General features: G+C 49.6%; 1 protein-coding gene and 1 long non-coding RNA gene across 2 annotated transcripts in view; both read right to left on the reverse strand.

The window, feature by feature from the left end:
* The window catches only part of LOC144486067 (uncharacterized), a 22,999-nt gene extending 19,165 nt beyond the window's left edge, over positions 1-3,834 (reverse strand). The window contains exon 1 of the long non-coding RNA XR_013496216.1: positions 3,667-3,834. This is a non-coding gene — a long non-coding RNA (uncharacterized LOC144486067). The remainder of the gene's footprint in view (positions 1-3,666) is intronic.
* A 3,098-nt stretch (positions 3,835-6,932) lies between these two features.
* On the reverse strand, positions 6,933-56,488 carry riok3 (RIO kinase 3 (yeast)). The gene is made up of 13 exons (XM_078204169.1): positions 56,372-56,488; positions 42,803-42,924; positions 40,263-40,405; positions 37,345-37,452; positions 34,553-34,662; positions 34,048-34,191; positions 32,611-32,738; positions 25,549-25,731; positions 23,759-23,918; positions 22,987-23,067; positions 11,505-11,594; positions 10,109-10,216; positions 6,933-7,751 (listed from the first exon to the last, which is right to left on the reverse strand). The coding sequence occupies exons 1-13, from the start codon at positions 56,426-56,428 to the stop codon at positions 7,656-7,658; spliced, it is 1,530 nt and encodes a 509-aa protein (XP_078060295.1). The 5' UTR covers positions 56,429-56,488; the 3' UTR covers positions 6,933-7,655.
* Positions 56,489-68,106: the final 11,618 nt, after the last annotated feature.

Here is a 68,106-nt window from a genome sequence, read left to right on the forward strand (position 1 = left end):
ATAAAGAACAGCGAAGAATGACCAAAAGATTAATGAATGGAGAGAGAAATTAGAGTATAAGTGAAAGCTAGCTAAAAATATAAAAACAGAGAGTGAAAGTTTTTTGGCATTGAGAAAGGAAAAGAAGAACATTTGCCTGGAGAGAGATGTGGAAAAAACAATGGAAAATAAGGAAATGACAGATGAATTAAACAGATATTTTGCATGTCTCCACTGCAGAGAATACAAATAACATCCCAGAAACAATTGTGAATCAGGAGATGAATGGAACAGAGGAACTTAAAACAAATAATCCCAGCGAAAGGATACCAAAAAACTTACTAGAACTAAGAACTGACAAGTCCCCAAGACTGAATGAGCAGAAAAAAGTGGCGGCAGAGATTGTGGATGCATTGGTTTTGTTTTTCCAAAATTCCCTAGATTCTAGAAACATCCCAACAGATTAGAATATTGTGGATGTGACTCCTCTATTCAACAAAAGAGGGAGACAGAAAGCAGGAAACTACAGACTAACATCTGTTCAAGGGAAATTGTTGGAATCTATTAGGGAGGTTATAAGTGGGGGTCAGTGCTGAGGGAGTGCCGCACTGTCAGAGGGTCAGTACTGAAGGAGCGCCGCACTGTCAGAGGGTCAGTACTGAAGGAGTGCCGCACTGTCAGAGGGTCAGTACTGAAGGAGCGCCGCACTGTCAGAGGGTCAGTACTGAAGGAGCGCCGCACTGTCAGAGGGTCAGTGCTGAAGGAGCGCCGCACTGTCAGAGGGTCAGTACTGAGGGCGTGCCGCACTGTCAGAGGGTCAGTACTGAGGGCGTCCCGCACTGTCAGAGGGTCAGTACTGAGGGAGTGCCGCACTGTCAGAGGGTCAGTACTGAGGGAGCGCCACACTGTCATAGAACATTACAGTGCAGTACAGGCCCTTCAGCCCTCGATGTTGCACCGACCAGTGAAACCAATCTAAAGCTCCTCTAATCTACACTATTCTAATATAGAACATAGAACAGTACAGCACAGAACAGGCCCTTCGGCCCACCATGTTGTGCCGAGCTTTATCTGAAACCAAGATCAAGCTATCCCACTCCCTATCATCCTGGCGTGCTCCATGTGCCTATCCAATAACCGCTTAAATGTTCCTAAAGTGTCTGACTCCACTATCACTGCAGGCAGTCCATTCCACACCCCAACCACACTCTGCGTAAAGAACCTACCTCTGATATCCTTCCTATATCTCCCACCATGAACCCGATAGTTATGCCCCCTTGTAATAGCTCCATCCACCCGAGGCAATAGTCTTTGAACGTTCACTCTATCTATCCCCTTCATCATTTTATAAACCTCTATTAAGTCTCCCCTCAGCCTCATCCGCTCCAGAGAGAACAGCCCTAGCTCCCTCAACCTTTCCTCATAAGACCTACCCTCCAAACCAGGCAGCATCCTGGTAAATCTCCTCTGCACTCTTTCCAGCGCTTCCACATCCTTCTTATAGTGAGGTGACCAGAACTGCACACTATATTCCAAATGTGGTCTCACCAAGGTCCTGTACAGTTGCAGCATAACCCCACGGCTCTTAAACTCCAACCCCCTGTTAATAAAAGCTAACACACTATAGGCCTTCTTCACAGTTCTATCCACTTGAGTGGCAACCTTTAGAGATCTGTGGATATGGACCCCAAGATCTCTCTGTTCCTCCACAGTCTTCAGAACCCTACCTTTGACCCTGTAATCCACATTTAAATTTGTCCTACCAAAATTAATCACCTCACATTTATCAGGATTAAACTCCATTTGCCATTTTTCAGCCCAGCTTTGCATCCTATCTATGTCTCTTTGCAGCCTACAACAGCCCTCCACTTCATCCACTACTCCACCAATCTTGGTGTCATCAGCAAATTTACTGATCCACCCTTCAGCCCCCTCCTCCAAGTCATTAATAAAAATCACAAAGAACAGAGGACCAAGCACTGATCCCTGTGGCACTCCGCTAGCAACCTGCCTCCAGTCCGAAAATTTTCCATCCACCACCACCCTCTGTCTTCGATCAGATATGATGTGGAGATGCCGGCGTTGAACTGGGGTAAACCCAGTCAGAGGGACAGCCAATGAACCGGAACAGCCGAACGTTGTTAAACTTCTTACTTCGATCAGATAGCCAGTTACCTATCCAATCTGCCAACTTTTCCTCTATCCCACACCTCCTTACTTTCATCATAAGCTGACCATGGGGGACCTTATCAAACGCCTTACTAAAATCCATGTATATCATCCATATATTTATCCAGTAACTATTTGAATGCTCTTAATGTTGACGAGTCCACTACTGCTGCAGGCAGGCCATTCCATGCCCTTACTACTCTGTCAGAGGGTCAGTGCAGAGGGAGTGCCGCACTGTCAGAAGGTCAGTGCAGAGGGAGTGCCGCACTGTCAGAAGGTCAGTGCTGAGGGAGTGCCGCACTGTCAGAGGGTCAGTGCTGAGGGAGTGCCGCACTGTCAGAGGGTCAGTACTGAGGGAGTGCCGCACTGTCAGAGGGTCAGTGCTGAGGGAGTGCCGCACTGTCAGAGGGTCAGTGCTGAGGGAGTGCCGCACTGTCAGAGGGTCAGTACTGAGGGAGTGTCGCACTGTCAGAGGGTCAGTGCTGAGGGAGTGCCGCACTGTCAGAGGGTCAGTACTGAGGGAGTGCCGCACTGTCAGAGGGTCAGTACTGAGGGAGTGCCGCACTGTCAGAGGGTCAGTACTGAGGGAGTGCCGCACTGTCAGAGGGTCAGTACTGAGGGAGTGCCGCACTGTCAGAGGTTCAGTACTGAGGGAGTGTCGCACTGTCAGAGGTTCAGTACTGAGGGAGTGCCGCACTGTCAGAGGGTCAGTACTGAGGGAGTGCCACACTGTCAGAGGGTCAGTACTGAGGGAGTGCCGCACTGTCAGAGGGTCAGTGCTGAGGGAGTGCCGCACTGTCAGAGGGTCAGTACTGAGGGAGTGCCGCACTGTCAGAGGGTCAGTACTGAGGGAGTGCCGCACTGTCAGAGGGTCAGTACTGAGGGAGTGCCGCACTGTCAGAGGGTCAGTACTGAGGGAGTGCCGCACTGTCAGAGGTTCAGTACTGAGGGAGTGTCGCACTGTCAGAGGTTCAGTACTGAGGGAGTGCCGCACTGTCAGAGGGTCAGTACTGAGGGAGTGCCGCACTGTCAGAGGGTCAGTACTGAGGGAGTGCCGCACTGTCAGAGGGTCAGCGCTGAGGGTGTGCCGCACTGTCAGAGGGTCAGTACTGAGGGAGTGCCGCACTGTCAGAGGTTCAGTACTGAGGGAGTGTCGCACTGTCAGAGGTTCAGTACTGAGGGAGTGCCGCACTGTCAGAGGGTCAGTACTGAGGGAGTGCCACACTGTCAGAGGGTCAGTACTGAGGGAGTGCCGCACTGTCAGAGGGTCAGCGCTGAGGGTGTGCCGCACTGTCAGAGGGTCAGTACTGAGGGAGTGCCGCACTGTCAGAGGGTCAGTACTGAGGGAGTGCCACACTGTCAGAGGGTCAGTACTGAGGGAGTGCCGCACTGTCAGAGGGTCAGTACTGAGGGAGTGCCACACTGTCAGAGGGTCAGTACTGAGGGAGTGCCGCACTGTCAGAGATGCCGAGGCTGTCAGTTGTTGTTGGCGATCCTCTCGCGCGTTTTCCCCCTCACCTGTTTATTGGCTTCATCGAAAAATACATTATTGACGGAGGAGACTTTCTCGAACTGCACGGGGCTGTCGCTCAGCTCCAGGTAATGTCCCTGTGACAGCGGCGCCGCCATCATCATCATCGCCTCAGCAGCCTCACCACCGGCTGTTTACATCCGGCTCCTCGCCACACTGCGCACGCGCGGTCCCGCCGCCAAAGTACTGCGCACGCGCGGCGGACGGCCGCCACTGCACTGCGCACGCGTAGCCCCGCCCCAGCACGATCACCAGTCGGCCGTAACACTGCGCATGCGTCTTTCCGCCCGCCGCCAGAGCCCCGCCCATTGCTGACAATTGGTCGCTAATTGTTCAAACACATTTTTCCGGCTTGTAATAATGACCGTTATAATTTCTTTGCGGGCCTTCAAAATTCATAATAGCTGTTTTCATAGAAACCCTACAGTGCAGAAAGAGGCCATTCGGCCCATCGAGTCTGCACCAACCACAATCCCACCCAGGCCCTACCCCCATATTTTTACCCACTAATTTGCTGCCGAGTGAACCTGTTGGACTTTAACCTGGTGTTGTTAGACTCCTTACTGTGTTTACCCCAGTCCAACACCGGCATCTCCACATCATGATGTAGACAGGAGCTTGTTCTCCTTTACGCTTCCTGAAGTCGATGACAGTCTCCTTCGTTTTGTTGGTACTGAGGGAGAGATTATTGTTGCCATACTTCATTACTTGTTACTTATAAATAAACTTTAAAATAAACTTTAATTTAAGGTGCACTTTTGTACAGTGTGTGCAAAACGGGTGCTAACTTGGGGTTTGTAAAGCTGTACAAGAATTTTTAAAAAGATAATTTGTGCATTAAATCTCGAATTAGCCCTTTATTTGCTCCAAAAAGTAGGGTTTCTATGAGTACCAACAGGAAGAAAGTTAAGACAAAAGTTATATGGCCAAATATGAGAAGACAGACAAAGAAGCGACTAATGTAAAGAACAAAGGAGAGATGCAAGAGAGGCGAGAATAGAGAAGGCACATTTACATAGAGATGACTTAACGCAGTTAAATAGAACAAAAAGCTGAAGATAGGGTTAGAATGGGGATTCGAAATTGGATAGTTTAAAAAAAAGGGGGCAGCACGGTAGTTAGCACTGCTGCTTCACAGCTCCAGGGACCTGGGTTCGATTCCCTGACGAAGGAGCAGCGCTCCGAAAGCTAGTGGCATTTGCTACCAAATAAACCTGTTGGACTTTAACCTGGTGTTGTTAGACTCCTTACCCTGTCTACCTCAACAGGGACAAAGTAGAAAGGGTCAAGAGCTTCAAGTTTTTAGGTGTCCACATCACCAACAACCTGTCCTGGTCCCCCCCATGCCAACACTATAGTTAAGAAAGCCCACCAACACCTCTACTTTCTCAGAAGACTAAGGAAATTTGGCATGTCAGCTACAACTCTCACCAACATTTACAGATGCACCATAGAAAGCATTCTTTCTGGTTGTATCTCAGCTTGGTGTGGCTCCTGCTCTGTCCAAGACCATAAGGAACTACAAAAGGTCATGAATGTAGCCCAATCCATCATGCAAACCAGCCTCCCATCCATTGACTCTGTCTACACTTCCCGCTGCCTCAGCAAAGCAGCCAGCATAATTAAGGACCCTACGCATTCTCTCTTCCACCTTTGGGAAAAAGATACAAAAGTCTGAGGTTACGTACCAACCGACTCATGAATGGACTTACTATGACTGTAACACTACAGTTTCCTCGTTTCCTTCTCTATGAACAGTATGTTTTGTCTGTATAGTCTGCAAGAAACAATACTATGCTAATACATGTGACAATAATAAATCAAATCAAAAAGTTACTGTGAAATTCCCCTAGTTGCCACAGTCCGGTGCCTGTTCAGACCTATGCACCTAACCAGCACGTCTTTCAGAATGTGGGAGGAAACCAGGGCACTCGGAGGAAATACATACAGACACGGGGAGAACGTGCAGACTCCACACAGTGATCCAAGCTGGGAATCAAACCCAGGTCCCTGGCATTGAAACAGCAGTGCTAACCACTGTGCCACCCCAATGTTACCAGGGTCTATGGGACAGTGAGGAGAGATTACATTGCTATTATTTTATTCACTGGAGGCAAGTGTCACAGTCTAGGCCAGCATTCTTTTATTACCCATCCCCAATTGTCCTCAAGGTGGTAATGGTGGTGGTGGTGAGCTGCCTTCTTGAACTGCTGTTGCTCCACACAGTGTAGGTACATCCACAGTGCTGTTAGGGAGAGAGATACAAAATGCTGCAGCTGGAAATATGAAATTAAAACAAAAAGCGCTGGTAAAACTCAAAAAGTTACCAGTATCTGTGGAGAGAAAGAGAGTTAAAGTTTAGTCAATGACTTCAATCATTAACAGCCGTTGACATGAAATGCTATCGTTTCTTTCCACAGGTGCTGCCTGATTTTCCAGCTTTGCTCGTTTCTTTATGCAAGATACATGAATCAGCCTTACGTTACCTGGAGTATAGAAGGTCAACAGTCAAAATGATTGAGGTTTTGGAAGGAATTAAGATGGATAGAATTATTTTCTGCTGATGGGGCAGTGTTGGACAAAGGGCATCATCTTAAAATCAAAGGGAATCATCTTAAAATCAGAGGGAAGTAAAGAAGGACTTCACACAAAGGGTGGTAAAAGTGTGAAACATTCTTTCAGCAGCACTGCCCACACCAGGCTAGGCATGGAGTGCCACCCCTCAGTGCAGCATAGAATGATTAAATTGGGGAGGTGCAAAAGGTCAGATTTAGAATAAAAATATCAGAGAGTTGAGGGTCTGGAGGTGATTCCAGAGATAGGGAAGGGCAAAACCATGACGAAATACACAAACAACCATGAGAATCTTAAATGTAGGTCAGTGAACAGAGGGACAGTTGAATGAGACTTTGTTCGAGTTTAATTCTTGGGAAGCAGAGATATGCTCAATAAAAATTTATAGACAAAACGACGCGAGACTCATCAGTTTTGTAAAAGCTGTTATACTATTTGAAGAAATGTTTTTGGGGGCAACTCTTACAGGTCAGTATGAAGACTAAAATGCAGTTAAAAATCCTCCTATATTCTGATGGAATGAACTAAGAGGTACAATACAATTCCTAATTTAGTCGCAATGTCACAAGCACAATAATATTTTTTCTAGACGCCACACTTAAAAGATTCTGGATACGCTTTGCTTACGGAACACATTGTTTTGTTAGATGCCATTGATAAAAATGAATATAGAGTTCCATTTGATCCCAAATATTTTTAATATCTTTAAGATTCATTGGTAATCTGCTGAGCGAATTAGTAATCTGTTGAATACAAACAGAATTTCATTATGTATTTTTTAAACAAAGTGTGTGATGAGTTAACAATCACCTCGCAACACCACATGTAAGGTCTGTCTGACTTTTAGAAAGTGAATTGAAAGCCATATTACTCCTGCTTTGGATTACATTCTGCTGCCCTCAGCATTTGCAGAAATCTCGGTGAATCGGCTAGAGTGCAGGTTTTTGCACAGCCAGTGGCACCTTTCACCACACATCAAAACATTAAGTGAAAAGTTTACCATTTTGTAAAATAATGTGGTGAATGTGCGCATTAATTATTCTCATCCCATTTCTAAAACGTGCAACATTTTGTGGTTACGTTCTGAATGTCAAAATATGCCTTTCACTCAAAAGGTGACGTCAAGAGACGTGGTTTAGTTGGTTCGAAGCTTCACTAACACAAGAGAATGCAAAGCATGTCTCTGTCACAGGCGCCAAGTTAATATAGATGGTGTAGACAGAGGAGCATTTTCAACATCACCACACCAGTCTAATTTCTGTCACAAATACCAATTACTGTCTACAAATCTAATGATAATCTAATTTTAAATCAAATTAAATTGCACAATCAAATTTCCATCGTTGCTGAATCCCAGCTTGCAAAGGTCAGTCTGCAGAAACTATTTAAAAGACATTCTCTTTTAATCCTGAGCTGGAATTTCAAATTCAGAAATCATCTTCCCACGTTTTCCAATCTGTTGGACGTGGTCTTCATTGATTTTTTCCAAAGCTTCGATCTAAGATTTGTTTTAAGAAAGGCAAATACATTTTAAGGAAAGAGATATTAAAATTAATGCACACATTAATCTGATTTTAAATTTTACACATCAAAGAATTGCAAGCTGTTAGTTTTCTTAACCAAATATTTATCAATTTGGGGGAGGTGATGGCCTCGTGGTATTATTGCGAGACTATTAATCCAGAAACTCAGCTAATGTTCTGGGGACCCGGGTTCGAATCCCGCCACGGCAGATGATGGAATTTGAATTCAATAAAAAAAATCTGGAATTAACAATCTGCTGATGACGATGAAACCATTGCCGACTGTCGGAAAAACCCATCTGGTTCACTAATGTCCTTCAGGGAAGGAAATCTGCCGTCCTTACCTGGTCTGGCCTACATGTGACTCCAGAGCCACAGCAATGTGGTTGACTCTCAACTGACCTCTGAACATGGGCAACCTGGGATGGGCAATAAATGCTGGCCAGCCAGCGACGCCCATGTCCCAACAAATGAATTTTTAAAAATTGATAAAAGCCAAACTTGCATTTTTTCTTAAAGCCAGAATCACTAAATCCGCTGAAGCAACTGGCACATTTTCACCCATCTATACACAAGGTAGAGAAATAAACTCTTAGAATTTTACACCACGGCAAAACAAAAATTAGTCTCATCGCTGTCTCTTCAATTATCTTGGAGAAGTTAGGATTGTTTTTTTTAAAGAAAAGAAGGTAAGAGACCTGATAGAGAAATTCAAAATTATGAGGGGTGTCGACAGCTGATATAAAGAAGTTGTTCCCACTCATGAAAGAATCGAGAATAAGTAGGGGAGCAGGCACAAGGAGGCACAAATTATTAAAAATTGGTAAAAGAAGCAATATGATGAGTAAAACCTTTTATGCAGCGAGTGTTTAGGGTCTGGAATGCACTGTCTGAGGGTGTGCTGGAGACAGTTGCAATTGAGACATTCACAAGGGATCATGAATATTACCTGTAAAGGAAGAATGCGCAGGGTTATGGGGAGAAGGCGTAGGAAATGGACTAAATGAATTAATTGCTCATTTGGAGGGCTGGTGCAGCCACGATGTGCCACATCAAAGGTTATTGAGTAAAATAGAAGCTCATGGAGTAGGGTGACATATTGGCACGAATTGAAGATTGACGAGCTAACAGGAAAGAGAGGCATAAATGGCTCTTTCTCTAGTTGGCAAGATGTGATGAGCTGCGTAACATAGGGTCAGTGCTGGGGCCCCAACTTTTTACAATTTATATAAATAACTTGGTGAAAGTACAGAAGGTATGGTTGCTAAATTTGTTGCCAACACAAAGATAGATAGGAAATTAAATTGTTAAGACATAAGGAGGAAAACTCTGGCAAATGGAGTTTAATGTGGGCAAATGAGAAATTGTCTAATTTGGCATGAAGAATAAAGAAGAAACTTATTATCTAAATGTTGAGAGATTGTAGAGCTCTGAGGTGCAGAGGGATCTGGGTGTCCTTGTGCATGAATCACAAAAGGCTAGCATTAATTAGGAAAACTAATTAAATGTCATAGTTTATTGTGGGGGGAATTGATTACAGAAACGAGGAGGTTATGCTTCAGTGATACAGAGCACTGGTGAGACCACATCTTGAGTATTGTGTACAGTATTGGTCTCCTTATTTAAAGAAATATGTAAATGCATTGGAAGCAGTTCAGAGAAGATTTACTAGTCTAATACCAGGAATAGGCAGGTTGCCTTATGAGGAAAGGTTGGAGAAGTTCGGCTTGTATCCACTGAAGTTTAGAAGAATAAGAGGCGACTTGATCAAAACCTTTAAGATCCCGAGGGGTATTGACAGGGTGGATATGGAGAGGATGTTTCCTCTTGTCCAATAATCTAGAACTAGGGGTCACTATTTAAAAATTAAGGCAGAGATGAGGAGAAAGTTTTTCTCTTGAGGGTCATGAATCTCTGGAACTCTCTTCCTTAAAGGCAGTGGAAGCAGAGTCTTTGAATATTTTTAAGCAGAGCAAGATAGATTCCTGATGAGCAAGGGGGTGAAAGGTTATCAGGGGCCAGCAGTAATGTGGGGCTGAGGTTACAATCAGATCAGCCATGATCTTATTGAATGGAGGAACAGGCTCGAGGGACTGAGTGGCACACTCATGCTCCTAATCCGTATGTTTGTATATAAAGGGCCTCCCTCTACACCGTAACAATTCTGTGATTCGATTATATTTCCTGCTTTCAGCAATACATTATTGGAAAATACCGTTTAAGTTGCTGGTTTATTCAGTGAAATGTTTACAAAGTGAGCCTTCAATAACAACTTGCCTACATGAACCTCCTTAAACATAGTAACGCATTTGAAGATATTGAAAAAATATACCTGAACAATGAAGTCCACTTCATTATCCTCTGCAATATCTAAACCAGAGACAGCATTGAAAAGCTCCCGTTCATCCATTGCGTCTGCTACTCCGGCCTTCTGGAAGAACTGCAAGAAGGGAAGCAGCATGAAGGATCTCTCGACAGGTATGTGACGTCAGAAAACCGTTGAGCACACGTCATCAATTCTAAAAGCACTGATTTCAAAATAAGGAACGTGTTTAGCTGCACTTTACTGGTTGTAATGTTTGAATTGTAGTTGCTGCTGTAATATGACAAATGTATCAGCCAATCTGGACAAGGTAAGCTCTACTCTAGGAAGGGAAGAGGAATGTTCAGGTACAGATTCTCAATCCCATCACCTACATTTCCAGATCAGCTGTTACACGATTCACCAGTGGTACTGCCTGGATCACAACACAATTGCAAAGCTCCTGACAGACTTTTATATAGTTAAGACATTACACATATTGAATTTCTGTCCTGATGGGGAATTGAAATTCAAGGAGGGAGAAGTGTTACAGAGTGTCATTTTGAGGAGAGTGTTCTTATAAGCCTTTACTCCCAATGTAATTGTTTTACTGGCATCTGTTCAGGGTTCCGAGCATGTGGGGTTTTGGCAAGCCTTTCAGTCTGGAAGAGGGTGTTCTGTAAGCAAGACCTGTTTTTCTAGTGCTCCTGTTTTCATAGTTATTGCTAGTTTGTTATTTATTTATATAAAGATCATTTTTTAAACAATGCATTCTTATTTATGGTCTCAAGTTACCACAACTGGCATCAACCCAACAACATGGAAAATTGCCCAGGTATGTCCTGTGCACAAAAAGTAAGTCAAATCATTACCCCATCAGTCTACTCTCAATCATCAGCAAAGTGATGGAAAGTATTATTGACAGTGCTATTAAGCGGCACTTACTCAGTACAGGTAAAGTTGCCATAGTCCCAGATGAACATAGGCTGCTTTCCCCTTTGAGGGGGAGAGCTGACGGGGAGTGATTTAACCTGAGGGTCACTGCACTTCAGGCAAGGGACAAGGCTGAGAAGGTGGGGCCTTCATGAATAACGTCGACCAGTATGGGAATTGAACCTGCGCTGTTGGTGTTACGCTGTATCATGAACCAGCTTCTTTACCCAGAGAGTGGTCACAACTTATTACCACTAGCAGTGGTTGAGGTGAAAACATTTCAGGGCAAGTTAGATATTTCGGTGAGGGAGAAAGGATTAGGGGGTGGTGAGATGGTTGAAGTGAAAGAAGAAAGCTGAAGTGGCGCATTAACACTGGCCTGGGATGTTGGCCAGTGTCATGGTTGCAAATGGTACATCAAATTGCACTCATTCACTGCTGCTGGCTAAATTAACTGCAATCTGGATCTGTAACAGAGAAAAGGAACCAATACCTGAGAAACATTTTTACAGTCCCTGAAGAGAAATTTGAGCCCATGAGGGTGAGTAGGTTCCACAGACTGACTGACATCAATGAACCAAACCTGTACAGAAACAAAAGCATAGGAAAGGTTATAATCACCTCGACTGTGTGAAAAAACCAACAGGAGACGTCCTTCTCCACCAGAATTCCAGTTGATGGGCTGATACAGTTTTAATGAAAGAATTCTGCACATGCTCCTTTAACACTGATGTTGTGGGAAGAGAATCACTTTAAATACAAGCCAAGATCCGCTAACATCTCAACTGCCAATCAGAATTATGACAAATCAAAACAAGTCTATAATTCGAGATGTCAGGGAGCACCTTCTTTACACAAAAATGTGTGGAGATGAATAACTCTCAGCTCCCAAAGACTGTTGAAGTCTACTGAAATTTTCAAAACTGTAACTTTGTTGAATACAGAATCAGCATGGACAAACTGGTGATAGCTGATCTATAACTCCAACTGAATGGAGGCAGAACAGGCCAGAAGGACAGAGTGGCCTCCCCTCCTAACAGGACCTGAATTAAAAGTTTTGTATTACAAAGAGGTAATACAAACTAAATTAATCTTGAGTCAGGAAAAAAAATGCTGTATCTACCTACAGCCAGGGAACACCACCACCTGCAATAATAGAAGTATAATATAGAGGCAAAATACTGTGGATGCTGGAATCTGAAACAAAAACAGAAAATGCTGGAAAATCTCAGCAGGTCTGACAGCCTCGATGGAGAGAGAATAGAGCCAATGTTTCAAGCCTGGATGACTCTTCATCAAAGCCACCTGCAAGTTCCCCTCCAATCGGTATTAATCGGGGACTCGATGGTGAAGGGGACAGACAGGCGTTTCTGCGGAGGTAGGCGGGATTCTCACATGGTGGTCTGCCTCCCTGGGGCCGGGATCCAGGATGTCGCTAGTCGCGTCCCGGAAATCCTGAGGTGGGAGGGAGAGGAGCCTGAGGTAGCGGTACATATTGGTACCGCTGATGTGGGTAGGAAGGGAGAAGGGGTCATGAAAAGGGAGTACAGGGAATTAGGGAGACAGCTGAGAAAGAGGAAAGCAAAGGTAGTAATCTCAGGATTACTGCCTGTGCCACGGGAAGGTGAGGGCAGGAATGGAGTGAGGTGGAGGATGAATGTGTGGCTGAGGGACTGGTGCAGGGGGCAGGGATTCAGGTTCCTGGACCATTGGGACCTCTTTAGGGGCAGGGGTGATCTGTATACAAAAAACGGGTGGAACTTGAATCACACGGGGACCAATATCCTGGCCGGTAGGTTGGCTAAGGCTACTGGGGAGAATTTAAACTAGATAGGTTGGGGGGAGGGGAGCTAGAAGAGTTGACTAGGATCAAGGAACTAATTGATGGGGGGGAGGATGCAGGGGTAAGGGGAATTACAAAATTAATGGTAGAGGAAAGGGTGCAAGTGAATGAAGGCGGTAATTTAGATAAGGGAGTAGAGGGAGAGGGTGTTCGCGACTCATCAAAGCGGGTCCAGATAAAAGCTGGAATAAGGACACTTTGCCTGAATGCACGAAGCATTCGGAACAAGGTAAATGAGTTGATGGTGCAAATCAGCACAAGTGGGTACGATATAGTGGCCATTACAGAAACGTGGCTGAAAGGTGACCAGGACTGGGAGATGAATATCCAGGGGTATCAGGCGTTTAGGAAGAATAGACAGGAAGGAAAAGGTGGTGGGGTCGCGCTATTAATAAGAGATAATATCAGGGTAGTACTGAGGGATGACATAGGCTCTGAGGAACAAAACGTGGAATCATTATGGGTAGAGATGAGGAATAGTAGAGGGAGAAAGACACTAGTAGGTGTGGTATATAGGCCCCCAAATAAGAATGTTGAGGTAGGGAGGGCTATAAACAAGCAGATAAGGGATGCGTGTAAAAACGGAACGGCAATAATCATGGGGGACTTCAACATGCACATTGACTGGCAGACTCAAGTCGGTAAGGGTGGAATGGAGGAAGAGTTCTTAGAATGCTGTCGGGATAGTTTCCTTGAACAGCATGTTACGGAACCGACGAGGGAATGAGCTATTTTAGAACATAGAACATAGAACATAGAACATTACAGCGCAGAACAGGCCCTTCGGCCCACGATGTTGCACCGACCAGTTAAAAAAAAAAACTGTGACCCTCCAACCTAAACCAATTTCTTTTCGTCCATGAACCTATCTACGGATCTCTTAAACGCCCCCAAACTAGGCGCATTTACTACTGATGCTGGCAGGGCATTCCAATCCCTCACCACCCTCTGGGTAAAGAACCTACCCCTGACATCGGTTCTATAACTACCCCCCCTCAATTTAAAGCCATGCCCCCTCGTGCTGGATTTCTCCATCAGAGGAAAAAGGCTATCACTATCCACCCTATCTAAACCTCTAATCATCTTATATGTTTCAATAAGATCCCCTCTTAGCCGCCGCCTTTCCAGCGAAAACAATCCCAAATCCCTCAGCCTCTCCTCATAGGATCTCCCCTCCATACCAGGCAACATCCTGGTAAACCTCCTCTGCACCCTCTCCAAAGCCTCCACATCCTTCCTGTAATGTGGGGACCAGAACTGCACACAGTACTCCAAGTGCGGCCGCACCAGAGTTGTGTACAGTTGCAACATAACGCTACGACTCCTAAATTCAATCCCCCTACCAATAAACGCCAAGACACCATATGCCTTCTTAACAACCTTATCTACTTGATTCCCAACTTTCAGGGATCTATGCACACATACACCTAGATCCCTCTGCTCCTCCACACTATTCAAAGTCCTCCCGTTAGCCCTATACTCAACACATCTGTTATTCCTACCAAAGTGAATTACCTCACACTTCTCCGCATTAAACTCCATCCGCCACCTCTCGGCCCAACTTTGCAACCTGTCTAAGTCTTCCTGCAAACTACGACACCCTTCCTCACTGTCTACCACACCACCGACTTTGGTGTCATCAGCAAATTTGCTAATCCACCCAACTATACCCTCATCCAGATCATTAATAAATATTACAAACAGCAGTGGCCCCAAAACAGATCCCTGAGGTACACCACTTGTAACCGCACTCCATGATGAATATTTACTATCAACCACCACCCTCTGTTTCCTATCCGCTAGCCAATTCCTGATCCAATTTCCTAGATCACCCCCAATCCCATACATCTGCATTTTCTGCAGAAGCCTACCATGGTGAACCTTATCAATTTTGGATGGGGTATTGTGTAACGAGGTAGGTAGAATTAAGGATCTTATTGTGAAGGACCCTCTTGGGTCTAGTGACCACAATAATTGACCCTGATTGGTCAAGATATTGCCCTGGGAAATGAATCAGCGAATGGCTGGCACTTATTTTGTTTAGCTGAAATAGGCGCAATGTCTATATCTGTCCTTTCTGTCTCAATATCAGGGCCGGGTACATGCAAATGTGCCACACTGCGAATCAGATTGAATTGGTTGTCAGCATATTTGATTTATTATTGTCACGTATTAACATACAGTGAAAAGTATTGTTTCTTGCGCACTATACAGACAGCATACCGTTCATAGAGAAGGAAATGAGAGTGCAGAATGTAGTGTTACAGTCATAGCTAGGGTGTAGAGAAAGATCAACTTAATGCAAGGTAGGTCCATTCTGGTGGCAGCAGGGAAGAAGCTGTTCTTGAGTCAGTTGGTACGTGACCTCAGACTTATTCAGGAAATGTTGTCTAATCGTGGAATCACAACTATTGTTGGACACTGTTTTGAGTTTTGCAAGCACAAACTGGTTGGGCACGGTCTGTACCTTGCCCATTGTGAACAGCAGAAGGGATGTTCTGTTTGATACAGTTCGCCATCAACCTTTGGGATAGAGTCACAGAGGTTTACAGCACAGAAACAGGCCCTTCGGCCCAATTTGTCCATGCTGCCCTTTTTTTTTTAAACCCCTAAGCTAATCCCAATTGCCCGCATTTGGCCCATATCCCTCTATACCCATCGTACCCATGTAACTGTCTAAACGCTTTTTAAAAGACAACATTGTACCCGCCTCTCCTACTACCTCTGGCAGCTCATTCCAGACACTCACCACCCTCTGCGTGAAAAAATTGCCCCTCTGGACCCTTTTGTATCTCTCCCCTCTCACCTTAAACCTATGCCCTCTAATTTTAGACTCCCCTACCTTTGGGAAATTTTTGGATATTGACTATCTAGCTGATATTGACGATCTAGCTGATCTGTGCCCCTCATTATTTTACAGACCTCTGTAAGATCACCCCTCAGCCTTCTACGCTCCAGAGAAAAAAGTCCCAGTCTATTCAGCCTCTCCTTATAACTCAAACCATCAAGTCCCGGTAGCATCCGAGTAAATCTTTTCTGCACTCTTTCTAGTTTAATAATATCCTTTCTATAATAGGGTGACCAGAACTGTGCACAGTTGTATGGCCTACATACCTCGCATCACACTGGCACTGAAATTCATACGCCACATTACTCAGTTCTGTAATCAAATGCATTACTTTATTATTTTCCCTGCTCTGAAGATGTCATAAGAATTCAAAACATTAACAGTGGGTGGGATTTTCCACGCAACCCGTGGTGTTAGAGGTGGCCCACCATTGGCCGGTGGCGGGATCTTCTGGTCCTGCCGTTGCCAACGGAGTTCCCCGTTGAATGTACCTCCGTCACTGGGAAACCTGCAGTGGGGGTGCCCCCTCAGCGGGATCAGAAGATCCTGCTGGCTTGACAGACACACAGATACACTCTCCACAGATACTGCCGGACCTGCTGAGTTTTTCAAGCATTTTTTGTTTTAATTTTATTATTTTCTGGCTAATTATAGTGCAGCACTTGTATTTATAGAGCACTTTGCACAACCACTGGACATCTCAAAGCATTTTACAGCAATTAAAGTCATAGTCATACAGTGCAGAAAAGGCCCTTTGGCCCATCAAGTGTTGGGCTGTAGGAAACTTGGCAGCCAATATTTGCTCAGCAAAAAGCAACGTGAGAACCTAACCTGTTTTTGTGCTGTTGACTGAGGGGAGAGCTGACTGGTGGCGATTTAACCTGGGGATCACCACACCTCAGGCGAGGGGCAAGGTTGAGAAGGTGGGGAGTTTATGAAGAACATATGGAACGTACCGAAATTGAAATTGCGCTGTTGGTGTCACTTTACATCACGACCCAGCTATCCAGCCAACTGAGCTGATCAACCCCCATGGGATGTAGGCATTGCTGGCTAGGCCAGCTTTTGTTTCCCATCATGAATTGCACTTGAACTGAGTGGCTTGCTGGGCCATTTAAGAGTCAATGGATATGGCTATGGATCTGGAGTCACATGCAGGCCAGGCCAGACCCAGATAAGAATAGCAGACTTCCTTCCCTAAAGGACATTAGTGAACCAGGTGGGTTTTTACGACTGGGGTGGCACAGTGGTTAGCACTGCTGCCTCACAGCACCAGGGACCCAGGTTCAATTCCGGCCTTGGGAGACTGTCTGTGTGGAGTTTGTACGTTCTCCCCGTGTCTACATGGGTTCCCTCCCAGGTGCTCCGGTTTCCTCGCACAGTCCAGAGATGTGCGGTGGATTGTCCATGCTAAATTGCCCCTTAGTGTCAGGGGATTAGAAGGATAAATACATGAGGTTATGGAGATGGAGCCTGGGTGGGATTGTGGTCAGTGCAGACTCGATGGGCCGAATGGCTTCCATCTGCACTGTAGGGATTCTATTATGATTCTATAACTATGGTTTCTTGATCATTATTAGACCAGGTTCATTTTTAAAATTCAAATTTCCCCATCTTCTTTGGTGGGATTCAAACCCTGATCCCCAGAGTATTACTCTGGGTCCCTGGATTACTAGTCCAGTGACAATACCACTGCCCCACCAGGAACCAGAGGCAAGAGTGCGACCAACTGAGCCACAGTGAGATTATTTATAAGATATTATTTATTACTGAATGTTAGATATCCTGGAGCAAGAGAAAGTCTAAATAGCTCCTCCACCTACAATCTTATCCTGTGATCAATCTTTGTTTCTATTATTAAATATTCACAGTTTAGCAACAAGAATAGAAGTGTGTGATCTTTTGGGAATGAGTGTCTCGCTGCGGTTCCAGTGTTGAAAATGGAAGTGGTGCAAAGAAAGGAACTGACTCCTGATTCTGTAACCAGTGGGCCTCCGATGTGGTTTTAATTGGGTGTCTAATTAATGGACAAAAGCTTTGCCTCACATTAACAAGATCTTGCCATCTTGCCCTTTGCTTTCCAGTTGTTTTTGAGAACTTGGAGTATTTGCATGTTAATTATTCATTAAAAGTTAGGACTGGTAATTAACAGTGGACATAGGCTTTTAACCCTTGCTAATTGTTAATGCAATGCTCGTTAATTTCCCCAACCCAGATTATGGTCTCATGTTGTTGACTTCAAATTTGCTGATGATAGTAAATTAGGAGGCACAGTAAATAAATGTGGGTAGCATGTTGCACAGTTCATAGAATCCCTCCCGTGCAGAAGGAGGCCATTTGGCCCATCGAGTCTGCACCAACCACGATCCCACCCAGGCCCTATCCCCATAACCCCATGCATTTACCCTAGCTAGTCCCCCTGACACTAAGGGGCAATTTAACATGACAATCCACCTAACCCACACATCTTTGGGCTGAGAGAGGAAACCGGAGCACCCGGAGGAAACCGACGCAGACACGGGGAGAATGTGCAAACTGCACACAGACAGTGACCCAAGCCGGGAATCGAACCTGGGTCCCTGGCAGCAGTGCTCACCACCATGCCACCTCAGATAGACAAGTTAAATGATTTTATAGAACTGTGTTAAATGGAGTTCAGTATGGATCATTGGGTCTAAGGGAGAACAATCTGACAAATTTCCTGAAGGTGAGAGACAAGGAGCTGTGGCAGAGGAAAGGGATTTGTGTCGGTGTGCAAATTGCTAAAAGGTAATGGGCGGCTCTGATATGTAATTGCAAGTGGAATACTGGACTTTAACTCAGCGGTGGTAACATTCAAAGGAAATGAAGTCATCTTTCAGAGATAAAAACAAAATACTGCAGATGCTGGGATCTGAAACAAAAACAGAAAATGCTGGAAAATCTCAGCAGGTCTGACAGCATCTGTGGAAAGAGAACAGAGTCAATTGTCTGGATAATCCTTCGTCAGAGCTAAGAGCAAGGAAAATCAGAAAAGATTTAGACTGGGGCTGTAGATAGGGCTTTAAACTAAATAGTGGCGGGGCGAGGGTGGGGAAGCGTTCAGTTGTTTGGAGAATTAGAAAATCAAAGTTAAAGGAGAGGGTAGAAGTGCAGGTTAAAGGAGCCGAGGGCTCAGGAGAGGTTAGTAAAGTTTCCAGACCACATAATAGAACAGAGAGTATAGAAGGTGGCAGGAATCTAACCTCAGGCAGAGCAAAAAAGGTGACAAGTATGAGAAAGGAGGTGGTCAATGCAGGACTGAGGGTGTTGTACCTAAATGCGCGCAGTGTACGGAACAAGGTAAATGAGCTTGTTTCACACATTGAAATTGGCCAGTACGATGTTGTGGGCATCACAGAGACGTGGCTGCAAAGGGATCAAGGCTGGGATCTTAATATCCAAGGATATGTGTCCTATCGGAAGAAGTGAGGTGGAGGATGAATGTGTGGCTGAGGGACTGGTGCAGGGGGCAGGGATTCAGGTTCCTGGACCATTGGGACCTCTTTAGGGGCAGGGGTGATCTGTATACAAAAAATGGGTGGAACTTGAATCACAGGGGGACCAATATCCTGGCCGGTAGGTTGGCTAAGGCGACTGGGGAGAATTTAAACTAGATAGGTTGGGGGGAGGGGAGCTAGAAGAGTTGACTAGGATCAAGGAACTAATTGATGGGGGGGAGGATGCAGGGGTAAGGGGAATTACAAAATTAATGGTAGAGGAGTGGGTGCAAGTGAATGAAGGCGGTAATTTAGATAAGGGAGTAGAGGGAGAGGGTGTTCGCGACTCATCAAAGCGGGTCCAGATAAAAGCTGGAATAAGGACACTTTGCCTGAATGCACGAAGCATTCGGAACAAGGTAAATGAGTTGATGGTGCAAATCAGCACAAGTGGGTACGATCTAGTGGCCATTACAGAAACGTGGCTGAAAGGTGACCAGGACTGGGAGATGAATATCCAGGGGTATCAGGCGTTTAGGAAGAATAGACAGGAAGGAAAAGGTGGTGGGGTCGCGCTATTAATAAGAGATAATATCAGGGTAGTACTGAGGGATGACATAGGCTCTGAGGAACAAAACGTGGAATCATTATGGGTAGAGATGAGGAATAGTAGAGGGAGAAAGACACTAGTAGGTGTGGTATATAGGCCCCCAAATAATAATGTTGAGGTAGGGAGGGCTATAAACAAGCAGATAAGGGATGCGTGTAAAAACGGAACAGCAATAATCATGGGGGACTTCAACATGCACATTGACTGGCAGACTCAAGTCGGTAAGGGTGGAATGGAGGAAGAGTTCTTAGAATGCTGTCGGGATAGTTTCCTTGAACAGCATGTTACGGAACCGACGAGGGAACGAGCTATTTTGGATCTGGTATTGTGTAACGAGGTAGGTAGAATTAAGGATCTTATTGTGAAGGACCCTCTTGGGTCTAGTGACCACAATATGGTCGAATTCCTGATTCAGATGGAAGAGGAGAAAGTTTGGTCCCAAACCAGTGTCCTCTGTTTGAACAGAGGGAAATATGATAGGATGAGGGATGAATTGGCTAAGGTAGACTGGGAGAGCAGGCTGGCAGGTAGAATAGCTGAGGAACAGTGGAGGATTTTTAAGGAGATCCTTTTCAGTTCTCAGCAAAAATATATTCCAGCAAAAAACAAGGATTGTAAGAAAAGGGAGAACCAGCCGTGGATAACGAAGGAAATAAAGGAGAGTATTAAAATAAAAACAGCTGCGTACAGAGTGGCCAAAAATAGTGGAGAAACAAGTGATTGGGAAAAATTTAAGAAACAACAAAGAGAGACTAAGAAAGCGATAAAGAAAGGAAGGATAGACTATGAAGCTAGGCTAGCAATTAATATAAAAAATGATAGTAAAAGTTTTTATAAATATATAAAAAGGAATAGAGTGGCTAGAGTGAATGTTGGACCCTTGGAGGACGAGAGGGGGGAGTTAATAGTGGGAAATGAGGATATGGCTGAGTCTTCAAATACGTTTTTTGTGTCGGTCTTCACGGTGGAGGACACAAATAGTTTGCCAAATATTAACGATAGAGGGTTGGCAGCAGGAGAAATACTTAATACGATTAATGTTACCAGAGAGGCAGTGCTGGGTAGACTAATGGGACTGAAGGTGGACAAGTCCCCGGGTCCGGATGGAATGCATCCCAGGGTATTGAAAGAAATGTCAGAGGTAATAGTGGATGCGTTAGTGATTATTTATCAAAACTTGTTGCATTCTGGGGTAGTGCCGGTTGATTGGAAAACGGCTAATGTTACGCCGCTGTTTAAAAAAGGAAGGAGACAAAAGGCGGGTAACTATAGGCCGGTCAGCTTAACGTCTGTAGTAGGGAAAATGCTGGAATCCATTATTAAAGAGGAGATAGCAGGGCATCTGGATAGAAATGGTTCGATCAATCAGACGCAGCATGGATTCATGAGGGGAAAGTCGTGCTTGACGAACATGTTGGATTTTTATGAAGATGTGACTAGGGCGGTTGATGGAGGAGAACCGGTGGATGCGGTGTTTTTGGATTTCCAAAAGGCGTTTGATAAGGTGCCCCATAAAAGGCTGCTGAAGAAGATTAGGGCACACGGAGTTGGGGGTAGTGTGTTAAAGTGGATTGGGGACTGGCTATCCGACAGGAAGCAAAGAGTCGGAATAAATGGGTGTTTTTCCGGTTGGAGGAAGGTAACTAGTGGCGTGCCGCAGGGATCGGTACTCGGGCCGCAACTGTTTACCATTTATATAGATGATCTGGAGGAGGGGACGGAGTGTAGGGTAACGAAGTTTGCAGACGACACAAAGATAAGTGGAAAAGTGAATCGTGTGGAGGACGGAGAAGATCTGCAGAGAGATTTGGACAGGCTGAGTGAGTGGGCGAGGATATGGCAAATGGAGTATAACGTTGAGAAATGCGAGGTTATACACTTTGGAGGAAATAATAACAAATGGGATTATTATCTCAATGGAAACAAATTAAAACATGCTACCGTGCAAAGGGACCTGGGGGTCCTTGTGCATGAGACGCAAAAGCCCAGTCTGCAGGTACAACAGGTGATCAAGAAGGCAAATGGGATGTTGGCCTATATTGCGAAGGGGATAGAATATAAAAGCAGGGATGTCTTGATGCACCTGTACAGGGCATTGGTGAGGCCGCAGCTGGAATACTGTGTGCAGTATTGGTCCCCTTATATGAGGAAGGATATATTGGCATTGGAGGGAGTGCAGAGAAGGTTCACCAGGTTGATACCGGAGATGAGGGGTTTGGATTATGGGGAGAGGCTGAGGAGATTGGGTTTGTACTCGTTGGAGTTTAGAAGGATGAGGGGGGATCTTATGGAGACTTATAGGATAATGCGGGGGCTGGATAGGGTGGAGGCGGAGAGATTCTTTCCACTTAGTAAGGAAGATAAAACTAGAGGACACAGCCTCAAAATAAAGGGGGGTCGGTTTAAGACAGAGTTGAGGAGGAACTTCTTCTCCCAGAGGGTGGTGAATCTCTGGAATTCTCTGCCCACTGAGGTGGTGGAGGCTACCTCGCTGAATATGTTTAAAGCGCGGATGGATGGATTCCTGATCGGTAAGGGAATGAAGGGTTATGGGGATCAGGCGGGTAAGTGGTACTGATCCACGTCAGATCAGCCATGATCTTATTGAATGGCGGGGCAGGCTCGAGGGGCTAGATGGCCTACTCCTGCTCCTATTTCTTATGTTCTAATCCATACTCCATCCTGACTTGGAAATATATAGCCGTTCCTTCACTGTCGCTGGATCAAAATCCTGGAACTCCCTCCCTATCAGCACTATGGCAGTACCTACACCACACGGATAGCAGCAGTTCACCACCACCTTCTCAAGAGATAATTAGGGATGGGCAATAATTGCTGGCTTAGCCAGTGACGCCTACCTCCTAGAACAAAGAAAATTACAGCACAGGAACAGGCCCTTCGGCCCTCCAAGCCTGCACCGACCATGCTGCCCGATTTAACTAAACCCCCCTACCCTTCCGGGGGCCATATCCCTCTATTCCCATCCTATTAATGTATTTGTCCAGACGCCCCTTAAAAGTCACTAACATATCTGCTTCCACTATCTCCCCCGGGCAGCGAGTTCCAGGCACCCACCACCCTCTGTGTAAAAAATCCTGAGAAGAAAGGACATCCAGCTCAATTTCAATAACTTGTCATTGTCTGATATTCCAGCTTTTGGTTCCTACTCCATCAGTAAAACTCTCACTTTTACACATGTAACCGTATTCTCCTCACCTTCCCCATATGCCACAGCATGTTGTACGCACTCAGGTCAGCATGAACAAGCTTACACTCTGTGTATAACTGCTGCATCATCTGCAATGGAAGACAGACCGTTAACAAACGGCACAAAGAAGCTTTTGCTGAGCAAATATCGATCAATCAAGAGAAAGCCATGAGGTCACATGATCGATGGAATGAAGATTATGAAAGACAGGATAGACACGGATCCCGGGGGTGGCACAGTGGTTAGCACTGTTGCCTCACAGCGCCAGGGACCCAGGTTCAATTCCAACCTCGGGTCACTGTCTAGATGGAGTTTGCACATTCCCCCTGTGTCTGCGTGGGTTTCCTCCGGGTGCTCCGGTTTCCTCCCACAGACCAAAGATGTTCAGGTTTGGCAGATTGGCCACGTTCAATTGACCATTGGTGTCAGGGGGATTAGCAGGGTGAGTATGTGGAATTATGGGGATAGGGGCTGGGTGGGATTGTTGTCGGTGCAGACTCGAGGGGCCGAATGGCCTCCTTCTGCACTGTAAGGATTCTATTCAATTCTACGGTAGACAAGAGAAGATAGTGTGTGTGTCTGTATGCGGACATTCACCCTACACCCAGACACATCCACAAACACCATGCCCCCCCGCCACCATGCACGCGCGCTCACGCTGAAATTCACAAGACTTCGTGTATTTTCAATTCTTGTTGACACAGTTGCAGTACAGTTAGAAACAGCAGAAAATTCTCAAATCATTCTAAGTTGAGCGTGTTCAGAGACAGAACAACGTACATATAAAACCTGGTAGTAGGCCCGTTTCATATCTTCAGAGCTGAGTTTAACATCCTTTAATTTAGGAGCTGGAACGTGATCCTGGCCAATGAAGGACATCACCAGAATATGCTTCTTCAGCATAACCACCTCTGGACAGGGAATCCCAGCTTCCTGCATTCTGCAGACAAATAAATAGGCTGTAACTCCGACACCAACAACTTGTATTGATATAACACCTTTAACAGAGGAAATGTCCACACCAGCATTATCATATATATGATACTGAATTACATGTACGCTAACAACACCCAAACCTCACCAACATCTCACTCAACACCTCCACTGTGTCTAAATTATCCAACGGTTTATCCAACATCCAGTACCAGGCAAGCAGAAGCTTCCTCCAATTAAATATTCCGCTGACCCCAAACTTTGTCTTTGGTTCCTGCTCTCGTGGAAGTTAAAAAGTTCAGATTGAAGTTTCATAGTTTGGAAGTTAAATTGTGCGGAAGTTAAAGTGTTCAAATTAAAAACTCATGCTTTCTCTGGACCGAAGTGAAAACTGTTTATCAGCTTACTGACCTTCAAAAGGAGCCAGTCTCTGCTATTTCTTCACAGGCCCCATACCATTTTCCTTTTTTGGCCTTCACCAGAGGGTGAACAAGACCAGATTTTTTCCATAACAAACACCAAAGGCAAGAAATGAGGTTATGCTATGCAAATGAAGGATTAGCAGAAGTCATTTTTTTTAATTGAATGAGAAAGGGCGAAAAGCTGGGATTTAATTGGCAAATACGTTAAGTCAATGAAAGATATTTGCTGTGATTGACTATAACCGCTGAGCTGTTTCTCTGTGAACTCAGAACTGCTCAGGTCAATCCAATTTGGCCGTGGAGAGTTCTCCTTGTACACAAGTAATTAAAGACCTTGCATTGCATGCATGGTGTCCAGCACGGTTTGTGGAAGGAGTTGACTGAGTGCCTTTAGGTTGGTGTTATCCAAGAGAACTCTAACACCCTCAATTCTGTTCCTTATTACCCGAGGACACCTCAGGTAATCTTGGTCCCCGAGAGATGCCCTTAGGTGATAAAGGAATTGAAACTTTAAAAAAAGGGCAGAGTTTCTTTATTCTTTCATGGGATGTGGGCGTCACTGGCAAGGCCAGCATATGCTGCCTGAGGGGCCTGCCCGGCCATTTCAGAGGGCAGTCGAGAGTCAACCATGTTGCTGTGGCTCTGGAGTCACATGTAGGCCAGACCGGGCAAGGACGGCAGATTTCCTTCTCTAAAGGACAATAGTGAACATTAGATGGGTTTTTACAACAACCAATGATAGTTCATGGCCACCATACTAAGACTAGCTTTTAATTTCAGATTTATCAACTGAATTTAAATTCCACCAGCTGCCATGGTGGGATGTGAACCCATGGACACCACACCAAATAACTGCTTTATAACGGTCTTCACAGACCAGTAAGAGCTTATCGAATCAGGTACCAGAAATTTTTTTTCAAATCATAGCAGGGACAGGTACAGAAAAATAACAAAATATCTAATAGAATGCTGGCCTTCATCTGGTATTTAAAGCCCTCCCACCTTGACTAGGGCAACACCAGTCAGTCCCCCAAGGTATGTGGGTGCAGCAACTGATGCATCTCACAAACTGTAGCAATCAAGTCTATGTGACTGTAATTTCTCCTGTATCAAAATGCCAGAATTAAAAATGTTCACCAAGTATGAACTGCCATGGTACGGAATGAAAGTATGCCATTTAGGTCAGCTTTTCAGTTTGAAAGGAAGAGTTATTACCTGATCAAGTTGTGCATCTCCTTCTCTGCCCACATGCGAATGATTTTGCGAGGATTCAAATGGCTAAAGCGGTCTTTGAATCTATAATCATCCTTGATGTACTTATCACGGTTTTTGAACTCATTGAGTGTCGTCTTAAAAACTTTGATGGCACATTCTGCAGGAACCATTTTGTCATCCATGCTTCAGAGAGAGAGAAAAACCACAATGAATATTGAAATATTAATTATTTTCGAGATGCATGTTATAGCCAACAGGGGACAGTTGGTCATGCTTGTGATGGAAAGAATCATCTTTGTAACAAGTAATTTGAGTATTGCCGAAAAAAAGAGACATGCTATCAAAGCTTTTCATCTTGCACTCATCAGGTCTGCTAGCGACAAATTATCAACCTGTAATAGGGAACAACAATTTATACTTCATGAGAAGAGAATGCTGATTGGTTGGCAAGTAGACTCTAATCAGTGGAGGCATTGCCATGGAGCATGGAACAGTTAACCACCCAGCTTTGTTTAAGTTCATATCCGGTAGGTTGACTCGGACTGGTAAAGGCATTGCCTGGGAAATGAAGCAGGGAATGGCTGACCCCAAGTTTTTATTTAGATGAAAAAATGTGTAATGTTCCTTCTCTCTGCAAAGGACAGGGCCCTGCATGTGAATGTGTGTGGCTTCAAACATGTGAGCCGTGTCATGAGCCCGACTGACAATTTTAAATTGGGTCTTTTCAATTCAATAGGATTACACACCATACACATCACAGAAAAAGGCCACTCAGCCCAAGTGGACTATGCCAATGTTCATGTCCCACACAAACCTCCTCCCACCCTATTTTAATCCACCCATCACCATATCCATCCATTCCTTTGTTCCTCGTGTTTATCCAACTTCCCCTTAATTCCATTCCTGCTATTACTCTGTGGTAGCAAGTTCCACATTCTCACCACATTCTAGGGAAAGGAGTTTCTCCTGGAGTTCCCCAATTGATTTATTACTGACAATTTTATATTTATGGCCCCTGGTTTTACACTCCATGAAAGTGGAAATACCATCCCTATGTCAACCCTCGCAAATACCTTCATCATTCTGAAGATCCCAATCAGGTCACCCTGCCATCTTCTCTTTGCTAATTCACTTTCTGCCGATCGGTGGAATTTCTGTGGGGAGGCCAGGGAATGGCTTATTTTTAGATCATAAGTCCATTAACGTAGGAGCAGAAATAGGCCATTTGGCCCATCAAGTCTGCTCCACCATTCAATGAGATCATGACTCATCTGAAATGGTAATCCTCATCTCCAATTTCCCGCTTTATCCCCATAACCCTTGATTCCGTTACTGATTAAAAATCTGTCTGTCTCAGCGCTGAACACACTTAACGGCCCAGCCTCTATAGCCCACTGCGGTAAAGAATTCACAGATTCACTACCCCCCCCGAGAAGAAATTCCTCCTCAAGCGCGCGAAGTATAAAAGGGAGGTCGCAGTATACAGCGGGCAGCGTCAGGAGCGGGCAGGGGAGTGAGTGGGAAGCAGAGTGAACGCTGTAAGGGCTTTGGCTCACAGGGCTTCGGGGGACAGGGCGAGCAGGGGTGAGCTTCTTTTTTAAAATTTCTTATTTACTTTTCTCTGTGTACCTCGGTATAAAGGGGCAAATATGAGTGTGAAGCCAGCGTGTTGTTCCCAGTGTAGGATGTGGGAGGTCCTGGAGGCACCTGGCCTCCCGGACATCCACATCTGTGAGGGGTGTGTCGAGCTGCGGTTCCTGAGGGACCGTGTTACGGAGCTGGAACTGCAGCTCGAGGATCTTAGGCTGTTAAGGGAGAATGAGGAGGTGATAGACAAGAGCTATCATCAGGTGGTCACACCAGGGCCACGGGAGGAGGCCAAGTGGGTGACGGCTAGGAAGGGTAAAGCTCGGTGATTGAGAGCACCCCGGTGGATGTGCCCCTACACAACAAGTACTCCTGCTTGAGTACTGCTGGGGGGGACAGCCCGCCTGGGGGAAGCAGCAGTGGCCGTGTCTCCGGAGTGGAGTCCGGCCCTGTAACTCAGAGGGCTAAGGAAAAGAGGAGGAAGGCAGTGTTAATCGGGGACTCGACAGTAAGGGGGTCGGACAGGCGTTTTTGCAGAGGCAGACGGGAGTCTCGGATGGTGGTCTGCCTCCCTGGGGCCGGGATCCAGGATGTCACTGGGCGAGTCCCAGAAATCCTGAGGTGGGAGGGAGAGGAGCCAGAGGTAGCGGTACATATTGGTACCACTGATGTGGATAGGAAGGAGGATGGGGTCATGAAAAGAGAGTACAGGGAATTAGGGAGACAGCTGAGGAGGAGGAAAGCAAAGGTAGTAATCTCAGGATTGCTGCCTGTGCCACGGGAAGGTGAGAGCAGGAATGGAGTGAGGTGGAGGATGAATGTGTGGCTGAGGGACTGGCGCAGGGGGCAGGGATTCAGGTTCCTGGACCATTGGGACCCCTTCATGGGCAGGTGTGACCTGTACACAAAACACGGGTGGCACTTGAATCCCAGGGGGACCAATATCCTGGCAGGAAGGTTGGCTAAGGCTACTGGGGAGAGTTTAAACTAGATAGCCTGGGGGGGAGGGGATCAAAATGAACATAGAAAACATGGAAACCCTACAGTGCAGAAGGAGGCCATTCGGCCCATCGAGTTTGCACCAACCACAATCCCACCCAGGCCCTACCCCCACATATTTTACCCGCTAATCCCTCTAACCTACGCATCTCAGGACTCTAAGGGACAATTTTTAACCTGGCCAATCAACCTAACCTGCACATCTTTGGACTGTGGGAGGAAACAGGAGCACCCGGAGGAAACCCACGCAGACACGAGGAGAATATGCAAACTCCACACAGACAGTGACCCGAGCCGGGAATCGAACCCGGGACCCTGGAGCTGTGAAGCAGCAGTGCTAACCACTGTGCTACCGTGCCGCCCTGTAAATGAGGACAGGATAAGAACATAAGAACAGGATATGGCGCTCGACTCATCGATCAACAATTCCGACACGCCACAGCGAAAAACCGCACCGACCTCCTCAGAAGACAAACACAGGACATGGTGGACAGAGTACCCTTCGTCGTCCAGTACTTCCCCGGAGCGGAGAAGCTACGGCATCTCCTCCGGAGCCTTCAACATGTCATTGATGAAGACGAACATCTCGCCAAGGCCATGCCCACACCCCCACTTCTTGCCTTCAAACAACCACGCAACCTCAAACAGACCATTGTCCGCAGCAAACTACCCAGCCTTCAGGAGAACGGCAACCACGACACCACACAACCCTGCCACAGCAACCTCTGCAAGACGTGCCGGATCATCGACACGGATGCCATCATCTCACGTGAGAACACCATCCACCAGGTACACGGTACATACTCTTGCAACTCGGCCAACATTGTCTACCTGATACGCTGCAGGAAAGGATGTCCCAAGGCATGGTACATTGGGGAAACCACGCAGACGCTACGACAACGGATGAATGAACACCGCTCGACAATCACCAGGCAAGACTGTTCTCTTCCTGTGGGGGAGCACTTCAGCAGTCACGGGCATTCAGCCGTGGATCTTCAGGTAAGCGTTCTCCAAGGCGGCCTTCACGACACACGACAGCGCAGAGTCGCTGCAGAAACTGATAGCCAAGTTCCGCACACATGAGGACGGCCTAAACCGGGATGTTGGATTTATGTCACATTATCAGTAACCCCCACAGCTTGCCTCCTGGGCTTGCAGAATCTCACTAGCTGTTCTGTCTGGAGACAATACACATCTCTTTAACCTGTGTTTAATGTTCCCTCCACCCACATTGTCTGTACCTTTAAGACCTGGCTGGCTGTAGGATTCGCATTCTAATCAGTATTCTGTAACTTGATTTTGTGTCTGTTTGCACTGTTTGAGAGCACATTTCCACTCCATCTGACAGAGATGCAGTAATAGCAGAGTTGTTGTGATGGGAGACTTTAATTTCCCAAACATAGATTGGAATATCCCGAGGGTAAGGGGATTGGATGGGGAAGAGTTCGTTCGGTGTGTTCAGGAGGGTTTCCTGACACAGCACGTGGACAAGCCTGACTTGATCTGATACTGACCAATGAACCTGGACAGGTGTCAGATCTCTCAGTGGGAGAGCATCTTGGTGATAGCGATCATAACTCTATCTCTTTTATGCTTGCATTGGACAAAGAGAGGATCAGGCAAGCTAGGAAAGTGTTTATATGGAGTATGGGGAAATATTAAGACATTAGACAGCAAATTAGAGGAGTAAACTGGAAGGAGGTATTCTTGGGGAAATGTACTGAAGAGAGGTGGCAGTTTTTCAAGGAACGTCTGTCTAGAGTTCGACAGGACAACGTTCCGAGCAGACAGGGAGGTGTTGGTCGGTTAAAGGAACCGTGGTGCACAAAAGCTGTGCGGGACCTAGTCGAGAAGAAAAGGAAAGCGTACAAAAGGCTCAAAGAGCTTGGCGAAGATAGGGATTTAGAAGAGTATACGGCTTGTAGGAAGGGACTGAAGGAGGAAATTAGGAGAGCCAGAAGGGGTCACGAGAAGGCCCTGGCAGGTAGGATTAAGGAAAACCCTAACGCGTTCTATAAATATGTGAAGAGTAAAAGGATGAGACGTGACGGAATAGGGCCTATAAAAGGTGAAGGCGGGAAAGTCTGTACGGAACCAGTAGAAATGGCAGAGGTGCTCAATGAGTATTTTGCCTAGGTTTTCACAGAGGAGAAGGACCTGGGTGGATGTACTGCGGGTGTGCGGTGGACTGAAAGGATTGAGTATGTGGACTTTAAGAGGTTGTGCTGGAATCTTTGAATGGCATCAAGATAGATAAGTCGCCGGGTCCGGATGGGATGTACCCCAGGTTACTGTGGGAGGCAAGGGAAGAGATTGCAGACCCTTTGGCAATGATCTTTGCGTCGTCGATGGAGACGGGAGAGGCGCCGGAGGATTGGGGATGTGGTTCCTATTTTCAAGAAGGGGAATAGGGATAGCCCAGGTAATTACCGACCGGTGAGTCTAACCTCAGTGGTTGGTAAGCTGATGGAGAAGATCCTGAGGGACAGGATATGTGAGCATTTGGAGAGGTTTAGTATGCTCAAGAATACTCAGCATGGCTTTATCAAAGGCAGATCGTGCCTTACGAGCCTGGTGGAGTTCTTCGAAAATGTGACTAAACACATTGATGAAGGGAAGGCGGTAGATGTGGTTTATATGGATTTTAGCAAGGCGTTCGATAAGGTCCCCCATGCAAGGCTTCTAGAAAAAGTGAGAGGGCATGGGATCCAAGGGGCTGCTGCCCGGTGGATCCAGAACTGGCTTGCCCAAAGGAGGCAGAGAGTGGGTATAGATGGGTCTTTTTCTAAATGGAGGTCGGTCACCAGTGGTGTGCCCCAGGGATCTGTTCTGGGACCCTTGCTGTTTGTCATTTTCATAAATGACCTGGATGAGGAAGCGGAGGGATGGGTTGGTAAGTTCGCCGACGACACTAAGGTTGGTGGGTTGTGGATAGTCTGGAGGGATGTCAGAAGTTACAGAGGGACATAGATAGGATGCAAGACTGGGCGGAGAAGTGGCAGATGGACTTCAACCCAGATAAATGCGTCGTGGTCCATTTTGGCAGGTCCAATGGGATGAAGGAGTACAATATAAAGGGAAAGACTCTTAGTACAGTAGAGGATCAGAAAGACCTTGGGGTCCGGGTCCATAGGACTCTAAAATCGGCCCCGCATGTGGAGGCGGCGTATGGTGTGCTGGCCTTTATCAATCGAGGGATTGAGTTTAGGAGTCCGGGGATAATGATGCAGCTATATAAGACCCTCGTCAGACCCCACTTGGAGTACTGTGCTCAGTTCTGGTCGCCTCACTATAGGAAGGATGTGGAAAAGATTGAAAGGGTGCAGAGGAGATTTACAAGGATGTTGCCTGGATTGAGTGGCATGCCTTATGAGGATAGGCTGAGGGAGCTCGGTCTTTTCTCCTTGGAGAGACGAAGGATGAGAGGAGACCTAATAGAGGTGTATAAGATGTTGAGAGGCATAGATCAGGTGGACTCTCAGAGGCTTTTTCCCAGGGTGGAAATGTCTGCTACGAGAGGACACAGGTTTTAGGTGCTGAGGGGTAGGTACAGGGGAAATGTTAGGGGGAAGTTTTTCACACAGAGGGTGGTGGGCGAGTGGAATCGGCTGCCGTCAGTGGTGGTGGAGGCGAACCCAATAGGGTCTTTTAAGAGACTCCTGGATGAGTACATGGAGCTTAATAGGATGGAGGGTTATAGGTAGGTCTAGAAGGTAGGGATGTGTTCGGCACAACTTGTGGGCCAAAGGGCCTGTTTGTGCTGTAGTTTTTCTATGTTTCTATCTCTTTCTGAAACAAGCAACCCCTTATTCTGAGATTATGTCCTCTGGTCCCAGACTCTCCCACAAGGGGAAACAATCTCTCAGTATCTACCCTGTCAAACCCCCTGAGAATCCTATATGCCTTAATAAGGTCACCTCTCATTCTTCTAAACTCCAATGAGTACAGGCCCAACCTACGCAACCTGTCCTCATAAGAAAATCCCTCCATACCCAGGGTCAACCTAGTGAACCTTCTCTGGACTGCCTCCAATGCCGATTTAGATAACGGGACTCAAACTGTTCACAGTATTCCAGGTGTGGTTTAACTGGTGCCTTGTACAGTTTTAGCAAGAATTCCCTAGTTTTATACTCCATTTCCTTTGAAATAAAAGACCAACATTCCATTTGTCTTCCCTGTTACTGCTGAACTTGCATGCCAGCTTTTGTGATTTATGCACGAGGACTCCATATCCCTTTTCAGCTTTCTCCATTTAAATAATATTCAGCTCCTTTATTCTTCCTACCAAAGTGCTGAGCTTCACATTTTCCTACGCTATATTCCATCTGCCAAGTTTTTGCCCACTCACTTAATCTGTCTCTATCCCTCTATCGCCTGTCACCCTCACCACCTGCCTTCCCACCTATTTTTATGTCATCCGCAAACTTCACAAGAGTACATTCACTTCCCTCAGTCAAGTCATTAATATATATGTACCTTCCTCCATTCGCATGGAAGATCACAGACTCTTTGCCTGTGCTGACGCAGCCATTGACGCTTTCCAATATCCCAGCATTCACCATTTTGTACAGCAACAAACGGGTTTTCGAGTCTACAGCTTGGTCCTGAGGCGGGAGAAAAACATCACGGGAATTTAGATAAGCAAACCAGCTCACCATCAAAAATAAAGACAAATTGTCATCTGCTCATTGTCCTCAGTGCAGACTGAAAGCACCTGATCAGAGAACAGTCCAGATTCAAATACATTGCTGTAAATTCTTCCGAACAGACTGACAATGCCAGTGAAAGACAGCCATGCCTCAGTGCAAAGGACAAATGCTGTCAAATCTCTCAAAACCGTACAAAACAATTGTTGCTGCTTCAACAAGGAAAAGGGGAATTCAATCACCTCTGGAAGGTAAAGACTGGCTGAATATTGTGAAGGTTTTTTTCACAATGAATTATCAACCAGCAGCTGCTCAAAGTCAATTGAGACAGTTAATCGTTTCAACATTGAACCACATTTGGGCTGAAGGACATCCACGTTTCCATCATATTCAAACTGACTCGTTTTTTCATTTTGATAGCTTATTATTTACTGTTTCCAGAGGGAGAAGGGTGGCTGACTGCAGGACAAAGACTTCAGAAAACTGGCTAAAGAACCATAGCAGATGAGAACCTTTCCTCCAGCAAGATGTGATGGTCTAAAATGCATTGCCTGAAAGGGCGGTGGAAGCAAATTTAATCTTAACTTTCAAAAGAAATTAGATAAATACTTGAAGAGGGAAGTTTTCAGGGTGGAAGGAAAAGAGTTAATGGGAATAGGGCGAATTGGATAGCTGTTTCCTCGAACCAGCAGTTATGATGGGCTGAATGGTCTCCTTCTGTGCTGTGTCATTCTACGCTCGACACCATTGGGATGGCACGGTGGCACAGTGGTTAGCACTGCTGCCTCACAGCACCAAGGAGCCGGGTTCGATTCCAGCTTGGGTCACTATCTGTGTGGAGTTTGCATGTTCTCCCCGTGTCTGTGTGGGTTTCCTCCCGGTGCTCCGGTTTCCTCCCTCAATCCAAAGATGTACGAGTTAGGTTGATTGGCCATGCTAAATTGCCCCTCAGTGTCAGGGGGACTAGCTAGGGTAAATGCATGGGGTTATGGGCTTAGGGCCTGGGTGGGATTGTGGTCGGTGCATGCGATGGGCTGAATGGCCTCCCTCTGCACTGTAGGGATTCGATGATTGGCCATGCTAAATTGCCCCTTAGTGTCAGGGGGACTAGCTAGGGTAAATGCATGGGGTTATGGGCTTAGGGCCTGAGTGGGATTGTAGTCAGTGCACGTGAAGCGCTGAATGGCCTCCCTCTGCACTGTAGGGATTCTATGATTCTATTCTGTGACCAGGCATATTTAACAAATGTTAACAAAGTGAGACATACAGAAGTAGAATGTTCTTTCTTTTCATGGATCCTGGTACTGCGGCGCTGTTCAGAGTATGAGTGCTGCTTTAACGCATTGAACACACGATTAGATAGTTTCAAATCCATCCCGATTCCATCGCCAACATGGAATCCTGGAGCAAACTAGAAAAAAAATAAATTTGAGATCATTAAACATTTCTTATTCATTCATGGATTGTCTCCGACAAGGTCAACTTTGATTGCCATCCTTAATTTCCCTTTAGCTTACCCTGCAGTGCCGAGGTCAGGTTTTCAGCACACTAAGTGAGTCTTACAATTTAGGAAATAGAATCTCCCCTTTCTAAAAGATAAGCAAGTGGCTAACAGCGTATTTAGCATTATTTTTCACACGACATGCTATGTATTCATTGACATCCATTGTGAAAGGGTAGAAATAGGGAGCTCAGCAAGTATAAACAACACCTCTCCTACCCCACCTGGAATACAAGTCTGTGATAGCAATAGAGTGGAGAGAAATGCTTACATTTTCCATTCGAGCTGTGTTCCTTCTGCCGCAGGTTACTTCGTCGTGCTTGGTGGTGATCTCTCTGCCCTTTCCTACAAATCCACGCTTTGCATTTATTGCAGGTTTATCTGCAGCACAAAAAAACTCCTCGGTTAGAAATATTATTTCAGAAACTAAAGATAGATTAGCTAATGGCATCACGGGATAGGGGGACGGCCCGGTGGCACAGTGGTTAGCACTGCTGCCTCACAGCGCCAGGGATCCAGGTTCGATTCCCGGCTTGGGTCACTGTCAGTGCGTAATTCTGCACGTTCTCCCCGTGTCTGCGTGGGTTTCCTCCGGGTGCTCCGGTTTACTCCCACAGTCTGAAAGACGTGCTGGTTAGGGCGCATTGGCCGTGCTAAATTCTCCCTCAGTGTACCTGAACAGGTGCCAGAGTGTGGCGACTTGGGGATTTTCACAGTAACTTAATCGCAGTGTTAATGTAAGCCAGCTTGTGACACTAATAAACTAACTTTAAAAAGTTTAGATAGTGCAGGAAGATGGCATTGGGGTAAAAGATCCGCCACGATCTTATTGAATGGCGAGTGGAACAGGCTCGAGGGGCTGAATGTCACTGCTCCTAAGATCAGGAAGACAGTGCACAAAATACCCAGAGATTCCAGTTATGAGAAAAGACTGGAAAAATTAAAGCTCTTTTCATTACAAAGGAGGTTAAAAATCTAAGTGAGAAGCTCAAAATATGTGAGGAGCTTGAAAGTAAGTGGGGGTGGGGGAGCAAAATTATATTTTTCTAATTTTGTAAGCACATAGATGTTAGGAAATTAAATGCCCACCAGAAACTTTGTGAAAATAAAATAGATTTGCACTTATATTGCAATTCTCCCAACTACTGGATACCTCAATGCACTCAACAACTAATGACGCATGGTTCCTGTTATAGGAAATGGCAGCAATTTACACACAGTAAACACCTGGTGCGATTTGAATTCCTGTTCCCAGGACACTAATTCAGGAGCTTCAGTTTGATAGTGGAGTCTAAAACTAGAGGGCATAGGTTTAAGGTGAGAGGGAAGAGATACAAAAGTGTCCAGAAGGGCAATTAGAGGCGGGTACAATTTTGACTTTTAAAAAGTGTTTAGACAGTTACATGGGTAAGATGGGTATAGAGGGATATGGGCCAAATGCGGGCAATTGGGACTAGCTTAATGAATCATAGAATCCCTACAGTACAGAAAGAGGCCATTCGGCCCATCGAGTCTGCACCGACCACAATCCCACCCATATCCCTAATATTTACCCACTAATCCCTCTAACTTACGCATCTCAGGACACTAAGGGCAATTTTTTTTAGCATGGCCCATCAACCTAACCTGCACATCTTTGGACTGTGGGAGGAAACCGGAGCACCCGGAGGAAACCCACGCAGACACGAGGAGAATGTGCAAACTCCACACAGACAGTGACCCAAGCCGGGAACTGAACCCAGGTCCCTGGAGCTGTGAAGCAGCAGTGCTAACCCACTGTGCTACCGTACCGTGGTTTTAAAAAAAAGGGCAGCATGGACAAATTTGGGCTGAAGGGCCTGTTTCCATGCTGTAAACCTCTATGACTCTACTGACACCACTGTGCCACCCAGTCTGTGCACTGCAATGGTAACCAGATCACATCTTTACTGAACTTAATTGAGGGGCAAATATTGGCCAGGACACCAGGAAGAACTCTCCAGGCTCTTCTCCGAAATAGTGCCATGGAATCTTTCACATCTATCTGAGCCACACGGTGCCTGGGTTTAATGTCTTGTGCAAAAGACAGTATCTCCAACAGGGTAGTACTTCCTCAGTACACACTGGTCTGGAGTGCCTGCCCAGAATTTTGTGTTAAAACCCTGGTGTATAACTCCAACCCAAAACCTCACGTCTCAAGGCCAGGGTGCTGCCAACTCAGCTACAACTGACACTTTAGTCAGAGAAAGCTTTCAAAAGGAAAGTAGATAGTTTTTTTTAAAAAAGCAATACTTAAAGCAACATGGGAAACAGCAAGGGAGCCATTTCAAAGAATAATGAAGGGCTGCCATACTGATCATAGAATCCCTACAGTGCAGAAGGAGGCCATTCGACCCATCAAATCTGCACCGACCACAATCCCACCCAGGCCCTATTCACGTAAACCCACGTATTTACTCTGCTAGTCCCCCTGACACTAGGGTCAATTTAGCACGGCCAATCCACCTAACCAGCACATCTCTGGACTGAGAGAGGAAACTGGAGCACCCGGAGGAAACCCACGCAGACACGGGGAGAACATGCAGACTCCACACAGAGAGTGACCCGAGGCCGGAATTGAACCCGTGTCCCTGGCGCTGTGAGGCAGCAGTGCTAACCACTGTGCTGCCCCATTTTGTGGGACCAAAGACTGCACTGGTCCAGACTGGGTAAGAACATCAAGTTTCCTTCTCTAAAAGGTTAGAGAACTAATTGGGTTTTTACAATACCCACAATTGTTTTTACTGTAAAGATAAACACGGAGCTCAAAACTCCAAGTTTCAGAGTGGGATTTGATCCCACCTCCTCCAGAATGTGAGTTCCGATTTGTGATGGCACAAATTATTTAATTTAGTGAGGTAAAATATTGTAATCCTGTTTCTTCCTGATAAGCGGGCAAAGTCAAACAATTGTGATTTCCAAAATACACAGGGAATTGCAAGGATTTCTCACGATCATTTTCACTTGATGCACAAAGAGCGCAAATCAGGATTAAATATATTCATAGACAACAGGCAAGCTCAATCGCATTAAGTGAGACATTACCAGGACCGTAGGGATCATGCCTTGTATCCTGCCAATCGACTTCATCATCTGAGCTTTCACTGTCTTCAAAGGGATGTACCATTCGATAATTCTCAAAGGAAATGGAAACTGAGGAGAGAGAGCAATAATACATTGTATATTTTATATTGTGCACATTTTTCTGCTTTTTCCATTGCCTGCACTATCTCCATTGCTCATTTGAAATTTATATCGACCACTGAAAATAATATCCGTTGAATTGCCTCATTTTTCACACCGCAAACTAATCTATCCCGTAACATATCATTCAAGGTGGCTCCAAAATCAAAACATTCTGATATCTGTTTCGATTCAGTGATATACATCGCGATCATTTTGCCTGGTGCTCTCCCCTTGAATAAAATTTGAAAATCTGGAGCATTACTGATGGTTTAGGCTGGAAATGTGTTATTCCATGAATTCACTGAATGATTTGGAGTCAGGCACACTTGCGATTGTGTGGGTTTCACACACACTCCAGAGAATTGCCCTGCACTTCGCCCCCTTCCCTATTTTGTTCACTTGGAAGTAATACCCGAGGCACTCAATGTATTGTGTTCAGTCTTCCACGGAGGAGCCAAAAGGATCTAACTGTCCAACCACCTTGGTTGGCACGTTTTTCTTTTCTCAACTTCAATGTAAACTGGATACTCAAGATCTTTTTTATCTTTGTCGGCAAATCACAACTCATTTATTTACAGGTTAAAACTGAGGTTTGCAGCCTCATTGTTGCAATCAGCTCCCGAGATGGTCACGTACAGAAACCCACACTTACCAGGGTGATCCCCCACCCTGCTCCCTGATTGGTTTACCAGGTCATGTGACCCTTACTGCCAATTGATCCTTAAAGGGACAATCACCACATGCTGCCAGAAGATATTCTGTCTATCGCACAAATTAGAAAATAATGAAGTTGCACCTATTACCGCAGAGCTGAGTAATGCGTTGAATGAATCTCAGAGCCAGTGTGATGCTAGATATATAGGTCATACATCCTAAAGACTGGTGCGGCAGATATCAAACAGCATGTCCCTCCCACTGTTCACAGTGGGCAAGGTACAGACCACACCCAACCAGCCAGTGCTTGCAAAACTCAAAACAGTGTCCAACATTAGATGTGTTTTTACAATTGGACAGCATTTGCTAAATAGTCCTATTACGCTGACAACCAATTTAAGATTGTCAGTGAGGCTTGCAGTATGGTGCATGTGTGTGTACTGGAAGCTACATATTTAAATACACAGGGCCCTGTTCTTTGCAGATGGAGAGAACATCTCGACCCATTGTGCCTGTTTTAGCTGAACAAAATAATTGATAACAATTCGCTGGTTCATTCCTCAGGACAATGCCTTGACCAATCAGAGCCAAGTTGCCTGGTTTAAAATTTCAAACAATGCTTGGCAGTTAACTGTCAGTATTAGTTGGTGTATTTGCCATGTTAACATCTCAATCCAAGTCCACTTACCAACCAATCAGTACTCTCATCTCATACAGTATAAAGTTGCTGTTCACCCTGACATTGATATTCTTGTGATTGTCCCATTGAGGACATGGCCTAGTGATATTATCACTAGATTATTAATCCAGAAACTCAGCTAATGTTCTGGGGACCCAGGTTCGAATTCCGCCACGGCAGACGGTGGAATTTGAATTCAATAAAAAAATCTGGAATTAAGAATCTACTGATGACCATGAAACCATTGTCGATTGTCGGAAAAACCCATCTGGTTCACTAATGTCCCTTTAGGGAAGGAAATCTGCCATTCTTACCCGGTCTGGCCTACATGTGACTCCAAAGCAACAGCAATGCGGTTGACTCTCAACTGCCCTCTGGACAAGGGCAACTAGGGATGGGCAATAAATGCTGGCCCAGCCAGCGACACCCATGTCTCACAATGAATAAAAAAAGACAAAAAACTAGACAAAATGTCTACGTTCAGCAATAAATCATCTCTAATTTTTTTACAATACATCAGCATTCCATGCTGCATACCGAGTTAGAATAAATCACATTTATCACAAACCAAAGAATTCAAAACCCAGCTGCCTTTGTGGCAGGTGTTATTCCTTTAGTATCTGTAATGTAATTTCAGCACAGAGAAACTGAAAATGCTAGATATCTGAATGAATCATGTCAGTACCTGTAAAGAGAGATAGGTTATTTCTGCAGGTCATTCTTTCGTATGGTAGGACTGCGTCAAAGTGACAGAGTCTACAAGACAGAAACAGATCACTCAGTGCGACTGATGATGCTGATGTGTCACACTGCTGTTACTATTGGCATATCACAATCACATGGAGTGCTGAGGCGAACAGCACAGATACATTTAAGGAGGCAATGGATAAACACGAGGACAAAGGAATAGAAGGTTGTACTGATGAGCCAGATGAAATAAGGAGGCTTGTGCAGAGTATAAATATAGGCAGAGACCAGTGAAGCCAAATGGCCCGTCCTGCGCTGTAAATTCTATTTCAGACTCCCAGTATCCACTTTGCTTCTGTCTCAGAACTTTCTACTTTGAAACTTTCTTCTCACCAAGATCATCGGGATCTACCAACAAAATTGTGTCTTAATAAGGAATGGAGGATAAACTGTTTTAGCCTGAGTGTGTTGGGAGTGTGGAACTTGCTACCACAGGGATTGGTTGAGGTGAACAGACAGATACATTAAGGGGGAAGCTGGATAAAGACAAGAGAGAGAAAGGAATAGAAGGGATGAGATGAAGGGAGGAGACTCAGGTGGAGCATAAACACCAGCATGGACCAGCTGGGCTGAATGGCCTCTTTCTGTGCTGCAGGTACCACATAAGGCTTCAGCTGTCCTTTTAAAAGAAAGCAAACTGATTGGTGAGTTTACGATAGGTTGACAGGCTGAAAGGAGGGGACACATTTACTCATACCTTTGCTGTCACCGTTGAATTTATTTTCTTCCCGGCGAAGTTGTGCATCATATTCACGGTCAAATTCCATCTGCAGCATCTGGGCCAGCAGGAGATCACTGGAAGTTTCAGTCCCCTCTCCAATAAGAGCTGGTGTATCAATACTGAACACAAGCAGAGAGATTAACTTTTTTAGTGAAGTTACAGAAATGACATTTATATAACACCTTAAACATAGGAAATAATTCCAAGGGTTAGACAGGAGTTAATCAGACAAATATTGCTAATAAGCCAAATAGGACAATTTAGGGTGCACGGCTGGCTAAATAGGTAACTTTTAAAGAGGGTTGTGAAAGAGAAATGACAGAGAGATGGAGAGGCAAAAATCTTTAAGGAAGGAATTTCAGAGCCAACAGCAGAAGCCAGGCACCAGTGATACACATTAAGAGGCCAGAATTGGAGGGGTGCAGGGATTTAGAGGTTTTAGAGAAAGGGAAAGGAGAATTTTAAATCCAGGCATTGGTGGATCAGGAGTTAACATAGGTCAGAGTTCACAGGGGTGAGTGGTAAATCTACTGCGTGGATGACGATGGGAGGCTGGTCAGGAGAGCACTGGAGTTGGTGCAGCTGGAGGTAACAAAGGCACAGATGAGAGTTTCAACAAATGAGTTGACGCAGGGACAAAGACAGCAGGTGGAAGGAGGTGTTCTTGGTGATGGAGAAGATATGGGGACAGAAACTGGGCTCAGGGATGGCGCCGGAGCGAGGCGACTTCTTGCAAGCTGTGCCCAGCAAACCTTCTAATTCTATCTTTTACTCTCATTCACTACATTCTGCACTCTCTCGTTTCCTTCTCTATGAACGGTATGCTTTGTCTGTATAGCACGCAAGAAACAATACTTTTCACTGTGTTAATACAAGTGACAATAATAAATCAAATCAAATTTGCAGAGAGAATGATTCAGCCTCAGATACTGGCTTGGGAGGGGGAGAGAATTGGTGACAGGAAGCTGAAAACAATGACTTTGGTCTTCTAATTTTTTGATGAAGGAAATTGCAGCACATGCAGCATTTAACGTCTGACAACATGGGGCAGAAAGTGGTGCGGCAGAGCGAGGTGTGTCAGTGTACAAGCATAGCCGATTGATGTTATCACCTGTGGGGAGCGTGCAGATGACGAACAGGGGGTCTATGTATAGATTCTAGGGATACACCAGAAGCAACATTGCAGCGGAAGGAAGAGAATCCACTGCAGGCGATTCCCTGACCATGATGGGACAGATGGTAATAGGCACCGGGTTAGGGCAGACCCAGGGCACCGGGTGAGGGCAGACCCAGGGCACCGGGTGAGGGCAGACCCAGGGCACCGGGTGAGGGCAGACCCAGGGCACCGGGTGAGGGCAGACCCAGGGCACCGGGTGAGGGCAGACCCAGGGCACCGGGTGAGGGCAGACCCAGGGCACCGGGTGAGGGCAGACCCAGGGCACCGGGTGAGGGCAGACCCAGGGCACCGGGTGAGGGCAGACCCAGGGCACCGGGTGAGGGCAGACCCAGGGCACCGGGTGAGGGCAGACCCAGGGCACCGGGTGAGGGCAGACCCAGGGCACCGGGTGTGGGCAGACCCAGGGCACCGGGTGAGGGCAGCCCCAGGGCACCGGGTGAGGGCAGCCCCAGGGCACCGGGTGCGGGCAGCCCCAGGGCACCCGGTGCGGGCTGCCCCAGGGCACCCGGTGCGGGCAGCCCCAGGGCACCCGGTGCGGGCAGCCCCAGGGCACCCGGTGCGGGCAGCCCCAGGGCACCCGGTGCGGGCAGCCCCAGGGCACCCGGTGCGGGCAGCCCCAGGGCACCCGGTGCGGGCAGCCCCAGGGCACCCGGTGCGGGCAGCCCCAGGGCACCCGGTGCGGGCAGCCCCAGGGCACCCGGTGCGGGCAGCCCCAGGGCACCCGGTGCGGGCAGCCCCAGGGCACCCGGTGCGGGCAGCCCCAGGGCACCCGGTGCGGGCAGCCCCAGGGCACCCGGTGCGGGCAGCCCCAGGGCACCCGGTGCGGGCAGCCCCAGGGCACCCGGTGCGGGCAGCCCCAGGGCACCCGGTGCGGGCAGCCCCAGGGCACCCGGTGCGGGCAGCCCCAGGGCACCCGGTGCGGGCAGCCCCAGGGCACCCGGTGCGGGCAGCCCCAGGGCACCCGGTGCGGGCAGCCCCAGGGCACCCGGTGCGGGCAGCCCCAGGGCACCCGGTGCGGGCAGCCCCAGGGCACCCGGTGCGGGCAGCCCCAGGGCACCCGGTGCGGGCAGCCCCAGGGCACCCGGTGCGGGCAGCCCCAGGGCACCCGGTGCGGGCAGCCCCAGGGCACCCGGTGTGGGCAGCCCCAGGGCAGCTTGGAAACATTGGAGGAGGTGATGAGGTAAATCTTATCAAACGTTGCTGAGCATAGATTAGACAATCAGTCACATCGGATATAATCTGTGGCTTATTCAGGGCAGAGGAAGGAGTTGCTGCCCTGAACAAAATTAAACTCGTTTCCACGCCCACATTAACATTTCAGAAAGAACTGGTCACATACCCAATGCCGTGAGGGAATGATGCATTTTCCTCTTGTTGTTGCAGTTCTTTAGCAAGCTCTTCACTCATAACATCAGACAGAGAGCAGGGAGTTACTGTGGAAGGTGACGATCCCCAAGGACACTGGGAACAACAAGCAAAGCATTTCCGCGAGTGTCTCCAACAACAATCGTAGAGTGACAATAAGATTCACGTAAAAACCTCGTCTCCTACTCCAGTGCATTCATTCTGATCCACAACACATGGTAAAATGTACTGGTGTCACCACACTCACTGCAATAGCATCAAAAACAGAAGGAACTTGCTTCACAACACAGATTGTTTCTACTCCTATGAGATTACACACATTGGTGGGGGAGTGTTGGTGTTGGGAGGTTTCTTGTGGAGCAAGCTCAATAAATCAGCTGCTCTTTGCCAAACTCTTAATTTTCTGCATTTGCAATCTGCTAAAATGAGCAATTAAGAGCCACATTAAAAGGTGAGGGCGGGGGCGCAGAGCGAGACAATTTGGAAAGTAAATGACTCCTGGACAAGTTAGTTGTGTCTGACACTTGTTTGATCAAAGCTGAGGCAATTTGAGACAGGCAGAAATAATATTACTGAAACTGGTAAAACCACTTTGTTAATATATACAGGAGTATTGGTAAGAGGATACATCACCAGAACCACTTCCATCTGGTTATCTCAGCTTCAATGAGCAACAAGATGGACACACAGGACAGCAGTATTACCCACTGGGAAGACCCAAACACCAGCATGGACTCACTGGGCCGATCGGCTGGCTTTTCTACTGTAATTTCTACACAATCCTGTCTTTAGCCATATTTCAGATTTTGGGAGAACAGCTCCAAGCTGAACTGTATATTACCCTCCCACAGTTAGAAATGGTTGTGTGTTCTCATTGGAAGCACTATGACAGCGAGAGTATTTCGAGGGGTTAGGGACGACAAGAATTCAACGACCCAAAGCCTTAGAGCTGTTCAGTAAACTCCACGACTTTCAGACACTGAGTGAAACAATATCAGGTGCTGAGGGGCACTGACAGGGTGGACGCAGAGAGGGTCTTTCCTCTTGTGGGAGAATCGAGAACGAAGGGTCACTGTTTAAAAATGGTTGCTCATTTAAAACAGAGATAGGGTGAGTTTTTCTCCCTCTGAAGGTGGTGAGTCTCTGGAACTCTCTTGCTGAAAAGACAGTGGAAGCAGAGGCTTTGAATATGTTTTCGGTGGAATGGGAGTGAAGAACAAAGAACAATACAGCACAGGAACAGGCCCTTCGGCCCTCCAAGCCCGCGCCGCTCCCTGGTCCAAACTAGACCATTCTTCTGTATCCCTCCATTCCCACTCCGTTCATATGGCTGTCCAGATAAGTCTTAAACGTTCCCAGTGTGTCCACCTCCACCACCTTGCCCGGCAGCGCATTCCAGGCCCCCACCACCCTCTGTGTAAAATATGTCCTTCTGATATCCGTGTTAAACCTCCCCCCCCTCACCTTGAACCTATGACCCCTCGTGAACGTCACCACCGACCTGGGAAAAAGCTTCCCACCATTCACCCTATCTATGCCTTTCATAATTTTATACACCTTTATTAGGTCACCCTCATCCTCCGTCTCTCCAGTGAGAACAACCCCAGTTTACCCAATCTCTCCTCATAACTAAGCCCTTCCATACCAGGCAACATCCTGGTAAACCTCCTCTGCACTCTCTCCAAAGCCTCCACGTCCTTCTGGTAGTGTGGCGACCAGAACTGGGCGCAGTATTCCAAATGTGGCCGAACCAACATTCTATACATCTGCAACATCAGACCCCAACTTTTATACTCTATGCCCCGTCCTATGCCCCGTCCTATGCCTTCTTCACCACCTTCTCCACCTGTGACGTCACCTTCAAGGATCTATGGACTTGCACACCCAGGTCCCTCTGCGTATCAACACCCTTTATGGTTCTGCCATTTATCGTATAGCTCCCCCCTACGTTAGTTCCACCAAAATGCATCACTTCGCATTTATCTGGATTGAACTCCATCTGCCATTTCTTTGCCCAAATTTCCAGCCTATCTATACCTTCTGTAGCCTCTGACAATGTTCCTCACTATCTGCAAGTCCAGCCATTTTCGTGTCGTCCGCAAACTTACTGATCACCCCAGTTACACCTTCTTCCAGATCGTTTCTATAAATCACAAACAGCAGAGGTCCCAATACAGAGCCCTGCGGAACACCACTAGTCACAGGCATCCAGCCGGAAAAAGACCCTTCCACTACCACCCTCTGTCTTCTGTGACCAAGCCAGTTCTCCACCCATCTAGCCACCTCCCCCTTAATCCCATGAGATCCAACCTTTTGCACCAACCTACCATGAGGGACTTTGTCAAACACTTTACTAAAGTCCATATAGACGGCATCCACGGCCCTTCCCTCGTCAACCATTCCAGTCACTTCTTCAAAAAACTCCACCAGGTTAGTGAGGCAGGACCTCCCTCTCACGAAACCATGCTGACTATCGTTAATGAATTTATTCCTTTCTAAATGCGCATACATCCTATCTCTAAGAATCCTCTCCAACAACTTCCCGACCACGGACGTCAAGCTCACCGGCCTATAATTTCCCGGGTTATCCTTCCTACCCTTCTTAAATAACGGGACCACATTAGCTATCCTCCAATCCTCTGGGACCTCACCTGTGTCCAGTGACGAGACAAAGCTTTGCGTCAGAGGCCCAGCGATTTCATCTCCCGTCTCCCTGAGCAGCCTGGGATAGATTCCATCAGGCCCTGGGGATTTGTCAGTCTTTATATTCCCTAAAAAACCTAACATTCCTCCCTCATAATGGAGATTTTCTCTAACGGGTCAACACTCCCCTCCAAGACACTCCCAGTCAACACATCCCTCTCCTTTGTGAATACCGACGCAAAGTATTCATTTAGGATCTCCCCTACTTCTTTGGGCTCTAAGCATAATTCCCTACTTTTGTCCCTGAGAGGTCCGATTTTTTCCCTGACAACCTTTTTGTTCCTAACGTATGAATAAAATGCCTTGGGATTCTCCTTAATCCTGTCTGCCAAGGACATTTCGTGACCCCTTTTTGCCCTTCTAATTCCTCATTTGAGTTCTTTCCTACTTTCTTTGTATTCCTCCAGAGCGCCCTCCGTTTTTAGCTGCCTGGACCTAACGTACGCCTCTCTTTTCTTTTTGACCAATCCCTCAAATTCCCTGGTTATTCACAGTTCTCGAATCCTACCCTTCCTATCCTTTTTTTACAGGCACATGCCTATCCTGCAGCCCTAACAACTGTTCCTTAAAAGACTCCCACATGCCAGATGTGGATTTACCCTCAAACAGCCTCTCCCAATCAACAGCTGCCAATTTCTGCCTAATCCCACTAAAGTTAGCCTTGCCCCAATCCAACACCTTACCCTCGGGACACCACTCATCCTTTTCCATCACTATCCTAAAGTTAACAGAATTGGGGTCACTATTTGCCACATGTTCCCCTACCGAAACTTTGAAGACCTGACCGGGCTCATTCCCCAGTACCAGGTCCAGTATAGCCCCCTCTCTAGTCGGGTTATCTACATATTGTTCCAAAGAACCTTCCTGTACGCATTTTACAAATGCCTCCCATAAGACCATAAGACATAGGAGCGGAAGTAAGGTCACTCGGCCCATCGAGTCCACTCCACCATTCAATCATGGTTGATTTCAACTCCATTCACCCGCTCTCTCCCCATAGCCCTTAATTCCTCGAGAAATCAAGAATTTATCAATTTCTGTCTTGAAGACGCTCAACGTCTCGGCCTCCACAGCCCTCTGTGGCAATGAATTCCACAGACCCACCACTCTCTGGCTGAAGAAATTTCTCCTCATCTCTGTTCTAAAGTGACTCCCTTTTATTCTAAGGCTGTGCCCCCGCGTCCTAGTCTCCCCTGTTAATGGAAACAACTTCCCTACGTCCATCCTATCTAAGCCGTTCATTATCTTGTAAGTTTCTATTAGATCTCCCCTCAACCTCCTAAACTCCAATGAATATAATCCCACGATCCTCAGACGTTCATCGTATGTCAGGCCTACCATTCCTGGGATCATCCATGTGAATCTCCGCTGGACCCGCTCCAGTGCCAGTATGTCCTTCCTGAGGTGTGGGGCCCAAAATTGCTCACAGTACTCCAAATGGGGCCTAACCAGTGCTTTATAAAGCCTCAGAAGTACATCCCTGCTTTTGTATTCCAAGCCTCTTGAGATAAATGACAACATTACATTTGCTTTCTTAATTACGGACTCAACCTGCAAGTTTACCTTTAGAGAATCCTGGACTAGGACTCCCAAGTCCCTTTGCACTTTAGCATTATGAATTTTGTCACCGTTTAGAAAATAGTCCATGCCTCTATTCAGACTCCCAGCCCTACGCGATTTCCAGTCTATACCAGGGAAATTGAAGTCTCCCACTACAACCACCCTATTTTTCCTGCATCTATCCATTATCTCCTGACATATCCGTTCTTCCACTTCCCTTGGGCTGTTGGAGGGCCTGTAGTATACCCCCAACATAGTGACTGCGCCCTTCCTGTTTCTGAGCTCCACCCACAGTGACTCGTGACACGACCCCTCTGAATTGTCCTCCCTCTGCACCGCTGTAATATGCTCTCTAACTAATACTGCTACTCCCCCCACCTCTTTTGGCCCCTCCTCTGTCTCGCCTAAAACACTTGTACCCCGGAATATTTAGTTGCCAGTCCTGTCCCTCTTTCAACCAAGTCTCTGTCACCGCAACCACATCCAAATTCCTCGTAAGCATTAAGGCCCTAAGTTCGTCTGTCTTACTTGCTATGCTCCTTGCATTGAAATAGATGCACTCCAGACCTCCAGGCCCAGTGAGGTCATCCTCCTCCAGAGTGCTCTTCTTCTTTGCCAGCCTTGTCCTGGCCCCAAGCTCATCCCCAGCCTCTACACTTGTCGACATAATTTTTTGATCCCCACCCCCCTGCCATATTAGTTTAAACCCACCTGAACTGCACTAGCAAAACTCCCAGCCAAGATATTCGTGCCCTTCCAATTTAGTTGTGACCCGTCCTTCTTGTACAGGTGCCATCCTCTCCTGAAAACTTCCCAGTGATCCAGGAATATGAAGCCCTCCCTCCTGGACCAGTCCTTTAGCCAAGCATTCAATTGTACTAACTCCCTATTCTTAGCCTCACTGGCACGAGGCATTGGGAGCAGCCCAGAGATGGCCACCCTGGAGGCCCTACTTTTTAGCCTATTTCCCAACTCCCTGAATTGCTCTCGTAGGATCCCCCTGCTCTTCCTATCTACGTCATTTGCACCAATGTGTACAACGACATCCATTTCTTTATTCTCTTCTTTTAATATGCCTCCTATCCGCTTGGAGATATCCAACACCCCAGCACCAGGTAGGCAGACTACCATCCTGGAGTCCCGTTCGCACCCACAGAATCGCCTGTCCGTGCCTCTAACCGACGTGTCCCCCACCACTATTGCCCTCCTAATCCCTTTCTTTCCTTTCCGGGCCACAGAGCCTGACTGTGTGCCAGTGACCTGGTCACTGTGGCTTACCCCTGGAGAGTCATCCTCCCCCACACTATCCAAAACAATATACCTGTTTTGGAACAAAGAACAACAAAGAACAAAGAACAGTACATAGAACATAGAACATTACAGCGCAGAACAGGCCCTTCGGCCCACGATGTTGCACCGACCAGTTAAAAAAAAACTGTGACCCTCCAACCTAAACCAATTTCTTTTCGTCCATGAACCTATCTACGGATCTCTTAAACGCCCCCAAACTAGGCGCATTTACTACTGATGCTGGCAGGGCATTCCAATCCCTCACCACCCTCTGGGTAAAGAACCTACCCCTGACATCGGTTCTATAACTACCCCCCCTCAATTTAAAGCCATGCCCCCTCGTGCTGGATTTCTCCATCAGAGGAAAAAGGCTATCACTATCCACCCTATCTAAACCTCTAATCATCTTATATGTTTCAATAAGATCCCCTCTTAGCCGCCGCCTTTCCAGCGAAAACAATCCCAAATCCCTCAGCCTCTCCTCATAGGATCTCCCCTCCATACCAGGCAACATCCTGGTAAACCTCCTCTGCACCCTCTCCAAAGCCTCCACATCCTTCCTGTAATGTGGGGACCAGAACTGCACACAGTACTCCAAGTGCGGCCGCACCAGAGTTGTGTACAGTTGCAACATAACGCTACGACTCCTAAATTCAATCCCCCTACCAATAAACGCCAAGACACCATATGCCTTCTTAACAACCTTATCTACTTGATTCCCAACTTTCAGGGATCTATGCACACATACACCTAGATCCCTCTGCTCCTCCACACTATTCAAAGTCCTCCCGTTAGCCCTATACTCAACACATCTGTTATTCCTACCAAAGTGAATTACCTCACACTTCTCCGCATTAAACTCCATCCGCCACCTCTCGGCCCAACTTTGCAACCTGTCTAAGTCTTCCTGCAAACTACAACACCCTTCCTCACTGTCTACCACACCACCGACTTTGGTGTCATCAGCAAATTTGCTAATCCACCCAACTATACCCTCATCCAGATCATTAATAAATATTACAAACAGCAGTGGCCCCAAAACAGATCCCTGAGGTACACCACTTGTAACCGCACTCCATGATGAATATTTACTATCAACCACCACCCTCTGTTTCCTATCCGCTAGCCAATTCCTGATCCAATTTCCTAGATCACCCCCAATCCCATACATCTGCATTTTCTGCAGAAGCCTACCATGGTGAACCTTATCAAACGCCTTACTAAAATCCATATATACCACGTCCACTGCCTTGCCCCCATCCACCTCCTTGGTCACTTTCTCAAAAAACTCAATAAGGTTAGTAAGGCACGACCTACCTGCCACAAAACCATGCTGACTATCACCTATCAATTCATTACTCTCCAAATAACTATAAATCCTATCCCTTATAATTTTTTCCAACATCTTGCCGACAACAGAAGTGAGACTCACCGGTCTATAATTCCCGGGGAAGTCTCTGTTCCCCTTCTTAAACAATGGGACAACATTCGCTAACCTCCAATCTTCTGGTACTATACCAGAGGCCAACGACGACCTGAAGATCAGAGCCAGAGGCTCTGCAATCACTTCTCTTGCCTCCCAGAGAATCCTTGGATAAATCCCATCCGGACCAGGGGATTTATCTATTTTCAGACCCTCCAGAATATCCTGCACATCCTCCTTATCAACTGTAATACTGTCTATTCTACTCCCTTGCAACCCAGTGTCCTCCTCAGCTATATTCATGTCCCCTTGCGTGAACACCGAAGAGAAATATTGGTTCAATGCTTCACCAATCTCCTCCGGTTCCACACATAACTTCCCTCTGCCATCTATAACTGGCCCTAAACTTGCCCTAACCAACCTTCTGTTCTTGACATACCTATAGAACGCCTTAGGATTCTCTTTAACCCTATCCGCCAAAGTCTTCTCATGTCCCCTTTTAGCCCTTCTAAGCTCGCTCTTCAACTCCCTCTTAGCCAATCTAAAGCTTTCTAGTGCACTACCCGAGTGCTCACGTCTCATCCGAACATAAGCTTCCTTTTTCTTTTTAACCAACAAAGAAACTTTTTTGGTGCACCACGGTTCCCTAGCCCTACCAATTCCTCCTTGCCTGACAGGGACATACCTATCACAGACTCGCAGTAGCTGCTCCTTGAAAAAACTCCACATGTCGGACGTTCCCAGTCCCTGTAATCTCCTAGTCCAACCTATGTTTCCTAATTCTCTCCTAATAGCCTCATAATTACCCTTCCCCCAGCTAAAACCACTGGCCCGAGGTTCATGCCTATCCCTTTCCATCACTAAGGTGAACGTAACCGAATTGTGGTCACTATCACCAAAATGCACACCAACTTCCAAGTCTAGCACCTGGTCTGGCTCATTTCCCAGCACCAGATCCAATATAGCCTCACCTCTAGTTGGCCTGTCTACATACTGAGTCAAAAAACCTTCCTGCACGCTTTGAACAAAAACTGACCCCTCTAACGAGCTAGAGCTATAACAATTCCAGTCAATATTAGTCAAGTTAAAATCCCCCAGTACAGCACAGGAAACAAGCCCTTCGGCCCTCCAAGCCTGTGCCGCTCCTTGGTCCAACTAGACCAATCGTTTGTATCCCTCCATTCCCAGGCTGCTCATGTGACTATCCAGGTAAGTCTTAAACGATGTCAGCGTGCCTGCCTCCACCACCCTACTTGGCAGCGCATTCCAGGCCCCCACCACCCTCTGTGTAAAAAACGTCCCTCTGATGTCTGAGTTATACTTCGCCCCTCTCAGCTTGAGCCCATGACCCCTCGTGATCATCACCTCCGACCTGGGAAAAAGCTTCCCACTGTTCACCCTATCTATACCCTTCATAATCTTGTACACCTCTATTAGATCTCCCCTCATTCTCCGTCTTTCCAAGGAGAACAACCCCAGTCTACCCAATCTCTCCTCATAGCTAAGACCCTCCATACCAGGCAACATCCTGGTAAACCTTCTCTGCACTCTCTCCAATGCCTCCATGTCCTTCTGGTAGTGCGGCGACCAGAACTGGACGCAGTACTCCAAATGTGGCCTAACCAGCGTTCTATACAGCTGCATCATCAGACTCCAGCTTTTATACTCTATACCCCGTCCTATAAAGGCAAGCATACCATATGCCTTCTTCACCACCTTCTCCACCTGCGTTGCCACCTTCAAGGATTTGTGGACTTGCACACCTAGGTCCCTCTGTGTTTCTATACTCCTGATGACTCTGCCATTTATTGTCTAACTCCTCCCTACATTATTTCTTCCAAAATGCATCACTTCGCATTTATCCGGATTAAATTCCATCTGCCACCTCTCCGCCCAATTTTCCAGCCTATCTATATCCTGCTGTATTGCCCGACAATGCTCTTCGCTATCCGCAATTCCAGCCATCTTCGTGTCATCCGCAAACTTGCTGATTACACCAGTTACACCTTCTTCCAAATCATTTATATATATCACAAATAGCAGAGGTCCCAGTACAGAGCCCTGCGGAACACCACTGGTCACAGACCTCCAGCCGGAAAAAGACCCTTCGACCACTACCCTCTGTCTCCTATGGCCAAGCCAGTTCTCCACCCATCGAGCCACTTCTCCTTGTATCCCAGGAGTGGGCCAACCACAGGTGACCCCTCCACTAATTGCTCACTCCCCTCCCCCTCACACCTGTCGCCGAGCCCTTCCTATTATGAGACACAGCCACTGGAATACTCTCTGGTACGTTACTCTTATGACCTTTACTCCTCCGAACTGTGACCCACGTGTCTTCCCCCTGAGGCCCCGGTGTAACTACTTGCCTATAACTCATGTCTATTTGTCTCTCATTCTCCCTGACTAGACTAAGGTCATCAAGCCGCGGCTCCAGTTCCCTGACGCAGTCCCTCAGGAGCTGCAGTTCCACGCACCTGGCGCAAATGGGAACCTCCGGGCGGCTAGGTGTTTCCGGGAACTCCCACATCCCACACCGAAAGCAACAAACTGGCCTATCACTCATAGTTACCCTTATCCTATATAGGAATGGGAAAAAAAACCTACCCGGTTCGCCCTTTCCCCGAAGCCCTGTGAGCCAAAGCCCTTACAGCTCACACTCTGCTCCCTGCTCACTCCACTGCCCGCTCCCGACGCTGCCCGCTCAAAAGTGCGGCCTGCTTTTAAACTCTCCAAAAACCTTTCCAGGCTTCTCCTGGGCCCACTTCCTGTTTTGGAAAAAAAACCCTCCAATTTTTAACACAAATTTAACTGAAAAATAAATAAATAAATCAAATGCATAAACACACTCCCTTACCCTCAGCCTGCTCCTGTGGAACAATGAAGGTTTAAAGTGATTGGTCAAAAGATGAGAGGGGCGATGTGGAACCGTTTTTTCACCCAGGGAGTTATGAGGGTCGGGAACTCTGTGCCTGAAAGGGGAGTCGGGGCAGAAAGCCTCAACTCATTTAAAAGGTGTCAAGATATGTAGCCCATGTGGTGTAACTAGCAGGGCTACAGTACTGGCTGTAGGTGGAGTGGTCTGTTTGTTGGCCGATGCAGACATGACAGTCCAAGTCTTTCTGTGCCATTAACTTTCTATCTGAAGGTCACGAGTGGCATCATCAACAAAAACAGAAAGCAAGCACGAAAAAGGTGGAGCTGAGGCTAAAAAGTAAATAAGGCGAGGGTGAGGGGAGGCTGTACCCAAGCTCAGAACTTGCAGAGACAGATTGCTCCATGGTCCCAGTTTTTCAGGAATGTCCAACAAAGTTTGGAGTATCCGGTATTGGAGAGTCAGGCAGGACACCATGCATTAAGTAAGAAGCATGCATTAAGTAAGAAGCAATGACAGGGGGCTGGGGGGGGGGGGAATGACAGGGGGCTGGGGGGGGGGAGGAATGACAGGGGGCTGGGGGGGGGGGGGAATGACAGGGGGCTGGGGGGGGGGGGGGAATGACAGGGGGCTGGGGGAATGACAGGGGGCTGGGGGGGGGGATGACAGGGGGCTGGGGGGGGGGGATGACAGGGGGCTTGGGGGGGGGGGGATGACAGGGGGCTTGGGGGGGGGGGGATGACAGGGGGCTGGGGGGGGGGGGATGACAGGGGGCTGGGGGGGGGGGGATGACAGGGGGCTGGGGGGGGGGGGATGACAGGGGGCTGGGGGGGGGGGATGACAGGGGGCTGGGGGGGGGATGACAGGGGGCTGGGGGGGGGATGACAGGGGGCTGGGGGGGGATGACAGGGGGCTGGGGGGGGGGGAATGACAGGGGGCTGGGGGGGGGGGGAATGACAGGGGGCTGGGGGGGGGGGGGAATGACAGGGGGCTGGGGGGGGGGGGGGAATGACAGGGGGCTGGGGGGGGGGGGGGGAATGACAGGGGGCTGGGGGGGGGGGGAATGACAGGGGGCTGGGGGGTGGAATATGACAGGGGGCTGGGGGGGGGGAATATGACAGGGGGCTGGGGGGGGGGAATATGACAGGGGGCTGGGGGGGGGAATATGACAGGGGGCTGGGGGGGGGAATATGACAGGGGGCTGGGGGGGGGGGGAATGACAGGGGGCTGGGGGGGGGGGGAATGACAGGGGGCTGGGGGGGGGGGAATGACAGGGGGCTGGGGGGGGGGGGAATGACAGGGGGCTGGGGGGGGGGGGGGGAATGACAGGGGGCTGGGGGGGGGGGGGGAATGACAGGGGGCTGGGGGGGGGGGGGAATGACAGGGGGCTGGGGGGGGGGGGAATGACAGGGGGCTGGGGGGGGGGGGAATGACAGGGGGCTGGGGGGGGGGGGAATGACAGGGGGCTGGGGGGGGGGGAATGACAGGGGGCTGGGGGGGGGGGAATGACAGGGGGCTGGGGGGGGGGAATGACAGGGGGCTGGGGGGGGGGAATGACAGGGGGCTGGGGGGGGGGAATGACAGGGGGCTGGGGGGGGAAATGACAGGGGGCTGGGGGGGGAAATGACAGGGGGCTGGGGGGGGAAATGACAGGGGGCTGGGGGGGGGGGAATGACAGGGGGCTGGGGGGGGGGAATGACAGGGGGCTGGGGGGGGGGAATGACAGGGGGCTGGGGGGGGGGAATGACAGGGGGCTGGGGGGGGGAATGACAGGGGGCTGGGGGGGGGGAATGACAGGGGGCTGGGGGGGGGAATGACAGGGGGCTGGGGGGGGGGAATGACAGGGGGCTGGGGGGGGGAATGACAGGGGGCTGGGGGGGGGGAATGACAGGGGGCTGGGGGGGGGGAATGACAGGGGGCTGGGGGGGGGAATGACAGGGGGCTGGGGGGGGGAATGACAGGGGGCTGGGGGGGGGAATGACAGGGGGCTGGGGGGGGGAATGACAGGGGGCTGGGGGGGGAATGACAGGGGGCTGGGGGGGGAATGACAGGGGGCTGGGGGGGGGAATGACAGGGGCTGGGGGGGGGAATGACAGGGGGCTGGGGGGGGGGAATGACAGGGGGCTGGGGGGGGGAATGACAGGGGGCTGGGGGGGGGGAATGACAGGGGGCTGGGGGGGGGGAATGACAGGGGGCTGGGGGGGGGGGGAATGACAGGGGGCTGGGGGGGGGGAATGACAGGGGGCTGGGGGGGGGGAATGACAGGGGGCTGGAGGGGGGGAATGACAGGGGGCTGGGGGGGGGAATGACAGGGGGCTGGGGGGGGAATGACAGGGGGCTGGGGGGGGGGGAATGACAGGGGGCTGGGGGGGGGGGAATGACAGGGGGCTGGGGGGGGGGGGAATGACAGGGGGCTGGGGGGGGGGGGAATGACAGGGGGCTGGGGGGGGGGGAATGACAGGGGGCTGGGGGGGGGGGGAATGACAGGGGGCTGGGGGGGGATGACAGGGGGCTGGGGGGGGGGGATGACAGGTAGCTGGGGGGGGGGGGGATGACAGGTAGCTGGGGGGGGGGGGATGACAGGGGGCTGGGGGGGGGGGATGACAGGGGGCTTGGGGACAGCCTTGGCTGGGGGGGGGGATGACAGGGGCTGGGGGGGGGGGGGAATGACAGGGGGCGGGGGGGGGGGAATGACAGGGGGCGGGGGGGGGGGGAATGACAGGGGGCGGGGGGGGGGGATGACAGGGGGCTGGGGGGGGGGAATGACAGGGGGCTGGGGGGGGGGGGAATGACAGGGGGCTGGGGGGGGGATGACAGGGGGCTGGGGGGGGGATGACAGGGGGCTGGGGGGGGGAATGACAGGGGGCTGGGGGGGGGGAATGACAGGGGGCTGGGGGGGGGAATGACAGGGGGCTGGGGGGGGGGAATGACAGGGGGCTGGGGGGGGGAATGACAGGGGGCTGGGGGGGGGGAATGACAGGGGGCTGGGGGGGGAATGACAGGGGGCTGGGGGGGGGGAATGACAGGGGGCTGGGGGGGGGAATGACAGGGGGCTGGGGGGGGGGAATGACAGGGGGCTGGGGGGGGGGAATGACAGGGGGCTGGGGGGGGGGAATGACAGGGGGCTGGGGGGGGGAATGACAGGGGGCTGGGGGGGGGGAATGACAGGGGGCTGGGGGGGGAATGACAGGGGGCTGGGGGGGGGAATGACAGGGGGCTGGGGGGGGGAATGACAGGGGGCTGGGGGGGGGGAATGACAGGGGGCTGGAGGGGGGGAATGACAGGGGGCTGGGGGGGAATGACAGGGGGCTGGGGGGGGGGGAATGACAGGGGGCTGGGGGGGGGGGAATGACAGGGGGCTGGGGGGGGGGGGAATGACAGGGGGCTGGGGGGGGGGAATGACAGGGGGCTGGGGGGGGGGGAATGACAGGGGGCTGGGGGGGGGGGAATGACAGGGGGCTGGGGGGGGGGAATGACAGGGGGCTGGGGGGGGGGGAATGACAGGGGGCTGGGGGGGGGGGAATGACAGGGGGCTGGGGGGGGGGGAATGACAGGGGGCTGGGGGGGGGGGGGGATGACAGGGGGCTGGGGGGGGGGGGGGGGGGAATGACAGCGACCCGGAGTTTAGGGGGTGGGGAGGGTCCCGGTGTCCGGGGGGGGGGGGCGGAGGGTCCCGGTGCCGGGATCGGTACCTTGCTTCTCCAGGGCTGTGATGCGGCCGCCGGGTCGGGCGGTTCCAGCTGCTCCATCGCTGAGCTCCTGGAGGACGCGCCGCTGCAAATGGCGGCCGCCGGAAGCGGAAACCAGCCGCCGGAAGCGGAAACGCGCCGCAATGTCGGGTTAAAGGTGAAGCTGCTGCGCTCAGGGGACTTTCCCAAAGGTCAAAGGGCGCGGGAGCGCGGACGCCATTAAAGCGGCAACTTCCGCACAACCCGGAGCGTCCGAGCGACAGACTGGAATAAAAAACAAAGAAATAAACACATCAATCCTGATAACAGAGAGAGATTCATAGCGGCGGCGGGGGGTCTGTGTCCAGACACTGGGGTTAATGGGGGTCTGTGTCCGGACACTGGGGTGACTGGGGGGTCTGTGTCCAGACACTGGGGTTAATGGGGGTCTGTGTCCAGACACTGGGGTTCATGGGGGGTCAGTGTCCAGACACTGGTGTTAATGGAGGGGTCTGTGTCCAGACACTGGGGCTAATGGGTGGGTTTGTGTCTAGACACTGGGGTTAATGGGGGGATCGGTGCCCAAGCACTGGGTTAATGGGGGTCTGTGTCCAGACACTGGGTTTAATGGGGGGTCTGTGTCCAGACACTGGGGTTAATGGGGGTCTGTGTCCAGACACTTGGGTTAATGGGAGGTCGGTGTCCAGACACTGGGGTGAATGGGGGGTCTGTGTCCAGACACTGGGTTAATGGGGGTCTGTGTCAGACACTGGGTCTAATGGGGGGTCTGTGTCCAGACACTAGGTTTAATGGGGGGTCTGTGTCCAGACACTGGGGTTAATGGGGGTCTGTGTCCAGACACTTGGGTTAATGGGAGGTCGGTGTCCAGACACTGGGGTGAATGGGGGGTCTGTGTCCAGACACTGGGCTAATGGGGGTCTGTGTCAGACACTGGGTTTAATGGGGGGTCTGTGTCCAGACACTGGGTTTAATGGGGGGTCTGTGTCCAGACACTTGGGTTAATGGGAGGTCGGTGTCCAGACACTAGGGTTAATGGCTGGGGGTTTGTGTCCAGACACTGGGATTAATGGGGGGTCTGTGTCGAGACACTGGGGTTAATGAGCGGGGGTTTGTGTCCAGACACTGGGGTTAATGGGGGGTCTGTGTCCAGACACTGGGGTTAATGGGGGGTCTGTGTCCAGAGACTGGGGTTAATGGGGGTCTGTGTCCTGACACTTGGGTTAATGGGAAGTCTGTGTCCAGACACTGGGGTTAATGGGGGTCTGTGTCCAGACACTGGGGTTCATGGAGGGTCAGTGTCCAGACACTGGGGTTAATGGGGAGCGGGGTTGTCCAGACACTGGTGTTAATGGAGGTCCGTGTGTCCAGACGCTGGGGTAAATGGGGGGGGGGGGGGGGGTTCGTGTCTAGACACTGGGGTTAATGGGGGGTCTGTGTCCAGACACCGGGTTAATGGAGGGGTCTGTGTCCAGACACTGGCATTAATGGGAGGATCGGTGTCAAGGCACTGGGGTTAATGGGGGGGGGGGGGGGGGGGGGTTGTGTCCAGACACCTGAGTTAATGGGGCGGGGGGGGTCTGTGTCCAGACACTGGGGTTAATGGGGGTCTGTGACCAGACACTAGGGTTAATGGGCGGGGGTTTGTGTCCAGACACTGGGGTTAATGGGCAGGGGTCTGTGTCCAGACACTGGGGTTAATGGGGGTCTGTGTCCAGACACTGGGGTTAATGGGCAGGGGTCTGTGTCCAGACACTGGCATTAATGGGGGGTCTGTGTCCAGACACTGGGGTTAGCATGGCGTCTGTGTCCAGACACTTGGGTTAATGGGGTGTCTGTGTCCAGGCACTGGGGTTAGTGGGGCATCTGTGTCCAGACACTGGGGTTAATGGGGAGGGGGGTTGTCCAGACACTGGTGTTAATGGAGGGGTCTGTGTCCAGACACTGGGGCTAATGGGGGGTCTGTGACCCGGCACTGGGGTTAATGTGGGGATCGGTGTCCAGGCACTGGGGTTAATGGGGGTCTGTGTCCAGACACTGGGTTTAATGGGGGGTCTGTGTCCAGAGACTGGGGTTAATGGGGGTCTGGGTCCAGACACTTGGGTTAATGGGAGGTCGATGTCCAGACACTAGGGTTAATGGCTGGGGGTCTGTGTCCAGACACTGGGGTTAATGGGCGGGGGTTTGTGTCCAGACACTGGGGTTAATGGGGGGTCTGTGTCGAGACACGGGTTAATGGGGGGTCTGTGTCGAGACACTGGGGTTAATGGGGGGGTCTGTGTCCAGACACTGGGGTTAATGGGGGGTCTGTGTCCAGACACTGGGGTTAATGGGGGGTCTGTGTCCAGACACTGGGGTTAATGGGCGGGGGTTTGTGTCCAGACACTGGGGTTAATGGGGGTCTGTGTCCAGACACTGGGGTTAATGGGGGTTTGTGTCCAGACACTGGGGTTAATGGGTGGTCTGCGCCCAGACATTGGGGTTAATGGGGGGGTCTGTGTGTCCAGACGCTGGGGTTAATGATGGGGGGGGGGGGGTGGTTGTGTCCAGACACTGCGGTCAAGGGGAGGTCTGTGTCCAGACACTGGGTTAATGGGGGGATCGGTGTCCAGACACTGGGGTTAATGGGGGGTCTGTGTCGAGACACTGGGGTTAATGGGGGGTCTGTGTCGAGACACTGGGGTTAATGGGGGGGTCTGTGTCCAGACACTGGGGTTAATGGGGGGTCTGTGTCCAGACACTGGGGTTAATGGGGGGTCTGTGTCCAGACACTGGGGTTAATGGGCGGGGGTTTGTGTCCAGACACTGGGGTTAATGGGGGTCTGTGTCCAGACACTGGGGTTAATGGGGGTTTGTGTCCAGACACTGGGGTTAATGGGTGGTCTGCGCCCAGACATTGGGGTTAATGGGGGGGTCTGTGTGTCCAGACGCTGGGGTTAATGATGGGGGGGGGGGGGGGTGGTTGTGTCCAGACACTGCGGTCAATGGGAGGTCTGTGTCCAGACACTGGGTTAATGGAGGGGTCTGTGTCCAGACACTGGCATTAATGGGGAGATCTGCGTCCAGACACTGGGGTTAATGGGGGGATCGGTGTCCAGGCACTGGGTTAATGGGGGGTCTGTGTCCAGACAAAGGGTTTAATGGGGGCTCTGTGTCCAGACACTGGGGTTAATGGGGGTCTGTGTCCAGATACTGGGGCGAATGGAGGGTCTGTGTCCAGACACTGGGGTTAATGGTTGTCTGTGTCCAGACACTGGGGTTAATGGTTGTCTGTGTCCAGACACTGGGGTTAATGGGGGGGTCTGCGCCCAGACATTGGGGTTAATGGGAGGTCCCTGTGTCCAGACGCTGGGGTAAATGGGGGGGGGGGGGGTTCGTGTCTAGACACTGGGGTTAATGGGGGGTCTGTGTGTCCAGACACCGGGTTAATGGATGGGTCTGTGTCCAGACACTGGCATTAATGGAAGGATCGGTGTCAAGGCACTGGGGTTAATGGGGGGGGTTTGTGTCCAGACACCTGAGTTAATGGGGCGGGGGGGGGGGGTCTGTGTCCAGACACTGGGGTTAATGGGGGTCTGTGACCAGACACTAGGGTTAATGGGCGGGGGTTTGTGTCCAGACACTGGGGTTAATGGGCAGGGGTCTGTGTCCAGACACTGGCATTAATGGGGGGTCTGTGTCCAGACACTGGGGTTAGCATGGCGTCTGTGTCCAGACACTTGGGTTAATGGGGTGTCTGTGTCCAGGCACTGGGGTTAGTGGGGCATCTGTGTCCAGACACTGGGGTTAATGGGGAGGGGGGTTGTCCAGACACTGGTGTTAATGGAGGGGTCTGTGTCCAGACACTGGGGCTAATGGGGGGTCTGTGACCCGGCACTGGGGTTAATGTGGGGATCGGTGTCCAGGCACTGGGGTTAATGGGGGTCTGTGTCCAGACACTGGGTTTAATGGGGGGTCTGTGTCCAGAGACTGGGGTTAATGGGGGTCTGGGTCCAGACACTTGGGTTAATGGGAGGTCGATGTCCAGACACTAGGGTTAATGGCTGGGGGTCTGTGTCCAGACACTGGGGTTAATGGGCGGGGGTTTGTGTCCAGACACTGGGGTTAATGGGGGGTCTGTGTCGAGACACGGGTTAATGGGGGGTCTGTGTCGAGACACTGGGGTTAATGGGGGGGTCTGTGTCCAGACACTGGGGTTAATGGGGGGTCTGTGTCCAGACACTGGGGTTAATGGGGGGTCTGTGTCCAGACACTGGGGTTAATGGGCGGGGGTTTGTGTCCAGACACTGGGGTTAATGGGGGTCTGTGTCCAGACACTGGGGTTAATGGGGGTTTGTGTCCAGACACTGGGGTTAATGGGTGGTCTGCGCCCAGACATTGGGGTTAATGGGGGGGTCTGTGTGTCCAGACGCTGGGGTTAATGATGGGGGGGGGGGGGGGGGGGTGGTTGTGTCCAGACACTGCGGTCAAGGGGAGGTCTGTGTCCAGACACTGGGTTAATGGGGGGATCGGTGTCCAGACACTGGGGTTAATGGGGGGTCTGTGTCGAGACACTGGGGTTAATGGGGGGTCTGTGTCGAGACACTGGGGTTAATGGGGGGGTCTGTGTCCAGACACTGGGGTTAATGGGGGGTCTGTGTCCAGACACTGGGGTTAATGGGGGGTCTGTGTCCAGACACTGGGGTTAATGGGCGGGGGTTTGTGTCCAGACACTGGGGTTAATGGGGGTCTGTGTCCAGACACTGGGGTTAATGGGGGTTTGTGTCCAGACACTGGGGTTAATGGGTGGTCTGCGCCCAGACATTGGGGTTAATGGGGGGGTCTGTGTGTCCAGACGCTGGGGTTAATGATGGGGGGGGGGGGTGGCTGTGTCCAGACACTGCGGTCAATGGGAGGTCTGTGTCCAGACACTGGGTTAATGGAGGGGTCTGTGTCCAGACACTGGCATTAATGGGGAGATCTGCGTCCAGACACTGGGGTTAATGGGGGGATCGGTGTCCAGGCACTGGGTTAATGGGGGGTCTGTGTCCAGACAAAGGGTTTAATGGGGGCTCTGTGTCCAGACACTGGGGTTAATGGGGGTCTGTGTCCAGATACTGGGGCGAATGGAGGGTCTGTGTCCAGACACTGGGGTTAATGGTTGTCTGTGTCCAGACACTGGGGTTAATGGTTGTCTGTGTCCAGACACTGGGGTTAATGGGGGGGTCTGCGCCCAGACATTGGGGTTAATGGGAGGTCCCTGTGTCCAGACGCTGGGGTAAATGGGGGGGGGGGGGTTCGTGTCTAGACACTGGGGTTAATGGGGGGTCTGTGTGTCCAGACACCGGGTTAATGGATGGGTCTGTGTCCAGACACTGGCATTAATGGAAGGATCGGTGTCAAGGCACTGGGGTTAATGGGGGGGGTTTGTGTCCAGACACCTGAGTTAATGGGGCGGGGGGGGGGGTCTGTGTCCAGACACTGGGGTTAATGGGGGTCTGTGACCAGACACTAGGGTTAATGGGGAGGGGGGTTGTCCAGACACTGGTGTTAATGGAGGGGTCTGTGTCCAGACACTGGGGCTAATGGGGGGTCTGTGACCCGGCACTGGGGTTAATGTGGGGATCGGTGTCCAGGCACTGGGGTTAATGGGGGTCTGTGTCCAGACACTGGGTTTAATGGGGGGTCTGTGTCCAGAGACTGGGGTTAATGGGGGTCTGGGTCCAGACACTTGGGTTAATGGGAGGTCGATGTCCAGACACTAGGGTTAATGGCTGGGGGTCTGTGTCCAGACACTGGGGTTAATGGGCGGGGGTTTGTGTCCAGACACTGGGGTTAATGGGGGGTCTGTGTCGAGACACGGGTTAATGGGGGGTCTGTGTCGAGACACTGGGGTTAATGGGGGGGTCTGTGTCCAGACACTGGGGTTAATGGGGGGTCTGTGTCCAGACACTGGGGTTAATGGGGGGTCTGTGTCCAGACACTGGGGTTAATGGGCGGGGGTTTGTGTCCAGACACTGGGGTTAATGGGGGTCTGTGTCCAGACACTGGGGTTAATGGGGGTTTGTGTCCAGACACTGGGGTTAATGGGTGGTCTGCGCCCAGACATTGGGGTTAATGGGGGGGTCTGTGTGTCCAGACGCTGGGGTTAATGATGGGGGGGGGGGGGGTGGTTGTGTCCAGACACTGCGGTCAAGGGGAGGTCTGTGTCCAGACACTGGGTTAATGGGGGGATCGGTGTCCAGACACTGGGGTTAATGGGGGGTCTGTGTCGAGACACTGGGGTTAATGGGGGGTCTGTGTCGAGACACTGGGGTTAATGGGGGGGTCTGTGTCCAGACACTGGGGTTAATGGGGGGTCTGTGTCCAGACACTGGGGTTAATGGGGGGTCTGTGTCCAGACACTGGGGTTAATGGGCGGGGGTTTGTGTCCAGACACTGGGGTTAATGGGGGTCTGTGTCCAGACACTGGGGTTAATGGGGGTTTGTGTCCAGACACTGGGGTTAATGGGTGGTCTGCGCCCAGACATTGGGGTTAATGGGGGGGTCTGTGTGTCCAGACGCTGGGGTTAATGATGGGGGGGGGGGGGTGGTTGTGTCCAGACACTGCGGTCAATGGGAGGTCTGTGTCCAGACACTGGGTTAATGGAGGGGTCTGTGTCCAGACACTGGCATTAATGGGGAGATCTGCGTCCAGACACTGGGGTTAATGGGGGGATCGGTGTCCAGGCACTGGGTTAATGGGGGGTCTGTGTCCAGACAAAGGGTTTAATGGGGGCTCTGTGTCCAGACACTGGGGTTAATGGGGGTCTGTGTCCAGATACTGGGGCGAATGGAGGGTCTGTGTCCAGACACTGGGGTTAATGGTTGTCTGTGTCCAGACACTGGGGTTAATGGTTGTCTGTGTCCAGACACTGGGGTTAATGGGGGGGTCTGCGCCCAGACATTGGGGTTAATGGGAGGTCCCTGTGTCCAGACGCTGGGGTAAATGGGGGGGGGGGGGTTCGTGTCTAGACACTGGGGTTAATGGGGGGTCTGTGTGTCCAGACACCGGGTTAATGGATGGGTCTGTGTCCAGACACTGGCATTAATGGAAGGATCGGTGTCAAGGCACTGGGGTTAATGGGGGGGGTTTGTGTCCAGACACCTGAGTTAATGGGGCGGGGGGGGGGGTCTGTGTCCAGACACTGGGGTTAATGGGGGTCTGTGACCAGACACTAGGGTTAATGGGCGAGGGTTTGTGTCCAGACACTGGGGTTAATGGGCAGGGGTCTGTGTCCAGACACTGGCATTAATGGAGGGGTCTGTGTCCAAACACTGGGGTTAGCATGGCGTCTGTGTCCAGACACTTGGGTTAATGGGGTGTCTGTGTCCAGACACTGGGGTTAATGGGCGGGGGTTTGTGTCCAGACACTGGGGTTAATGGGGGTCTGTGTCCAGACACTGGGGTTAATGGGGGTCTGTGTCCAGACACTAGGGTTAATGGGTTGTCTGTGTCCAGACACTCGGGTTAATGGGTTATCTGTGTCCAGACACTGGGGTTAATGGGGGTCTGTGACCAGACACTGGGGTTAATGGGGGTTTGTGTCCAGACACTAGGGTTAATGGGCGGGGGTTTGTGTCCAGACACTGGGGTTAATGGGCAGGGGTCTGTGTCCAGACACTGGCATTAATGGGGGGGTCTGTGTCCAAACACTGGGGTTAGCATGGCGTCTGTGTCCAGACACTTGGGTTAATGGGGTGTCTGTGTCCAGACACTGGGGTTAGTGGGGGGTCTGTGTCCCGACACTGGGGTTAATGGGCGGGGATTTGTGTCGAGACACTGGGGTTAATGGGGGGTCTGTGTCGAGACACTGGGGTTAATGGAGGGGTCTGTGTCCAGACACTGGGGTTAATGGGCGGGGATTTGTGTCGAGACACTGGGGTTAATGGGGGGTCTGTGTCCAGACACTGGGGTTAATGGGGGGTCTGTGTCCAGACACTGGGGTTAATGGGCGGGTGTTTGTGTCCAGAAACTGGGGTTAATGGGGGTCTGTGTCCAGACACTGGGGTTAAAGGGGGGTTTCTGTCCAGACACTGGGGTTAATGGGGGGTCTGTGTCCCGACAATGGGGCTAAACGGGGTGGTCTGTGTCCAGACATTGGGGTTAATGGGGGGTCTGTGTCCAGACACTGGGGTTAATGGGTTGTCTGTGTCCAGACACTGGGGTTAATGGGTGGTCTGCGCCCAGACACTGGGGTTAATGGGGGGGGTCTGTGTGTCCAGATGCTGGGGTTAATCGGGGGGGGGGGGGGTTGTGTCCATACACTGGGGTTAATGGGGGGTCTGTGTCCCGACACTGGGGTTAATGGGGGGTCTGTGTCCAGACACTGGGGTTAATGGGAGGTCTGTGTCCAGACACTGGGGTTAATGTGGGGTCTGTGTCCAGACACTGGGGTTAATGGGTTGTCTGTGTCCAGACACTGGGGTTAATGTGGGGTCTGTGTCCAGACACTGGGGTTAATGGGTTGTCTGTGTCCAGACACTGGGGTTAATGGGGGGTCTGTGTTGAGACACTGGGGTTAATGGGCGGGGGTTCTGTGTCCAGACACTGGGGTTAATGGGGGGTCTGTGTCCAGACACTGGGGTTAATGGGGGGTCTGTGTCCAGACACTGGGGTTAATGGGTTGTCTGTGTCCAGACACTGGGGTTAATGTGGGGTCTGTGTCCAGACACTGGGGTTAATGGGGGGTCTGTGTTGAGACACTGGGGTTAATGGGCGGGGGTTCTGTGTCCAGACACTGGGGTTAATGGGGGGTCTGTGTCCAGACACTGGGGTTAATGTGGGGTCTGTGTCCAGACACTGGGGTTAATGGGTTGTTTGTGTCCAGACACTGGGGTTAATGGGTGATCTGCGCCCAGACATTGTGGTTAATGGGGGGGGGTCTGTGTGTCCAGACGCTGGGGTTAATGGGGGGGGCGGTTGTGTCCAGACACTGGGGTTAATGGGGGGACTGTGTCCAGACACTGGTTTAATGGAGGGGTCTGTGTCCAGACACTGGCGTTGATGGGGGGGATTGGTGTCCAGGCACTGGCATTAATGGGGGTGGGGAGGGGGTTGTGTCCAGACACCTGAGTTAATGGGGTGGGGGCCTGTGTCCAGACACTGGGGTTAATGGGCGGGTTCTTGTGCCCAGACTCTGGGGTTAATGGGAGGGGGTTTGTGTCCAGACACTGGGGTTAGTGGGTGGGGGTTTGTGTCCAGACACTGGGGTTAATGGGCGGGTTCTTGTGCCCAGACACTGGGGTTAATGGGAGGGGGTTTGTGTCCAGACACTGGGGTTAGTGGGTGGGGGTTTGTGTCCAGACACTGGGGTTAATGGGTGGGGGTTTGTGTCCAGACACTGGGGTTAATGGGCGGGGGTTTGTGTCCAGACACTGGGGTTAATGGGCGGGGGTTTGTGTCCAGACACTGGGGTTAATGGGCGGGGGTTTGTGTCCAGACACTGGTGTTAATGGGCGGGGGTTTGTGTCCAGACACGGGGGTTAATGGGGGCTCTGTGTGCAGGCACTGGGTTAATCATAGAAATCATAGAATCATAGAAACCCTACAGTGCAGAAGGAGGCCATTCGGCCCATCGAGTCTGCACCGACCACAATCCCACCCAGGCCCTACCCCCACATATTTACCCGCTAATCCCGCTAACCTACGCATCTCAGGGGCAATTTTGAACCTGGCCAATCAACCTAACCCGCACATCTTTGGACTGTGGGAGGAAACCGGAGCACCCGGAGGAAACCCACGCAGACACGAGGAGAATGTGCAAACTCCACACAGACAGAGACCCGAGCCGTGAATCGAACCCAGGTCCCTGGAGCTGTGAAGCAGCAGTGCTAACCACTGTGCTACCGTGCCGCCCCAGACACTGGCATTAATGGGGGGATCGGTGTCCAGCCACTGGGTTAATGGAGGGTCTGTGTTCAGACACTTGGGTTAATGGGGTGTCTGTGACCAGACACTGGGGTTAGCATGGCATCTGTGTTCAGACACTGGGGTTAATGGGGGGGGGGGGGGGGGGTTGTGTCCAGGCACTGGGGTTAATGGGGGGATCGGTGTCCAGGCACTGGGTTAATGGAGGGTCTGTGTTCAGACATTTGGGTTAATGGGGTGTCTGTGACCAGACACTGGGGTTAGCATGGCATCTGTGTTCAGACACTGGGGTTAACGGAACGGCAATAATCATGGGGGACTTCAACATGCACATTGACTGGCAGACTCAAGTCGGTAAGGGTGGAATGGAGGAAGAGTTCTTAGAATGCTGTCGGGATAGTTTCCTTGAACAGCATGTTACGGAACCGACGAGGGAACGAGCTATTTTGGATCTGGTATTGTGTAACGAGGTAGGTAGAATTAAGGATCTTATTGTGAAGGACCCTCTTGGGTCTAGTGACCACAATATGGTCGAATTTCTGATTCAGATGGAAGAGGAGAAAGTTTGGTCTCAAACCAGTGTCCTCTGTTTGAACAGAGGGAAATATGATAGGATGAGGGATGAATTGGCTAAGGTAGACTGGAAGAGCAGGCTGGCAGGTAGGATAGCTGAGGAACAGTGGAGGATTTTTAAGGAGATCCTTTTCAGTTCTCAGCAAAAATATATTCCAGCAAAAAACAAGGATTGTAAGAAAAGGGAGAACCAGCCGTGGATAACGAAGGAAATAAAGGAGAGTATTAAAATAAAAACAGCTGCGTACAGAGTGGCCAAAAATAGTGGAGAAACAAGTGATTGGGAAAAATTTAAGAAACAACAAAGAGAGACTAAGAAAGCGATAAAGAAAGGAAGGATAGACTATGAAGCTAGGCTAGCAATTAATATAAAAAATGATAGTAAAAGTTTTTATAAATATATAAAAAGGAATAGAGTGGCTAGAGTGAATGTTGGACCCTTGGAGGACGAGAGGGGGGAGTTAATAGTGGGAAATGAGGATATGGCTGAGTCTTTAAATACGTTTTTTGTGTCGGTCTTCACGGTGGAGGACACAAATAGTTTGCCAAATATTAACGATAGAGGGTTGGCAGCAGGAAAAATACTTAATACGATTAATGTTACCAGAGAGGCAGTGCTGGGTAGACTAATGGGACTGAAGGTGGACAAGTCCCCGGGTCCGGATGGAATGCATCCCAGGGTATTGAAAGAAATGTCAGAGGTAATAGTGGATGCGTTAGTGATTATTTATCAAAACTCGTTGCATTCTGGGGTAGTGCCGGTTGATTGGAAAACGGCTAATGTTACGCCGCTGTTTAAAAAAGGAAGGAGACAAAAGGCGGGTAACTATAGGCCGGTCAGCTTAACGTCTGTAGTAGGGAAAATGCTGGAATCCATTATTAAGGAGGAGATAGCAGGGCATCTGGATAGAAATGGTTCGATCAATCAGACGCAGCATGGATTCATGAGGGGAAAGTCGTGCTTGACGAACATGTTGGATTTTTATGAAGATGTGACGAGGGCGGTTGATGGAGGAGAACCGGTGGATGCGGTGTTTTTGGATTTCCAAAAGGCGTTTGATAAGGTGCCCCATAAAAGGCTGCTGAAGAAGATTAGGGCACACGGAGTTGGGGGTAGTGTGTTAAAGTGGATTGGGGACTGGCTATCCGACAGGAAGCAAAGAGTCGGAATAAATGGGTGTTTTTCCGGTTGGAGGAAGGTAACTAGTGGCGTGCCGCAGGGATCGGTACTCGGGCCGCAACTGTTTACCATTTATATAGATGATCTGGAGGAGGGGAC

Source organism: Mustelus asterias, unplaced genomic scaffold (genome assembly GCF_964213995.1).
Source record: "Mustelus asterias unplaced genomic scaffold, sMusAst1.hap1.1 HAP1_SCAFFOLD_282, whole genome shotgun sequence".
NCBI lineage: Eukaryota > Metazoa > Chordata > Chondrichthyes > Carcharhiniformes > Triakidae > Mustelus > Mustelus asterias.

Excerpts from the sequence above, each read along its gene's own strand:
- riok3 (XM_078204169.1), bottom strand. The coding sequence starts at position 56,428 with ATGGAGCAGCTGGAACCGCCCGACCCGGCGGCCGCATCACAGCCCTGG. Across the intron at positions 23,068-23,758 it reads CCTACTACCAGGTTTTATAT|ATGATGCAGCAGTTATACAC; the intron begins GTACGTTGTTCT and ends CTTCCATTGCAG. Across the intron at positions 7,752-10,108 it reads AAGTGGACTTCATTGTTCAG|ATCGAAGCTTTGGAAAAAAT; the intron begins GTATATTTTTTC and ends AACAAATCTTAG.